Source organism: Glycine max, chromosome 12 (assembly GCF_000004515.6).
Source record: "Glycine max cultivar Williams 82 chromosome 12, Glycine_max_v4.0, whole genome shotgun sequence".
In the NCBI taxonomy this organism is placed as follows: Eukaryota; Viridiplantae; Streptophyta; class Magnoliopsida; order Fabales; family Fabaceae; genus Glycine; species Glycine max.
Window position 1 is genome coordinate 14,966,688 of NC_038248.2, and position 72,089 is coordinate 15,038,776.

General features: G+C 32.3%; 1 protein-coding gene, 2 long non-coding RNA genes and 2 pseudogenes across 3 annotated transcripts; 1 reads left to right on the forward strand and 4 right to left on the reverse strand.

Moving 5' to 3' along the window:
* The window catches only part of LOC100776387 (auxin-responsive protein IAA8-like), a 6,873-nt pseudogene extending 6,815 nt beyond the window's left edge, over positions 1 to 58 (reverse strand).
* A 21,385-nt stretch (positions 59 to 21,443) lies between these two features.
* LOC100776925 (protein SIEVE ELEMENT OCCLUSION C-like) lies at positions 21,444 to 24,821 on the forward strand (annotated as a pseudogene).
* Positions 24,822 to 28,780: 3,959 nt separating this feature from the next.
* Positions 28,781 to 32,820, reverse strand: LOC106795409 (uncharacterized). Its single transcript, XR_001383857.2, has 3 exons — positions 32,366 to 32,820; positions 30,579 to 30,650; positions 28,781 to 29,768 (listed from the first exon to the last, which is right to left on the reverse strand). It is a non-coding gene; the product is annotated as an uncharacterized lncRNA (long non-coding RNA).
* A 4,826-nt stretch (positions 32,821 to 37,646) lies between these two features.
* LOC100776182 (long-chain-alcohol oxidase FAO1) lies at positions 37,647 to 42,457 on the reverse strand. The gene is made up of 3 exons (XM_003539973.5): positions 41,974 to 42,457; positions 40,031 to 40,303; positions 37,647 to 39,542 (listed from the first exon to the last, which is right to left on the reverse strand). The coding sequence occupies exons 1-3, from the start codon at positions 42,211 to 42,213 to the stop codon at positions 37,800 to 37,802; spliced, it is 2,256 nt and encodes a 751-aa protein (XP_003540021.1). The 5' UTR covers positions 42,214 to 42,457; the 3' UTR covers positions 37,647 to 37,799.
* A 27,283-nt stretch (positions 42,458 to 69,740) lies between these two features.
* Positions 69,741 to 70,461, reverse strand: LOC102660838 (uncharacterized). The gene is made up of 3 exons (XR_001383789.3): positions 70,333 to 70,461; positions 69,949 to 70,002; positions 69,741 to 69,842 (listed from the first exon to the last, which is right to left on the reverse strand). It is a non-coding gene; the product is annotated as an uncharacterized lncRNA (long non-coding RNA).
* Between the last annotated feature and the right edge of the window lie 1,628 nt (positions 70,462 to 72,089).

The following is a 72,089-nucleotide window of genomic DNA, read 5'->3' on the forward strand; positions in this document are numbered from 1 at the left end:
GCCTGGGAGATAGTATCGGATTGGGGACCTCTAAACCAACTAGAAATTTCCCCTGCATGATAGATTGGGGACTTTTAGTGTCTGGCCAAGCAAGCAATTAAAAAGTACATGTTCTTCAAGTAAATTGGTGTTTAGCTCCGAGGAGATGCTGTTCATGGAATCTAAGAACCCTCTTAGATTCAAGACTTTTTTGCCAATGCTTCATTGTTTTCATCTTTTATTACCAATGGGGCTCTTCTTGTTGTGACTGTCATCTCAATGCTTTTGGTTGACAAGTTTGGTAGAAGAAAATTCTTTCTGAACCTGGCTTTGAAATGATATGCTGCATGGTAACTACTATTACATGTTTATTGTCCTTGAGTTTCATCCAACAAGTGCAATGCTAATTGCTAATTGGACTTTTTGATTGTTTTGCAAATTATCACATGTGTAGTTTTAGTTGTGGACTTTGGACACGGCAAAAAACTTGGGATAGAAGTGAGTGTGTTTATGGTTGAAAGTAGGGGAATGACAACACAAGGCAACTCATAAAAGCTCAAATATGTAAGAGATACATAAGTTTATGGATTTTAAGAAATTTGTTGCATGTCCAATGTCCAATAAAACGTGCATGGTATATTTTGAAGTCAGATTTTAAAGAGTAAAGAGAAAATGAGTATATTATTTTTAAATTAAAAGAATTATATATTATAAAAATAAACAAAAGATTAAAAATATTGAGTTTGTGTTTTTATTTTTTTATTTCTTTAATATTTACAAATTTATTATAAAAAATTATCTTTTTTTTAGAACTTTAACTTCCCAATATAACTAAACAAAGAGAGGGTTCCAAACTTAATTTAACTAATTAAGAGGAATCTGATATGAATGAGTATGAAAATACTGGTGTGGCAGTATTTTATTTATTCTCCTTTATTTATCCCATGATCTAAATTATATTTTTTCTCCTTTGTTTAACCCATGATCTAAATTAAGGAGAACAAAACTCCATAGTTGTTAAGAACTAAATATATGTTGATTCTGATTTTTAACCAAAAAAACAAATATGCTGATTCTAAAGGTTGAGCTCGCACATTTGTCAATATCTTGTCCTTAGCTAATTAGATTTTCAAACTACAATTCCACATTTCAGTTGATGGGGTTAAGGAAAAGAGACAAAATAAATAGCAATTTTAGCTATGCATCACATATTAATTGCCATTTTCTTCATTGGGTTTCTCTCTTTAGGAGGTATGTACTTATTTCTTTTAAGTAAATAGTTTCTTAAATATTTAGTTGGTTGAATACCACATTTTAAGTGAAGTAATTTTCTGTAAAAAAAAGTGAAGTAATTTCTTAAATATATTAATTATTGATTATTAGAACAAACTAGTAGTAGTAAGATAAATACACATACACATATTAATAAAGTAGCAAAAAAATGAGAGAAAGAAAGCATGTTTTAGCACCTAGATGAAAGAAAGCTTGGTTAAGACATTTGAATGATCTGAGGGGAATGGGGTTGTGCCTGCCGTGTTGAAGCAGATTTTCACAGAATTTCTTTATTCCTTTATGCTCAGCCATTGACTTTTGCAAATAATCATAAAAAAAGTATGAATTTAGAACTATATCACGTAATATTTGGCTGCCATATACAAACCAAAATCGAAATCCAAAACTACAACACCACCTAGAATGGGGTTGTGAACACTATGATCCTCTCATCCCCACAACTAGACCACAACCCATCTATGAAGCATTTAGATTAGAGAAAGCATGAGAAGAGAGATGAGTTTGAGGATCAAGTTCTTTTTTGCTGCATTTAGCAGGAACTGTTGGTTTTGAGGAGGAAATTATAAAAAACAGAGGAGAGAAGAGAGACAATACGTATGCGGAGGAAATAGAATTATTCTATTCTAATTCAAATTGTTCTCAGCAGCGATACAATAAATAGAAAAAGATAAACTAACTAGATAACAAGATATTAGCAAAACAGAATATTAAAACTAACTTGCTCCTTAAAGATAGGAATCACTTATTGAATAGGCTAATCCATTAAAACTGCCTTACTCTTAAAATATAGGAAATCAACTTATTTACTAAATCTTATCTTAAAAACTGAAAAATAAAATATTATGCAGTTACAAAAGTATATCTTCAACAGGAACCATTTCCGTCATTAGTTGCTCACCATTAACCTCTTCAAATTTCTCTTCAAATTGACTGAAATCAGTTCAAAAGTTCCAAGAATTAAATGGACAATGCATAATCAGATAGATTAGCTAGAAAGTTTTAAGTAAATAATACTAGCCAAGACACTTATACCTGATACGGTAGACATAAATGGGACCCATTTTGCTTCTAAGAATGATTCTCTATCTTCTCTGTGGATAGTCTACATCCTGATGCATATAGAAGCAGCAATTCTCCATCATGCATCTTAAACATTAGTTTTAAAAAGTTTGTGAACATTTCATTAATTTATGCCCTAAACTTACTTCCTCAAGATCAGGGACTTCTAGGGTGGTTTCATGCGGAGCTTTAATTGCTATTAGAGTTTCATTCTGCTTGCAGAAATGAACTAGTATTAATAAAAAGAAAAACCTTAATAATAATAATAATAATAATAATAATAATAATAATAAGAATTAATAGGAGAACACAGCAAAAGCGTTTATAATAACAAGTGATAAGGTGGCACCTAAAGAGAAATGAAATTGGTATAAATTAATAATATAGGGGCAACAATTTACTTTTTCTTATGTAATGGAGGGCAAAGGGAAAATGAATCAAACAGGGAGTAGATTACTTCGGGTTGTTTTCATTTTCACTTAAATTCCTCAGCCTTTCTTGCATTTCCCTACCAAAAGTTTAGAAAAGTCAGCATTGCCCAACAGTTTTAATATAGCATATTTCTGTTTTTTCTATTGCAAAGCAACCATATTACCTTATTTGATCATCTAATCCCTGCTCCTCCAAAGAAAGTTTCTCAATTTTTGTCTGCAAGACAAAGACCAACAACATAATTTACAATATGTTGTAACATGCTACTAACTACAAAGTCAAATTTACAATGATGTCTAACACTTATAGCGAGAAAGGGGACAGAGGATTTTGCAACATGATTCAAGCTTAATATAGGTTTGTGAAGAAACATCTTACAGAGAAAAGAAATAACAAAAAAAATTAAAGATGAAATGAGAGAAATGGAAGAGAACCTGAAGTTTTTTCCAAACCGATTGAGAAAGAGGTACTTTCAGAAAGTGCTTTTGTTTATGCGTCAAAAGCATTAATCTTGTCGAAGTTGTATTGCCTATTCAGTTCTCTAATGTTTTAAGATAAACATTTGAAAGTTGAAAATAATAATTAGAGAATTAATATTCCAGAAATTGTTGCACCAAAAATCACCAATGCATTAATTATTAAAATAAAGAATTTTTTTCATTGAATTACTAATTAGCAAATATGAAAAAATGAAATTTCCAAAAATACCCCCACCAATTTCCACACACACATATATATAGATTTGTGGCTATTAATAAACATACTGATAAATGTTTACTTTTTATTATTATTTGAGAATCATAATAAGAAAAGTAAAATATTTTAATTTAATGATTTAGTATCCTTTTATTTTTAGATTCAATATATTATTTTATGAAACTTTTTTAATTTATCTTATAATACATGAATTAAAATATATTGTGAAAATTAATGTGATGTGTAAGATGATATTTAAAAAGATTAGAATATCAATTCTTTTCGAGCGGTGAAGAGCTAAAATATCCCAGTTGAAGTTCAATTGTCATTATATGTGTATGTATATTGAAAGAGATAATATTGATATATTATGCATTTGTCTTTTAAATTTAGGTATATTTTAACGGCTTAAGTATGTTTTTCAAACATGAATATTTTTTTTTTCAAATTACTACTTAAGTCTTTTTATTTTTATCTTGCTACATGACATTTTTTATTTTTTCATATTTTTTTCCTATGGTACTTGTCATTAATTTTCTTTCATTAAGTGATGATATATCAAACAAAAAGTTACATCATCAATGTCACATAACTGCAATGATCTTCAACTTTTTTATGTCACTAATTTTTTAATTATCTTTTTATAAAAATAAGTTGTTAAAGTCAGATCAGTTTGGCTGATGCTAAAAGCAAAATGCCAACTTGATCTAATTTGCACCGATGACCTTCATGATCTTCGTGACTCCACGTTCTTCTTTAGACACGATTCATCTGGTTTCTAATGATGAAAATGAGTGAACAAGTATGAATTTTGTTCGTCTAGAGAAAGGGAACAAAACCCCTCAATGAATTTCCCAAAATCAATTCGAACCACTTTAATATTTTGAGAAAACTAAGAACGAAAATCACATGGATTTATTGGTGGTGTAAAGGTGGCGACACATGACTCTATGCCAGGTGGTGATGGTGGTGGTCGTGTAGATAGATTTGATGTGGGAGTGAAGGCATTGCGTGCAACTCGATATTGGGTAGTGGCGGTCGTCATAAAACATGAATCTAATGTGGTGGTGAAGGCGTTGTGTGAGACTACAATGGTGGTTGGGTCGCGTGCGATTGAGGTGCTGGTGTTAGGGGGATGTGCCACAGATGGTGGTGGTCACATGGGTGATGGTGGCAGTCAGCAATGGGTGGTGATGGGACACGATGGGTGATGGTGATGGTGTTGTTTGGTTGCAAAAGTGGGTGGGAGCAATTTTTTTTAAAAATTAAAAATAGGCAATGAAATGAAAGGATGACAATTGAGCAAACCCTAAAATAATGTGGCACTGGTAACTTGACACAGGTACCAAAGATAAAAATTTGAAGAAGTCAGGTAGCAAAATTAAAAAAAAATCATAATTTTAAGTAGTAATGTGAGAAGGTACTATGGAAAACATATTTGAACCTATTTTAAAATTACAAAATTTAAATTATTTTAAATTATTAATTGATTTAAATAAAATGTTAATGAAATTAAAGTCTATATTAAATATTTTAATTGCAAAAGTTAATACAAACAATTGTGATGATGGATTATGACAATCATGATCAAATTTGTATTAAGTAACTAATAATTTGAAATATAAATCTTAATGAAACGTTGTTAGAATTTGTAATCTATAGTTTTAAATTGCATTTAATTAACATTTATTATTAATGATTAATATGTACTTAATTGTTATTGATTAAAATTAAATTAGTAAAAAATGAAAGGAAAATATTTCTTGTTATATATGATCGTTAATAACCATCAAACAACAATGAGTTCAAAATGATTGAAGAATTTATCAAATATGTTAGATTATATTTATCGTTACATTATCATATATTTATTAATACATAGAACTTGTGATTTTGATTGATGTGTAATTACCTAATAATCAGTAAATCTTTGACATGTATTAAATATTAATTTTGATTTCTTCATTGTAAATAAAGATGAGATGTGATCATCTAAAACACACATTAGAGCTTATGTTATATTTGATAGAGGAATAATGAAAATCTTGTTCCATCCAAAACGTTGTTCCGGGTGAACCATTCTGCTTGTCATTCTTCTTTTAAAGACTTGTTTTTACGTTCCTGTGAGCCCTTTTACTTGTTTCTCTTCATCTAACAACCATTTTCTCCTTCTCTAGTTACTTTTATAGCCACTTTCATCTATTGTCACTTTTTTAGTGATCTTTCCAGTCAACAACCCCTCCATTTGAAGCACCTTTCACTGATATACAAGGCAATGTTTACAACATCATGAGCAAACCGTTGACGCTCCCCCAAGCACATCTCAAAGATGTGCCAAACACCTTTTGCGCTAGACACATTTCCGGCACATGGAAGCATGTGCAACCTCCATTTTGGTCGTGCTTCTGGTGATGATGTCGCCTACCACAAATGACCTTAACTCTACAATTTTTGCTACATCAAAGTTGTTCTACGTGTTGCTTCAATGATTATTCTTTGTTTTTCTTTTTCAGGCTTCCCCTCTTCTTAGTGAACAATAACGCACAACTTCTATGCCTTTGTTTGGAAGACTTCTTGATGGAGCTTACCTTTGACCACTGTGTCTAATCTTCAAAGACCACCATGTCGTTCACATGTGAAACTAACTCAAAACATTGCCACACACAACCCCACGCAAGGCCCTAACATGTGAAGTTCATGCACACGACATGCAACACGTCTCTGACTAGTGTCACACTAATCTTCTCTCCCTTTGTCTCAAGGTGTCCCTGGGGGACCTTTCTTCTTTTTTTCACGGGTGAACAATGCCCATCATCATCCCCGAAGATTGTCATGTTGTCCACGTGCACAACCAACTCAAAACAATGCCCTCCCATGACATGTCTCCAGCGAACCGCCTTTCATTTCTATTTGGTTGACCATAATCTTGTAACAAACTCGTTTTGTATGACATATATGCTTGAGCTTGAGGGGGAGTGTTAGATTACATATATCTTTAATTATCTTGTATTTATTACTACATAGAAACTTATGATTCTAATTATGTAATTACCTAATAATCAGTAATATACTAATTGATATGTAATCAATATTGATTTTTATTTCTCCATTATAAATAAAGATGAGTAGTGGTCATCTAAGATACAACATCACATGGTAAATCACTGTCATAAAATAAAAAAAATAAAGTAGAATCTAATAATCATGTACAATTAAAAAGAGATGTTTCAAATAGTTGTAACTAACACTAGTGGAAAAAGATTATACAACAATGGTTTTAACACACATTCAAAGATGGTTTTAAACCGTCTTTGAATCCATCATTGTGGAAAGTCAAGACTTTCCATGAAGGTTTCACAAAAACTATCCTAGAAAAATGTAATATTTTAAGACAGTTATTAACTAAAAATCGTCTCAGAATAGTACCCTTCTAAGATGGCTCTCAATAAAAAATCATCTTAAAATGTTTTTTTAAATAAAAAAATAAAAAAATTGAGGATTCTATGACGATTTTTCCAAAAACCATCTTAGAATGTAGACTTTTTAAATTCTAAGATGGTTTTCAAAAAATCATCTTAGAATGTCTTTTAAAAAAATGGGGATCCTAAGACAGTATTTTAGAGAATAGTCTTATAATGTATTTTTTTTACAAAAAAAAATAATAAAAATTGTCTAGAAATTGACTATAATTGCATCTAGTATTCACGATGCATAATCTCATTCACATGCATATTAATAAAATGTTCTACCAAATTCAAAACTAATAAACTAGATTTATCCTATAATAAAGCCTCCATAGCTGAAGATTGAACTAGACAACATATTCTAACATATTTTAAAATATAGTAATAATATCATAAAATAATTTCCACATATTCTAACATGAATCATTCTCTATTCCATGCTTTGAATAATGACATGAAAGGTACAAATATTACAGACTATATGCTTATTTCTTAATTCATTGCCTAAGCTAATATAAAAAAAACATTTAACTACAAAGAACAAATATTACCTCAAACACAAGAATATCTTTTGTCACAGGATGACGTAACTCCAAGGGGTCATCTTTTGATTCACGTGACTTGGCTTTTTTAACATTGATTAACCTCCACAAGACCTATTAGATCATCACATCCAGTCTCATATTAAAATAATATATCAACTTGGTTTTAACATGAAATATTCTATCAATTTACAAATTATGTACTGCATATTTCTATTTTACAACTTTAACAATTACAAATTATGTGAGTATCATCACAAACATTTAATCTAAACTAAAGTTTTAATAACTAATACATTAAAAAAAAATAGAACAGTTCATTTGTACTTTAGCTACACCAAATTCCCCAAGGAGTGGTAATAAATACATAAAATAGTTTACCAGAAAAAGAAAATAATTATTTTAGAAACAATAGCAGAAATAGTCTAAAACAACAATGAATTTGAACAAAGTAGTAGTATATATAAGCAGGGAAAAAAGAGATTAATTGAAAAAAAAAAAAAAAAACCTTGCGCCGCTCATTGAAGAGATGAGCAAACTTATCATGTTAGGAAAAGCAAGGAGCTTGGGCATTAGGTGGTTGCAAGAATATCCAGGGCCAACAGTTATAAATTTGTTGGTATTACTTGTAATAAACCAAAATAAAATGTGGTGCTAATGCGGGAGAAATCATATTATGGATTACACATGTATTTTCAAGTCGATATTGGACTCGATCATTGAACATAAAATGTTGTGCTAATAAAAAATTCCATAAAATATCATATGGACGTCCAAATGATAATGATAAAAACTTGACGATTAGCGTGAGACTTTTTGTTGAGAGTTTTTAAAACAAGTGTAAAAGTGTAAGATTCCTCCAATATTTTAAGTTTGTGATATCATTCAAGTATATGGATAGTTATCATAAAAAAAAGTATATATGGATAGTTTTTATGATTTATAATTGGTAACGATGATTCTTGACAACCTACTTATTAGTTTGAGTTTTATATTGACTAGTTATTGATATGAACTATAATCTATAGTATTTTTTTGTGTGTTTAATACTACAACTGGCTGGTTGGGCTCAGTTAGGCCCAAAAATGTCTTGAACCTAAATAGTTAAAGGATCTTATTGGATGGACTAGGATATTTATTTACACTATATATTTATACTATTTTATTTTAATTCTTTACAAAATAGGATTTTGATGTAGAGGATTATTATTCACTATTTCACTTATTGGTAGCAATTAGTTTATTTAAGTAAATTCCTCTTGTTAAAAAAAAATGAAACAATATGTGCATTGTAATTTCCAAAGTGGCAGAAAGACTCAAATAGAGCAAACATTCCAAATAAGTAAGAATCAAGCACATATGAAAGAATTAAAAGAATAAATCTTACTTATATAGTTTTATTACTTTAGGAGCTACTTAAGAAAGAAGATAATACGTGAAGGACAACATTGGTGCTTTATTCTCTTAATAAAATACAAATAACTTATTTTTAGTGAGTAAAAATTATTGAAACTACATCCGATAAGAATTCAGTTATACTATAAAACTACATAAGCAAAGATCAGGTTTAGAGTTTTCAATCTCTGCATCAGATATCTCAAATTTTTCATGCATTTATGCTGAAACACCATGATAAAATCAGGTTTTGTTGCGTTCATCCGCTCATCATGCTTAAGTCTGAATTCGTGCCTGCACTAATAGATTCATAAAATAGTCATTGTATAATTGAAGAATTCCATAATCACTATATAATTATCACTACTACCAAAAACACTTTCTACGTTGGTTAATTTGTACATTCTACATTGGTTATTAACCGTCATTGTAGCCAACGTCGTAGAAAGTCACACTTTCTACGAAGACTTTGTATGACGGTTCCATAAAGAATTGTTTTAAAAAAATATCATTCTAAGACAGTTCTTGGCTAAAACCATCTTAAAAGGATATCTTTTTAAGACGGTTCTTAGTTAAAAACCGTCTTAGAAGGATATATTTTCTAAGTTAGATAACTGTCTTAGAATGTGTTTTTTTTTAAATAATTAAAAATTTCAACATTAATCTCTAAGCCCCTTCTTGATATATATATATATATATATATATATATATATATATATATATATATATATATATATATATATATATATATACACACACACATACACACACACACATATATACGATTAGAATTATTCTGAAGAATTTCCTTGACTGCACCAAAATCATTTTGTTTATGTAAGGGCTAAAGCAACATATGTTAGTGTTCAAATCATCCAAAAAGAATGTATTGAAATAGATGGAACCACACATTTAGTCATTTCATAAAAGTGTCTATAAATCCATTTAAAAAAAATAGCTCAAGGTTAGACTGGGCCTATGCTTTATGGCTTCAAGCTAGCTTTTGCATGATCATTTGTTATTCTGTGGCATCACAAACATAAATCAAAACCATCATTAAGCCTTCTCTTAATAGGGCTTCAAGATTGAATTGGCATAAATTTTACTAGGAAAAAAAAGTGACTTATTGTTCGTCCCCGGCAAGTACACCGGATCGTGCAAGTAGTATAAAACGGTAAGAATCGAGTATCGAACTTGCGGGGAACTTATGTTACTTGGTAAAGCTACTTCAGCGAATAGGTGTCTAGTATGAAGAGAGATATGTTTACTATGAATAGCTATGTAAACTAACTATTAAAAGGAAAATCTCGTGAGTAATGATATGTAAAAACAAGTAGACAACACGTTGGTCTTCCTAATAGGTGTCTGATGTTAAAAAGATATTCTCTACTTAACAATGCTCATGTGTTCTATGGTGTCTCCTGAAATGCTAAACCCCGATTCCTCATGATAGTCTAGCCTAATCCTGATCAAGCATCATCCGCAGATTCCTCTTATTGGACTAAACTCGGTCAGGACCGCATTAAGACAAACATACAACAACTAGGTTACCGTACCCCGATCCCTTGTGATAATACGATAAACTAGCCCTGTCCTATCAAGTTCTAAGAATCAGACCAGTTTCCACTTTTGAATGACCCTAAAAACACATGCATCTACGTGATCAAGGTAAAAGCATGGTAGAATGAAGTTCTGATAGCACAGTGAACACACAAAACATCATTAAATAGATATACTGGTATTTACATCAAGTACCTAAAAGGAAGAACCAATAGAGGATTTAACTCTCCATAACTGGGAAGCTTCCTTTACAACAAAGAGAAAAGAAAGATGAAGGATTGAAGAAATACAAGTAGGGGGGATGTCTCCTTCACCTTTAGGATCTCACAATCACTCACAAACTCATCTCAAGTTCTCAGGATGGCTTTCTCTTCAAGCTCCGGTCTCTGCAGATCTTCAGACAGCAAAATCTCTCAAACTCTTTGGAACTTAGACCTTTCTCTCTCTAAAACTCTCTAGACATGCAGAAGCTTCAAGAAAAGGCCCAAACTATCTTCCAAAATTTGATTTCAGACTTAAATAGGTGGCTTTGTTTGTGCTTGCGCGCTTAGCATAACTTTGAACCGCTTAGCGCGCATTAGTGAATTTCGGCTTCGCGCGTGCTTTTTCTCGCTCAGCGGATGGACTGAAGCAGTGCGCTTAGCGGGATGACCCTTCGCTCAACAAACATGCACAGCTCATCCTTCTTCCAGATTCTTCCTCGCGCTTAGTCGAGGAGTGTTGCACTTAGCGGATGGCTCACTAAGCCAACAGATTGGCTTAGCAAGAGGGTGAAAATCAGCACTACACAAACTTGCCTAATTAACCTAAAATTGAGAGAAAATGATTATTAAGAACATAAAATGAAAGTACTAAGTATTTACTACCTATCATTAACAAAAAGTAATTACAACACTACAAAATAACCATAAATTGGAGGAGTTTGATACAATTTATACAAGTTTTATACACAAAAGTTTGTCATATTCATCGACTAACAACTCCCCCAAATTTACAGTTTTGCTTGTCCTCAAGCAAATAAAGAACAACTCACTGGTCCCCAAGTGATAATAACATTCAGTGACTATGTACAAAGGTGTATACAACAAAAGTTACTGATTGCATGATAAAAGAATGAAGCAAGATGCACCAATCACTTGTCTTTCACAAAGTACGCAACTATCCAAAGAGAAGAATAAAATGTAAGTTGTACAATTAGATGAGATTAGGCGTAAGAAGATATCAAGAAGAGTAGCTTAAACCACAGTCTCACGGCTACAGTTTCACTCAAGCACAAGTGTTTAAGCTAAACATTAATAACAACTAGCAAGAGGACTTTCCCAGGATTGTAGTGAGGCTTGGCTAGAAAAATTATTGGTTTTTCTAGGATTCAAAGGCTTAGATTCTAAGAGAGCACAAATCCTAGACTTATCCAAGTAATCTTTTCAATACAATTAGCTTGCTCACTAGCTTTTCACTTTAATTTGCTTTTGACCTTATTACAACAACACACATTTTCTTTGATTGCTTTTTTTTTTAAACACAACTTATTTGTTGTGTGTTGATGCTTTACCTTTTACTTTACATCCAAATCAACTCCACTGCCCCAAATTTGGGGTAAATTTGCCTTGAATCGTATGCTCTCCTAGAATCTAGGCAAGGTATCTGGATATAATCATTTAAGTTCAAGGTTCAATTTTTTTACAATATCATTCAGCTCACAAAGGGTGCAAAGGATACAATTATCTTTCAAGGTAAGTTTTTTGGTCAAATGGCTTATATATGCACAATCATGGCCTTCATCATGTCCTCATTTATACATTTCATTCTAAAATTCAGAGATTGATGCAAAGATTATTACTCACAACTAGTCGTTCACTCACAGTTTAAGATCACACTCTCACCGGTTTTGGTTCAAGCTATTCTTTCTCAATCAATCTGTTTATTAACTAACAATTCTAATTGCAAGTTCACATTCTTGTTCTTTCTTTTTCTAACACACACACTTGCTCAAACTCATGAAAAGAAACACAAACTCTATCACAATCATACATTCAATCCAAAATCAAATCATACACCAATTTTCCATAAAGATAAAAGTGTTTCACTGCAATATCATCAAAATCAAGTCAAACTGTTCTAAATGCTTCAGAATGAGCAAACCAACTAACCATAGAAATTATAAGTATGTAATTATAAATGGAACCCAAGATTACTCAAAACACTATACTGAAACTAATATAGTTATAATAAGATAAATCAATAGTGTCTAAGCATCCTCCTCATCTATCAGATGGACAAAACTGGGGAATCAGTGAGAGTAACAACTTCTTCAAATGAAGAATCAGAAAGATTAGCAACTCCTCCAACTGGGGAATTAGGAGGATCAGCTACTTTTCTAGCTGGTGAATCAGGGGGAGCAGTAGTTTCTTCAGATGGTGAATCGGAGATGATAATCAGAGGTAGAGATGGGGGAACTATTTCAAGCTCAGGAGAAGGAGGTAGATTCACCACTGGAGATTGTGGCTTAGCAGGTATTGGTTCAACCCGTGCCGGTGCGAGTTCTGGAGGAGCAACCTCATTAGGTCTCACCAATGGAAGTTAAGCTTCAGGCCAGACTACTTGCTCAAGAAAATGCTCCATAGGTATGACTGGTCTGTTGTGAGCCAACTCTTGCAGACTGTGCATAATAATACACTGTTTTCTGAATAAGCTTTGTAACATAGGGACTATGGTTTGCGAGTGTTAGACATCTGGTCCTATGGCTGCTGACGGAGGAGTTGGGATGGATGATGAAGGGATGTCATCTGTTCTAGCTAGCTCTCTTCCTTGATGCCATCTACAACTAAAAAGAACTCAAAATTCCTTAGACCAAATTTATTCAAGTTCAAAGACTGAAAAATAAACTGAAAAAGGTACTGACAGCTTAGTGAGACATGGTTCGCTTAGCTGGCCTTTACAAAAAACACACTACCGTTTAGCAACATGTGGGGCCACTTAGCGAAAGTTACATAAATTCAGCTTCTGCATAATTGGCTTAGCTGGCAAGTGCCCGTTAAGCCTAACTTCTGCCGTAAGGATTTCCACTAAGCTCCTCAGAGGTTGCGCTTAGCGGCATCATACAGCTAAAAAATTACACTAAGTGTAGGAGCTTAGCGAACGGGGCTCACTTAGCTCGACGGTTGCCGCAATGAATCGCGCTTAGTACAAGAAAGCTCAGCTTAGCGCGTGACTTTCCACAAAAATTTTGTCAAAGTTACCTGGGCTTAGCGATTCAGCCTTACTTAGCCATAGGTATTTCAGTAAGAGGATGAGTGTTCATCCTCAATAGATGAACTCGCTTAGCACGGTAGGCACACTTAGCGAGTTCTTCCGAAAATGCATATATTCAATGAATTTTTTATGAACTCGCTTAGCGCAGCATGCTCGCTTAGCGAGTTCATCGCGTTTTCCAGAAAAAATGCAGAAAACGTAGTACGTTTTCCTCCATTTTTCAAGCCTCTAAAAGGCATATCAAACATGCAAACCATCCCAAATAATCTATACAGTACAAACATATATAAAGTCCTAATTTTTAACTACTTCTAAAAAACATTAAAACCCTAAAAATCAAAAGCTAATTCTAAGGTTTTCTATCCTAAGGTTCAACAAAGTAAAAGAGAAAAGGGAGTAAGGAACTTACTTGTGTTGTTGATGCTTTGTGATTGGAAGTAGACAATGCAAAAAGAAAGCACAGATGCAAGGTGCACAAATTTTTGGAGAGAAGAGTGCAGGGAAAGTGTTTTCGAAGATTGGGCAATTGTGAGTGTAACTGACGTTACACTCACTTAAGCAGCTTTCGACCCTCTCGCTTAGCGGAAATCCTCGCTAAGCAAGCCAGAGAGACGTTTGGTTTCTTAAAGAGGCTCGCTTAGCGGATCTGTGCGCTTAGCCCATGTTTGAAATTCAAATATATTTTTTTGAACACACAACGCTTGGCTTAGCGCGGTCATAGGGCCACTTAGCGAGGTCTGCAGATAAAAAAAACCTGCAACTCTCGCTAAGTCGGGCTCTGGGCCGGCTTAGCTAAAATAATACATCTTGAGTACATGAGTGGCACTTAGCTCAATGAAACCCACTTTAGGCCGCAAAGAATTAAGCTTAGCTACCATGGATGGTGCTTAGCTCAATGAACCTCAGTTCGGCCGCAAAGAAATAAGCTTAGTGGCAACAAGTCGCACTTAGCCACAAAGTACAATGGGCTTAGCGATCAAGCCACAACTAAGCCGAATTCAGATTGAATTGAACTCGGCTTAGCTCAGCCTTGTCCAGCTTAGCGGACTCAATCAGCCTGAGATGCAAGGGTTGAGCGCTAAGCGCGGTAGACTCCCGGCTAAGCGCATGACCAAAGATGCGCTTAGCGTAAGGCTTGCGCTTAGCGAAAGGACTGTTTTTCAGAAGAAAAAAATTCTAAGTTATTTTTCAGTCCCTTCCTCAAGAAATTGAAACCCTTATATCTATCATTCAAGGACAAGCTGATATACTCCACTGTACTAGTTGTAAAGCAAGTTCCACACGATACAATGCATGAAAAACAAAGATAATAGAAATTAAAACTGGGTTGCCTCCAAGGAAGTGCGTCTTTAACGTTATTAGCTTGACGCTTTTACCTCATTGGGTGATCAAATGAACAGTGCTATGTGCCCTTGTGAATTCTTCACCATGGTACAATTTCAACCTCTGACCATTTACTACCCATGTTCTATCAGGATTCTGAGATTATGGGTCATATAGCTCTATTGCACCATAAGATCGAACTTTCTTGATAACAAAGGGTCCAGACCATTTGGACTTTAGCTTACTAGGAAATAATTTCAATCTTGAATTAAAAAGTAGTACCTGTTGTCTCGGTTTGAAGTCTTTCTTCAACAATTTTTTGTTAATCGCATTTCTTTTAGCTCCAATAATTGGATCTTTCTGTGCTCCCTGGATGCCTTCTCATCAAAGTTCAGAAATTTCAAGGCCCAATATGCCTTGTGTTCCACTTCAACTAGTAAATGACATGATTTGCCATATACCAGTTGAAAAGGAGACAGGCCAATTGGAGTTTTGTATGCAGTTCTATAAGCCCACAGTGCATCCTCCAATTTGGCTGACCAATCTTTTCTGGTTGACGCCACTGTTTTTTCTAGTATTTTCTTTAATTCTCTATTGGATATTTCGACTTGCCCATTAGTTTGAGGATGGTAGGGGGACGCCACTCTATGATTCACATGGTATCGACTCAACACCTTTTGAAGTTGAGTATTACAGAAATGCGAACCATCGTCACTAATTAAGATTCGAGGTACCTCAAATCGAGCAAAAATATTCTTCTTGATAAATTTCACCACAGTCTTAGCATCATTCCTTGAAGTGGCCATAGCTTCCACCCATTTAGACACGCAATCAACAGCTACCAAAATATATTCATTTCCTGCTGATGAAGGAAATGGACCCATGAAATCAATACCCCAGCAATCAAAAACTTCAACTTCCATAATGTTTTGTAGAGGCATCTCATTCCTTCGGGAAATTCCCCTCATTCTCTGACATTGGTCACACTTTAAGACATGGTGATGGGTGTCTTTAAAATGTGTTGGCCAAAAAATTCCTGACTATAAGACCTTAGCTGCTGTTTTGTCTCCACCATAATGCCTGCCACATGGTGAATTGTGACAATGCCACAATATGCCCTTGGCCTCCTCATTTGTCACACATCTTCGAAGGAGATTATCTGCACCTACTTTGAACAAGTGTGGATCATCCCAAACATAATGTCGGGCATCATAGAAGAATCTATTTCTCTGCTGCCAATTGAGGTCTTTAGGTATGACACCTGCTGCCTTGAAATTAGCCATATAAGCAAACCAGGGTCTCCCTGCAATCAGAAACAAAGATTCATCAGGAAATTTATCTCTTATTTCATCTTCCTTTGAAGTGACATCTTCATTCACCAATCTGGATAAGTGATCTGCTACCACATTTTCAGAACCTTTCTTGTCCTTGATGACTAAATCAAATTCTTGGAACAAATTCACAAAGTTTCAAAGGTTTAACCGCCTGAGAACTTTGTCTTAACACATTGGAGGGTACATCCTTTGTGGTACAAGTAGAGGGTACATCTACTTGGGTTGTTGACTGAGAACAAGAAAGGGTACATCTCTTGTGGATCAGTTCTAGTGGAAGGTACATCCACTAGGTTGTTCAAAGAGAACAAGGGAGGGTACATCCCTTGTGGATCTTTGCTTGTAAAAGGATTTTTACAAGGTTGAAAAGAAATCTCAAGGAACGCAGGTCGCTTGGGGACTGGATGTAGGCACAGGTTGTTGCCGAACCAATATAAAAACTCTTGTGTGTTTGTCTCCTTCTTCCCTACTCTTTTAATTTCCGTTGTGCACTTTAATTTCTGCTTTTACTTTTTGGTTAAGTTTCATTTCTGTTCTTCATTTCCTTAACAATGTAGTAAAAGCCTTAAAAGAGTAATTTTTAATTAGTAAAGGTTTAGGAATAATTAATTCAACCTCCTCTTCTTAATTATTCTGAGGCCACGTGATCCAACAGTAATCAAAGGAGCATAAACCAACTTGGCTTTAAGAGTGTTAAAGGCTTCTAAACATTCTTCATTGAACACAAACACAACCTCCTTATTCAACAGATTTCTTAGGGGTTTAGCAATTTTGGAGAAGTCTTTAATGAATCGCCAATAGAATCCAACATGACCTAAAAAACTCTGTATGCCTTACCGTGGGGACCGTTGGCCTAGCCAATAGCAGGATCAACATGGATCACTGGTCTCTGACCATCAGGTGGTCTAGTAGACAAGGATCATAGACGTGTGCCTTTGCGTGTCCGCTTCACGACAGACGGCGAAGCTGATGGGTCTGGAGGAGGAGGAAGAGGCGAGCCAGGTGGAGAAGCTATGATCCTTTATACAAAAAAAACCAGGGTTAATAAACATTACAAAAAATAACTATATAACTTATGTAAATCAATATAGAAAAATCCAATATATAAATAGAAAATTACATTAGACGATGTTAATTAATTCTCCTTCATCATGATCATTACGATTAGCATGAACGTCATCAACTTCTTCTTCTCCGACAATGTTAGGAGTGATTTATGTGGACAAAGGACTAACATAGGTGTCCATGTATGAATCATCATCTTCTACATTAACACCAATTGTTTTGCCCTGTAGAACCATGCACCACCTTTCATCACAATTGTCTTGCACATAAAATAGTTGTCTAGCTTGTTCTGCCATGATGAAATGGTCATTATGGTAACCAAGTTTCTTTAGGTCTACCAACGTAAATCCTATATCATCGGTGCACACACCGGTGTTGCTGTCAACCCATTTACATTTGAAAACACAAACAGTAAATTTCATATAGTTAAGCTCCCAAATTTCATCAATGAACCCAAAGTAAGGAATGGAAGCTACACAAGGATTGGCATCATGCACACTTGCGAAGTGTTGAGATTCAGCCCTTAGGGTGACCCCACTGTTCTGCATTGTACTTTTGTCATCTTGTGCTTTTGTGTAAAATGAATACTTGTTTATGTCGTATCCTTGCCAAGTTATAACATTTCTTTTAGGCCCATCTGCTAGCTTTCTTAATGTTTATGAAGCATTTTCATCTGCAAAGATTTTATCTTTAAACCAATCACATAAAGTCTTGTTATGCTTTTTCAACACCCAATTCTTTGACATTTTTGGATTATTCTGTTTGACTAAAGCTTCATGCTTAACTATGTATGGCAAAACTTCATTACTGTTGTTCAAGACATACAAGTGAGCTTGTAACAAATCTTCTAGACTTGGAGTGATCACATGCAGTCCTCTTGAACCCTTACCACCCACTCTGTCATCATGCCGAGACTCGGGAAGGCCAACAGGTTTAGCCTTCTCAATGTATTCTGAATAAAATTCAATGACTTCTTCTACAATGTACCTCTCAACAATAGATGCTTCAGGATGATATAGATTCTTTGTATACCCTTTTAAGATCTTCATGTATCGCTCAACTGGATACATCTATCGCAAATAAACAAGACCACAACATTTGATTTCTCTGTCCAAATGCAGAATCAAGTGAATCATGATGTCAACGAAAGCAAGGGGAAAATACATCTCCAACTGGAACAGTATAATTGCAGCCTCATTTTCCAGCTCATCAAACTTGACAGGATCAACGACTTTGCTACATATGGCATGGAAGAAAAAGCACATGTGAGTTATGGCTAACTTGACTTTGTTTGGCAAGATGTCTCGTATAGCCACGGTTAACAATTGTTGCATCAACATGTGACCACTGTAGACTGTTTTTCTTCCATGTTTTAGTTGTATGTAGCTTGTGTTTTCTTCATAGATGGGGCATGCATGATGACCCTTAACACTGTAACCGCTGAGATTCCCATATGTTGGAAAGTCATTAATGGTACAAAAAAGCATTGCATGCATTTCAAACGTCTCCTTGCAAAACGCATCAAACACTCAAACCCCCTCGTCCCACAACTTTCTCAGGTCTTCAACCAACGGACTTAGATAAACATCAATGTCATTTCTTGGCTTTCTTGGGCCCGATATCATCATAGACAACATCATATTTTCACTTCATGCACAAACAAGGAGGCAAATTGTAAATTACTAGCAAAACTGGCCATGAACTGTGTTGAGTGCTTAAGGTGCCATACGGATTCATTCCATCACTGGCTAGCCCAAGTCTAAGATTTCTTGGCTCTTTCCCGAAATTCGGATACAAACCATCAATTTTCTTCCACTGCGAGCAATCAGCCGAATGACGGACCATTCCATTAGAAATCCTTCCATTTTCATGCCATGTAAGGTCTTTTGCACTATCCTCATTAGCAAAAAGATGCTTAAACCTTGGAATGATTGGAAGATACCACAAAACCTTAGCTAGAGGGCCCTTCTTTGAGTTTTCATCAGAACTATTTTCCTCTTCATCCTTCACTTTGTATCGTGAAGTCCCACAGATAGGGCATTTGGAAATTTCTTGAAATTCATGCCTATACAGTATGCAATCATTGAGGCAAGCATGAATCTTCTGATACTCCATACCCATCAGACACGGTATCTTTTTTGCCTTATAGTAATTTTTAGGCAGCGTGTTGTCCTCTAGAAGCAGATTGTGCACTACCTCAAGCAGTGAGGTAAAACTTTTGTCACTCCACACATACATGGCTTTCACATTAACCATACTTAACACCGCAGACAACAGGGTTAAGGAATTCTTGCACCTCATATACAAAGGCTTCTTTGAATCACTCTACAATCCTTCATACATAGGGGTGTGTGCTTGCTTAAAAGACTCTTGTCCAAGGTCACAAATCATGTCCTCCAAGCGATCTCCCATTTCTACATCAAACGGTTCAGATTGGGACCCACTCTGCATGTCTGTCACTTCACCATGCCATATCCACGTTGTGTAATTCTTCACAATCCCATCACACAATAGATGCTCCCGTATGTCATCCAGTAGTTGTCGTCTTTCATTCAAATAGTTGATGCAAGGATAATAATATTTTCCTTCTTCATTCGAACAACCTCTTTCTGAAGCAAATTGCAAGAACTGCTCGACGCCATCCACATATTTTGGGCTCATGCGACTTTGATTCATCCAACTTCGATCCATTTAAGCAATTCCATGAATGAAAAACTCACTTTTTTATTTGTAGGTGTGACCCTATCCCATTTAGGAAGACTGTCTTTTATGTTAGCTTCATACTTCAGGGTTAGCATTATTTTGAAAATTTTGACTAAATTTCGACAGCATTTCGCATTGGTCTCCAAGTACACGACATGACATCAGTGAAATTAATTCTTGAATAATCAAGTATGCACTCAGAGAACAACTTGAAATGCATTGTACCAAAATTTCATCAAATTAATCAAAATAATAATAACCTTACGAATGAATCTAACATAAAAAATACCAGTCTTCCCAAACTGTCCAAATGGACAATTCAAGACTAAATACAATGACTCATGCAAACTGTCCGCAAGAATCATTGTATTCAGTCTCAAACGAAAATCTAAGGTTCACTCAGCATGAACAATAGTTATTTATATAGCAAATTTCATTGATGACGTACAAGAACATACAAAATGTAAATTTCGATTACAGACAAATATCGACATCAACAGTTTTTTGTATAGCATATTACATTAATGACATACAAGAACATACAAAATGTAAATTTCGATTACAGACAAATATCAACATCAACAGTTCTTTATGTAACTAATTTGGAATTCTGGGTTTCGAGGGTGCTTATGCTTTATTATTGTAGTTAGGTACGTGTCTTCTTTTGTGAATATGTTAGAGGTATGACAGATTCATTTTATCTGTGATTCATTGTTATCTGAGGCTTTTGGATTGGAGAGGGACAATCTTGGTCTTGCTTGCAGACCATTGTTACTTGAAAGTGAGTAGTTAGTTGAAGCTGAAACTAGTGAGTGTGTCTGAGACATTCAGAGATGGGGATTGATCACTCTCTCACTAGTAGCAAGAAAAGCATATGGGGGAGAGAAAATGAATGAGAGAAAGCTAAGGCGTGTTGGTTTAATGTGGGACAAAGTAAGGTTGTGTGTGTGTGTGTGTGTGTGTGTGTGTGTGTGTGTGTGTGTGTGTGTGTGTGTGTGTGTGTGTGTGTGTGTGTGTGTGTGTGTGATTAGGGTTTTTGTGTGTGTGTGTGTGTGTCATGAGGGTGTGTGTGTGTTTTTGGTAAGAGTGTGGGTGTGTGCTTGTGATTAGGGTTTGTGTGTGTGTGTCATAAGGGTGGGTGGGGGTGTGTGTGTGTGTGTGTGTGTGTGTGTGTGTGTGATTAGGGTTTTTGTGTGTGTCACATGAGGGTGTGTGTGTGTGTGTATTTATTAATTAGCTTTTCATCCCACAAGGGTTTTTCGATCAAATTGATTTCATTAGTGAAGATGGATTTTAAGTAATTAACAAAGTGGTCTAGGGGGGTTACTTTCTGGATATATGTGGAGGAAATGATGAAAGCTAGAGAGCAAACACTGAATCAGTTGCTCACTGAAATGAAGAAGCTTAACAAGGATGTCTCTCTTAGTGTCATTGCCATCAGAACTCCAGGATTCAATGGTGCAGACCTAGCAAACCTCATGAATCAAGCCACGATTCTTGCCGGTTGAAAGGGGCAAAGATAAAATCACAATGGAAGAAGTTGATGACTCCGTAATTCGCATGGAAAGAACCAAGATGATGATAAAAAGCAATTTTTTATCCACTGCAAATTAACTTAAAAAGACTACTAAAAGCTATAAAAGACGAAAGAGAATAAGATAAAACTTGAGATATTTCATTCATTTGATTGATGGCAAAAGCAAAATTCTGGTGCCTTAACATGGTTCATACCAAGTGAAGATCCATCTCTCATCTCTAAGAACCAACTACTTGCTAGAATAGTTGGAGGCTTAGGGGAAAGAGCAGAAGAGGAAGTCATATTTGGTGAAACTGAGATAACCACTAGAGTTGCAGTGGACTTGCAACAGATTACACAAATAGCAAGACAGATGGTAACAAGGTTTGGTATGTCAGAGATTGGACCATGGGTATTGACTGATCCTACCGTGCAAGGTCATCATGCGGTACTAAGGATGTTGGCTAGGAACTAAATGTCAAAGAAACTAACTGAGGACATTGATAACTGTTAATGCGCTGAAATTTCTTATGTGCATTTGTTATTATGCTTTATGAGTGTAGTAAGTGTGGTGTGACTAGTACTTGTTGGAGTGTGTTATTAGACTTTGTATTTATGATGGGTAAATGAGTTCTTAAGTTTTTTGGTAGAAGTAACTATCTGTTGTGTTCTTTACAGTGGATTCTGGATTAGAATGAATCGTTGAATTGGAAGGAAATTAATCTTTTTTAATGGGGAACTTAGTTGTACTACAAGCATTATACCAAGCTGATTATCTTTGAGCTTGATAAGTTGAAAGAATCCTATAGTGTTGTAGTGAGGATTTAAATGAATAATTTTGTTTGGGTTTAGTTTTGTTTTGTTCTGACATGATTTAAAGGTATAAATCCATGACCAATCTCATCCTCTAGCATTTCCTTTTGTTTGTCTGTCCAGCATTCTTGAAGGCATAAGTTCTTATAGACATCAAATTGACTGTTAAGATAGAGGAGTGAACATGCTTAAGCATGAATAATAGGTATGATACACATCAATCATATGTCAAAACAATGGCCTTTGTCAAAATTATTTCATCACGGGGAAAAAATTACTAAAAAGGAGAAAAAGACTACAAAGCACGAAGAAAATGAATCCTCTTAAATCATTTAAGCTAGATCTGTTATGCTCTCAATTTGATACAAATTAGCTTAACCAAACAATAACAAACACAACAAAATCTATCCTAACAGAACCCAAGAAATCAATAACAAATGTAAGAAAAAGATAAAATAGACCAAACACACATCCAGACAGCAGCAAATCCAAACAAATGATAGGTTGGAGAAGATTCAAATGGCACAGGGAATAGATTAAACAAGAAAAGGACCAAAGAGTTAGAGCATTCTGAAAGTAACACAAAAAGAAGATACATGATATACCTGATTAAAAACATTTCCAAAACCATATGACTAAAAGAATGTGGAAAAAACAAATTAGAGGCTAGCAAATTTTTGCCTAGATAATAATTATTGAGGACCAAATAATCAGTGTGGTTCTTTTTCAATTCAGTTTTTTTAAATAAATAACCATACTCTATGCCTAAGTGATCCTAACCTAATAGATAAATACCTACAACAGCTAGTTGCTCACTCTCTTGCTCCCCCAGGAATTAGAACTATTCCTCCAAGTCCCAAATGGCTATCAACTTCTCAGGGATGTATTGAAGCGCATTTAACAAACAACAGGTATGATTTCTATATTGACATTGAAGTTTTCAAATTATGGTTTCTGTTGGCTTGTTTTCAGGGGGCTTCTAATCTATATTATGCTTCCTTTCAAAAGAATGACATAACTGAAATTGAAACGATTGGTTGCAGTGAACCAGTAGGATTCATCATCACAAAAATAGATGAATTCTGGCAACTTAAGTAGGTATATCATGGTAATGCTTTGGCAGCTTTAATTTCAAGTATTAAGTAGCTGCCCAACAACTTAAAGCCACTAAAGCTACAAATGAAGGCATTGAGCTTGTTGAGAAGTATTTTGCCTTTATATTTGGAAGAGATAGAAAATAGGTATGTGTGTGGAATACACACAAAGATACTTCCTAACTGCAATAACTTACTTTTAGAAGGATTATTTTAGCAAATTATACTTTTTGTTGTGTTTAAAAAAAATAAAGGTTATAATTTTCTAATTGCTATACTATTTCTAAAAAAAAGCAAGTACATATTAACAAATTCACACACACATATAAAGGAATACAAGAGGAACCAAGGTTACTTAGGTCAGCAGTGGTGAAGTACATAAAGGAACAATGGAACTACAAGGATGAGCCAATCATGGTAGCTCTAGATTAAAAAGGAAAGGTCACAAATTACAATGCTCTTGATATGATCAACATTTGGGGTGTGCAAGCATACCCCTTTTCGGCTTCAAAAGAGGAAGAGCTATAGCAATACCAGAATTTGACAATGCAACTTTTGCTAGATGGCATCAATCCTCTCCTTGCTTACTGGGTATGAGTCTGATTCATATCATGTTTTCATGCTGATTTTAACAATTTAATTTCACGTAACATTACTGAATTTTACATTTTATTATGTACCAGGTTGAACAAGGAAAAAATAGTTGCCTTTATGGGAGTGAAAACTTGGTTTGGATCCAACAATTCAATGATAAGATAATTGAGATCAAACAACCAGGTCTGCAGCTGGAAACAATATATGTTGGTAATAGTCAATCAAGTGAAAATGTTAAGCAAATAATGGCAAAAGGTGGTGAAAAAAGTCTCAATGATCCACTTTCCTTCATAAATGTGCAACACTTTTGGGTTCAATTGGAGACCATGAGAATGTCTAAACTCATACTAGGAAATACACCAAGTTCTGATCATGTACTAGCTAAGTTGTCAACTTTGCTTGACATGGATGATAGAGAAGAAGGTTGGGCTGTGATTGGATGTAGGGGTTCAAGCTCAACTAATATTCTTAGGCTTTAAGGGATGCAGGTGATGGAATTCTTAAGGAAATGTTCAAAGTGGAGAGAAAATATAACCAATTTGTGATTACAGGGTGCTCTAAGAAACTTCCTAGACCCCCATTTTGTTGAAAGGAGTTGCAATCACTCACACTTTTTTTCCTCTAGAGAAAATGAAAGACCAAGTGAAGGAAATGTAATGTGTCAACAGTGCAAGCGACCCATGAAGAATTTTGTGGTGTACCAACCATGAATAGGATAGACACAATAGTTGAGTTGAACTGTTTTTGTTACCATTACCACCAAGTTTGTCTCTTATTTTGAGTGTCAATCATTTAAATCCTAGTCCTAACTTAGAATGCTTGAAGGAATTTCCTATAATCATTTAGTGATATAAAGATATAAAGAAACTTGTGTTTAGTATAGTAAAATCAACTATATTTTACTCACATGCTTTCCCTTATACAAGTAGAATTTAAAACAGTTTTCATATTTTCATATGGACTCAAACTGAGAAGGTGGGATGACAACATTTTGTTAAAGGAAGATGTAGAAGCCTCTTGTATAAGCAAGAAAGAAGCAACTCTTAAGAGGGAAAAAGTAAAACAATGCTCAGGCATATTACAAATCAGAATGAATCAAAACTGCCACAGCTCTTGAACCAAATTGATTCAAAACAAAAAAGGCAATATAAATTATGTCACAAGAACTAGAGATTAAGTCCAAACAACTTGAATATGTACAAAGGCACAGGGATGAACAGGATCAGGCATTATCGAAGCAAATTCAATTGCTCAGAATTTAAATTCGAAAGCTTATGGCAGAGGAGCATCATTTGTCTAAAACTGACCAAAAATAGACGATGACTATGATGTTAATGCAACAGAACATCACCATAACCACTCCCTTACAAGTACGCTACATATTAAATGAACCTACATCCTTCTCTTTTTGTTTATGCTTTTCTTAACTAAACCCTATTAGCTTCTAGAGTTATAGAAAATTACTAACATTGTGAAAGTGTAAGTTTCTAAGTCTGGGTGATAACACATTAATGTATTCAGCCAAATACATTATCAAACTCAAGCATCCCACTAAAAATATAACGGGATTAGACACCCCAATACAAGCAAAAGCACAATAACAAGTACAAACAAAACACTAAGGGAAGTTAAAATAATGGAAGCCAAAAGCAAAACTTACCAAGACACAGTAGACACAGCAGACATGAGAATAGGAGCAAAAAGTGCTTTGGTGCCAATGGCTACAAGGAAAGCAACGTCAGCAGACACAACAGACACAGTAGACACGAAGCAAGAAAACTTACCAGAGCGCAGTGAAGAGGTTGGCTTTGCGACCAGAGCACGACCAGGGTGGCTTTGCGACCAGAGCACGACCAGGGTGGCTTTGCGAGACTCCGCGTGGTGGGTCAAGGACAATGGCAGTACAGAGGGTGGCTTTGCAAGGTGGGTCAGGAGCAATGGCAGTGACGAGGGTAAGTTTGCGAGAATGAGCACAAGCAGTGATGAGGGTAAGTTTGCGAGAATGAAAATGGGCAGTGAAAAGGGTCTGTAGTTTAATTTTAGTAAAAACACAACACCGGTTTTCTAAAAAAAAATGATGCTACCTAGCTCATGTTAACATCGGTTTTTTGAAAAACTGATGTTAACATATTCTCGTTAACATCAGTTTTGTTAAAATCGATTCAAAATCGATGTTAACATGACCTAGATAACATCGGTTTTGTCAAAACCGATGTAAATGAGACTATGTTACCATCGGTTTTTCAAAAAACTAATGTTAACGAGACTATGTTAACATCAGTTTTGACAAAATCGATGTTAATAAACTCGTCTTATTTACAAGTATGTCACCGCATTTGAGTTAACATCGGTATTGTCCAAAACCAATGTTAACCTGGCGATGTTAAATGTATATTTTTTACTAGTGAAGTTCAGAGGTAGAGAATTCAATAAAAGATGAAAGTAATCAGTTTCTTCTAGTTCTTTATGACAATTTTCCCAAATCCTTTGTACGACTCCCCTTGATATGTTGGTAGCTGAAGTTGTTTCCTTGTTATTTATGAGGTAGAGAATTCAATAAAAGATGAAAGTATTCAATTTCTTCTAGTTCTTTATGGCAATTTTCCCAAATCCTTTGTACGACTCCCCCTGATATGTTGGTAGCTGAAGTTGTTTCCTTGTTATTTAACCGTAGGCTTGGTAGAAGGAAAGGGAGCAAAAGCTTTCAACATTTCTGAAAGATTGCCTGCAACCATTTGTTGATGGTTGAGAAGATGAATTTATAGCACGGGCAAAATTAGAAGCACATAGTCTTTCTAAAGCTGGTAAATTCCCTTTGTTTATCATGTAATTTTAATAATGTATTATCTAGTGATAGTGACTCGAGAACTTAGAAGTTTCAATAACTAAAACTTTTCTTTATCAAGAGTGTCAATTTATTATCTATGTATGCCAAAATACATTTTAGAGCTGGCCATCAATTGAGAACTTTTTTTAGTACTATTTGAGGTTATAATATAGAAATGGCTTCCAATAAATTATTCCACCAAAACATTGGAAAATTGGAAATTTTAAAAGAAGAATACCAAAAGCTTATATTACAATATGTAATTTATATACTGTAAATTTTAATTTTATATTATAATATAAAATTAAAAAACACAAATTTAAAATTAAACAAGATAATCAATATTTTAAAAGTTAGCACAAGAGATTGTATCTCATCATATAATGCATCATAATGCATGAATGGGTTTAATCAACGGAAAGTTGCTAAATGAATTATGGATTAGTTGGTATAAAGTAGCACATAACTTAGTATTTGCAGATTTTTATTCCCTAAGGAAGGATGTTGAAATTATGTCACAGTGTGTTGAAGAGATTAGAGAATCTTCTGGTCTACAGCTATTGGAGCAAGAACTTGCCAATTTGGAGGAGCAAGCACTTGATAGCTCCTTTTGGGACAATCGGGCCAAAGCTCAAGAGACTCTCTCGACCATGGATGATGTCAAAGATAATATAAAATTACTCAATGATTTCAAAACCCAGGTTAGATTTACTTTATATGAATTTTCAACTATTATTTTAGGGAGAACCAACATGTAATGATATTAAAGAATGGGGGTTCCAAGTTTCAGTGTTCAATTTTATCCGTTCATATCTCACCCTCACATTGCCACGAAACCTTACCAGTATGGTGTTCACAAATAAGAAGAAACATCCAATCAAAGCACTTTTGTTTACTTAATTCATCATCCAAATGCATCAAAGCACTCTTGTTCACAAGCTATCTTAAAAGATTTAAAAATCAATAACCTTAGGGATATCGTGAACCCTATATGTATAATAGTGTGGGCACACATGTCCCCATTCAATATCAAACTTGTTTAATATTATAATAGAATTAAGTTTTTATTAAAACCATATTATCATTAATTTTTCTTCCATTATATTTTTTTTATTTCATTGTATATTTATATATATTTTCTTCTAATTAAGAGATTATATGTTATTTTTGTTATCTAAAATTTTTGGGGTCGTTATTCTTTAATTAGAGTAAAAGAAAGTGAAAGCCATTATTTAAAAAAAAATAATACGTTCTAAAATCATCTCAAAATCTTAAAATTTTTTAACTTTTTTATTTTAAAAAAAAGATATTATAAGACACTTTTTATGAGAAACCGTCTTAGAAAGTCTATCATTCTAAGACGGTTTTTAACTAAGAACCATCTTAGTTTCTAAGATGACTTTTAGCTAAAAATCATCTTAAAATGATACTTTTTTTAAGATGATTTTTTTATGAAACTGTTGTAAAAAAAATAAAAACTTTCTACGACGACGGTTAATCACTACAAAAAGATTATTCTACATCGGTTTTAAGGTACTTTTAACGACGATTTTGAATCGTCTTTGTAGTCAACATCGTAGAAAGTCAAAGTTTTCTACGACAATTCTTGAAAAATCGTCTTAGAAAATTTGTACATTCTAAGACGATTATTTTTCTTAGAACCGTCTTAGAATGTGCAGCTTTTCTAAGATGGTTTTTCAAGAACCGTCTTAAAATATAATTTTTTAAAAAATAAAATAAATAAATTATAATTATGATTCTAAAACGATTTTTAGAAAATCGTCTTAGAATATAGACATTCTAAGATGGTTCTAAGACTGTATTTCTTTTTTTAAAATAAAATATTTAATGAAACCGTCTTAGAATGTAGATATTCTAAGACAGTATTCTTATAGAACCATCTTGGAATGTATTTTTAAAAAATAAAATAAAATGTATTTTCTAAAAAAATAAAAAAAAACAATATTTTTCACAAGAAAAAGCCACATTCTTAGACAGACTAAAGCTGTAGAACTAGGTAGTTGAGGACCATACAAATATTGCTCCTAGAATTCAAAATAGCATAAAAACCCAAATTGCATTGTATACAAATTTGGGCTTTCCCTGAACTCAATAAACACTTAAAAGCATTGCCACAAATCATACTTTTTTGTTAACCATGTTTCATAATAGAGAGATAAAAGCTTTAAGAAAATAGAAAAATAAAAATTAATTAACTTAAATAATGTAAACCTATACTAAACCCGTACTAATTAAGAAAATAGAAAAATGAAAACTAATCTAAAAGTATTTAGCTCGTTATTGATATATACGTTAATGATGCCATCGTAACCAGTACTAGTAATGGAAGACAAATCGATCAAAAGAGCAGAGAATTAAAAATAACTTGAAATAAATAACCCAAATTGTAATGGAAGACAAACCAGAACAAAAAATAGCATGTTTGAAATAAATAACAAAGATATTGCAAAAAAAAACCAACAGTGGCATAAAAAATGAAAAAGACATTTCGAGCACATGCTAAGTATAAGCATACATTACATGTGCATGTGTGCATGTGCTTGAGGCCCTTTCCACTGGGAGGCTGAATGCAAACAATGCAAGAGCAGCCAGGTCTGTGACGTGGATGCTTAGTTGTGGCCTGCACGGATGCTGGGAGTGCCTCACCCTCTCCCAGGAATTATATTATAATTTCTTCGTGAAAATACGTAAAAAAAAATTTAGAAAACCAAGACATACAAAGAAAGTGATCAAAATCTAATTAAGGATTAGTGATTTACCCCACACTATCACCGGTAAAAATTGTTGGCTTCCAAAGCACTAGAGCTTCCTGTAAAAGCATTCTCATCATAAAGGTTTCCACAATGCATAATAATTCCTAGAACTCTTGCCATCAATTAATTTTGACTTATGGGATAAGTTTTATTTATTTTATTTTATTTATTTTACTTCTTTGGTTATTTCATTTTCTTCTACTTTAAGTACTTGTTGAAAAGTTTATCCAAATAAGCTCCTAACAAAATGACCCAATTCCATTCTCATAGCCTAATAGAACTTTAACCCTAAGGAAATCTCATTCACTTGAAGGCAAGCCCACTTGACAGCTATCATCATATCTATATCATCTTCCAATATTTTGGTAGGAAAACACATTCCATAATTGTTCCTTCTAGATGCATAGAATGATAGAATCATTATGTTCTTTCTTAAAGCAGGCACAAAGCTACTAGTAAATGGATTTTAAATCTGCAATGCAACCAAAAAAATTGCAGTATACTTTCAATTTTTTAATAATACAAAAAATGTAAATTTTGTGAATGTAGTACAAATAAAGCCTTTTTTTAATGGAAAAAATCAGAAAAGGATAATAAATTTTTTTATATAAAAAATGTTTAGGTCCTCGTAATAAGTTTTATAAATTAATTAATTATTTTTTATTTTTGAAATACTATTAATAGATTAAAAATTTTGAGGGATCTGAAACGGTCCCTTTCTTGCTCGATGGTGTGACGGCAAAGCAACAATTCAAGCTCATATTTTAATGAATAAGATTAAAAAAAAACTCCCTTGTTGAATTGTCAAAATAATTTATTGGATCAAGGCACATAAAAAATGAAAAATTGAAGAATTGGAAGCATACCTCGTGCATGTGCCCCAAGGAAGCATGCCAAAGAGCTCTGTGAGCCCATCTTCCCTAAAATTACATAGCCACCTGAAAATTAGACATACCCAATTGAATTCAAGAGGTAGAATTAAATTATATACCTAATGTCATAATACTGTAAGTTTAATATTTTTTATCCACTATATGAATTTTGTATTTTACTTAAGTTATATCCACCATTTGTACCATTTTTTATTTATTTATATACTGTTTGACTCTTCTTATGTAGAATTTATTCTCCAATTTTATTTATCCAATAATTTTAATTCTATATTTTTTTCTACAGCAACTATTATTCACAATGAAAATATGTATTTTTTTAGTTTTATGGAAATATGCATACCTTACCAAAATAATCTCAAGTAATTATAATTTCGAACATACAAGTTCCCACTTCCCACATTTTGAAATGAAATACGAAAAAATAGCACCATTTTCAATCGTTTATTAACTTGTATATAACTAGCTCCAATTCAAAGACTGTGCAACACAACAATTGGCTAGCATGGAATTATCAATAAATAAATAAATTGGCTAGCATGAAAATAAAAAACATGGCAAGCAAGACAATATAGCTTTGATTTGAACACCTTCTTTAATGCAATTTCATTATATCGACGAAGTGAAACCCCAGCAGAATGAGCATCCCTGCCAGAAGCATCTTTAGATTATTGTTTTTTTCTGCCTTCACCCTTACAACATATCTTAATAAGAATGATAAGAACTTATGATTACAAACAAAAATAAAACTTCTTTTACAATTTTTAGCAAATAGAAACTAGTAATAATAAAATGAATAAGAAAATAGTGACACAAGTATTTGGTCAATTGGGAAGTACAATAAATGCTTTACTGCCTTAGGAAATAAAACAGGGACAAGGAAATAAAAAGAACTCCTGAAAAAGTTAATCAACTACTTACATAAGCTCAAACACAAATAATACAACATTTCACGCATTCTCCTTCCAAAACTAAGTGAAACAGACTACAAGAACAACATTGGTTTTCATTCAGATAGAACTTATTGCACCAAATCACTTGCAGTTCTTCCTTATGCCATTTGTCAAGTCCATATCTAAGAGCATATTTTTCATCTATAGGAACTCCAAAGATTAATCAGCCTTGCAAGTTTCAAATCCTCATAAAGAAAAATAAGAGATACCCCATGTCAGGCCCCTAGAACAACTAAAAACAACAATAACTGAATGTCCAATCCAACACTCTAATTTACAACGAAGTGTTAGAATAAATTCTAAAATCCAAACAGAAACCACTATTCAGCCGCCCAATAAACTCAACAATATTGCAAGCAAATTAAAGGTGAAGTATGCTTACATTTGACGAAATAAAACTTATAATCACAATGGGTTTTCTACCATACTGATAACCTATCATTCCCCACAACATAGATGTGAAAACATCTGCCAAGCATGAATGCAGACCCTACAACATTTTTCTTTCACATGAAGATCATAATAAAGTACCCCCCACTTAAACCACTTAAACGCATCCTTCAACCTTGATTAACAGAATGGAACTTTTGAACCCATTTGATTCAATAAAGCAATGCTTTTAACTTCAAATGTTAAAATCACATAATACATTAAATCAATTTAAAAGAAAAATAGAAAATTCCAATTCATAACACTTCAAAAGCAGGATGATAAGTCATTGAGCAAAATCTAATCCCCAAAACCTAATCTACATCAATTTGGCCATACAATCTAACTAAGTGGAGCAACAATTGTGTTAAATAACTTTACCTGTTTTCTATATCATTCCCCCAGCACGAAAAGCAAATGGCTTTCGCATTTGAGGGAGAGCTACACCTTCGACTTCTTTAGATCCGATGCTCATCATGTAGATCTAGTGGTGGTGGTGGTGTTGGTGTTTTCAGCGTCGTGGCTGAAGGAGTAGGTGTGTACGGTTCCCTTGGCGGCATTGTTGTTGTCGTCAAGCAACATGGCTGTGACGAGGGCGGAGAGCACCCTCTTGGAACGGTGGACCTAGCCATCATCGACGGAGATTTGTTTGAGGGTCGTGATGGCAATCTCGGTGAGGCGCTGAAGATCCTTGACGGCATCACAACCGAGGGTGTCGACATTGCAGACCTCGACGACGCGGTTTAGAGAGAAGTTCAAAGATGGAGTCAGGGGAGTCCACGAAGGCTAGGGCGCGAGTTGAGTAATCACAATAAAAATAAAAACTCACATCATTCAAAGACACTTTTTGAAAACGACCGTTTTAAAATGTTCTTTCTATTTACCAAAATATCACCGCTTAAAAAATAACAATAGGTTTGAGAGGACCATCGTTGAACTTTGAACTTTTGTCGTTGAAACTACTTATTTTAGTAGTGAATAACCTACGTAAATGTGTAAATTTATTGTTTCTACTAGTGATAACTAATTTATCGCAGGGTATGAGGGAGTAGAAAAAGTTTCTTAGGTAATTAATTTACATCATTTACCTTTAGTGAAGTTAAATCACATAAATTATTGCAATACTTCTTGTATTTCATTCACGAAACTCATCTCTCCTAACTTTAGAATAATAAAAATAATTCCTTGATTAGGAGAAAGAAACAATTAAATCATCCACAAAACACTGTACAAAGCGCGGGTTTAAATCTAGTCTTAATAAATGCTGGAACAAATGTTTCGAAGCCACAAGGCACACCTTATTCCTTGCGTTTTGGTAACGAAACGGGAAGTAATATGGTACACATATATTGATATCCACCAAATGTTAATTCAGTAGTTAGTAGGTGGTAACAAAAATAAAAAATAAAAAGTTAGTGGGTCATCCAAATGCTGAATATTTCAGTTTGAAATAATCACACATAATTAATAAGATTGAGTCAACTAATTGCTATTATTCCAACTCGACAAGATACCTTGAGTTTGAAGTATGTATAAAACTACATAAAATGCTCATAATATAGAACTGGGCAATTTTTTTAATAAGAAAATCCTTTATAAAAAGATTTCATGACCAATATTTATTTTTCTTACTTACACTTGTGTATGTAAATCTGGATGTGGGCAGTGTTTTAAGAACCGACCAAGTAATTGACTCGATCATAGCATTAAGTCATTGTGTCACTGATTGAATCAGTATATTAGTGATTAACCCATATGACCCGAGTTTATATTAAAAAAATATAAAAATTTTATACAAGTCTTAAAATGTGTTAAAATATAGAAATGTATTGTGTTTATGACTAAATAATTTAAATTTGACTTAATTTCACTTTTTTCTCAAAAGTTTCACAATGTTGTGAATTTTTCCCCAATTTTAATAATTTTAGAGTAAAACAATGAAAAGAATGTAGACGTAGTTGTAACCGGTCTCATCAACACATGATATGACTATAAATATATATAAGGAAAGGGAATAAGTAAAGTAATGTTTACAAATATAAGTTGAGGTAAAATATATTAAAATAATATTTTTTCACAAATAGTAACAGTCTGAAAAAGTAATTAAATCTCTAAATTTCTTAATCATAATGTGAGTGATTACAATTATATTTTTTTCTATAGACGTTGACTGTTTTTTTTTTCAAATTCTAAGGATATGTTTTTATATATATTGGCTTTCACAAGGATATAAAAATATAATTCTATACACTACTATTACTTTTAATTTTGGAAAGAAATATAAATTGATAAAATATAAAACTATTTTTTGTATTGTCAAAGGGGCTTAAGCTAAAAAGAAAAAAAAGAGGATAAATTACATTAAAATCGAGCTTAAAGTAGAAACTCCTAAGGCATCAAAGATCAACAACTGCTTCAACGGGTTTGGAGGTTGCTCATATGCTCATAGATAAAACTATTATTAAACAAAATATATAATTAGTTTATGGAAAAAGTTAAGAAGAACATTTCTTTACGCATTGAGTAGCAAGTTCCAATCTTATTTTTGTTGATTTTTCATTGAGAGGTAAATCTTCACATTTGTCTCTATAATTTTAAAAGGAACAACAATATCCCAAGAAAAATAGAAAATTATTTATAAATATTGTAAATAACAATAATATTTGTAAATTATTTATTATTTTTCCTATGACTGACATTTTAATCAAATTGAGTCTCTTCATTATAAATAAATTATTAATATATAACTGATAATTAAATATAATTTAAAATCATCAATTACCCAGGAATCTAACTCATTTAATTTATCATAGTGCATCAATTATTATAAATTTATTAGTGTGTGTCTGTGAGTCGTCATTCATTAGGATCGGGATAAAAAAATATCATTGTCATGTTTCATCATGTTCCAATTGTCAGAATGGATTTTTGTTATTAAAATATGTAATATAGACCGTACGTAATTTCATAATCATTCTTTTTAATGGATGATATCCTATAAGTATATCTTTGGGAAAATCATGTTATCGTATAAAGTATTTATTCATTTTATTGATAATTAATGTTTGACAAGACACTTAGTTAATCATTTTTAATAAGGTTTTTCTTTTTTTAATTTTATTTTTCCTTTCACACTGCGAGACCTTGCTTAATCTATTTGAACCAAATATCCCTTAAATTAACGATTTATTAGTTATCATAGATATATATTCAAATTAAATTAAATCAATTCTTAAATTTATAATAAATTTAAAAAGTCTATTTTTAATTTTGTTTATTATTAGATTTTATTTTATTATTTATTTTATCATTTAATTTTGTTATGCTTTAGTCTTACGACCTATTTATTTTGTAATTAGACAAGGGAATCCTATTTCCTAATATTTAAAATTAATTTCCAAATATTTTATTTTATAGATTGTGTTTCACAAGACATTTTCCTTAATTCCTAGGATTTTTTCAAACGTTACATGAAGTTGTATTTTTTAAAATATTAGTTTCTACCTTCTATTTTTTTATATCTTCTTTTATTTTTATTTTCAATATATTTATCCAATTTTCTAGTTATCATTTATAAATAAATTATAATTTTATTATTTTTCCATATTTTATATTTTTCAGCTACTTCAATTAGTTTTACTAAATATTTATAATTTAATAAAGTAATTTTTTAGCTTTTAATTATTTTTTAGTTATTTTTTTCAAACATTACCAAAATCAACATGATACGAAAACAGATATTAAAAAAAGATTAGAATATTAAATCTTTTCATGTGATTTATAGTTATAATTGTCCTTTTTCAAATGTTTGTTTTGCATTATTATATATCTTTTTGTACATTAAGAAAGCTTAAAAAATATCTATCAAAGAAATAAAGCAAACGAAAGAAAGACCATTATATTATTTTAAGTTGAAATTTGTATATAATTTGAAATTCTAATAAAGTGTAATAATGTTGTTTCAATTTATATTATTTATAATATATAATGTATTAAATATTATTTAATTTATATTTATTTATAATATATAATGTATTCAAAATAATTTTAATTTTTCTCAAGATACTTTGCGTTTCCTTCTAAGATTGTAGAGACCTTTATCCCTTCATTCTTTTATTGTACAATTATGAACAAAATCTTCTAATGAGCAAATTCTGAACTTTTCGTTTGGTAGAACTATGATTGGAATCACTTTCAAATTTCTGACTTTTTTGGAAGAGTAAAAGGTAAGATAAAATTTGTGTTGAATTCGAATGTAGAGATTTCTTACTGCTTTGCACCAGTGCACTGTGAAAAGCCTACAATATTTTTTCATTGGACCACAAGTGAAGGAAGACGACCATCAAGCGGGGGAGGAAGATAACTGCATGACTCAGAAGTAGATCTACATCTGAAATATAGGAGGAAGAATAAGCGCAACACAATGTTAATATGAGAAATATACACATGCAATTCAGCTACAAGTGCTATGTCTTCACCGCTTCATTTCTCTTTGTATTTGATCAATTTAAGACTTTTTCAGTGGATCACCACAAGGCCACCACCTAATAAAAAGAGAGAAAAAACTGCTTAATAAAGGTCATTTCAAAACCATCTTTGGGAGCATTTGTGTCTTAAACACCATTCCCTTCTCCATTAGCGTATTCATCTTCATCTCCACGTGTCCCAAGTTTGACGGGATTAGCAGTTTCTAGATTTTATTCTGAAAAATGAAGAGAATAAATAGCAGCCAAGAAGACATTTTCTTACAAAAGATTCTCCAAATTATGAAGATTGAAATAAGAAAAAGAACAAATATCACCTTTTTCTTTCTTTCTTGCTAATGATGATGAGGCTTTTCATGAGAATTGTGGTTTGACGTCCACTCGTCTAGGAGAGGGGAGAATGTATACTACATTTGACAGGTTAATTTAGGTCTAAATAGACAGCGGGAGGCATGGATTGTGTAGAGAATTTAGTAGAAGAGAGATGTAATAGAAAACAGAATTCATGTGGCAACTAATAGTATGTCATTGTCACAAGAACGAATGGTTTTTTACCTCAGGATTTATATATTATAAATAATAAATAGATTATTTGAATTGCTCTTAGGCTTGTCATCCTATATCAGGTACGATGGCCTTTTCAAAAACAAAATTAGGTATGATCGCTAATCATGCCAATTTGGCAATTGCCGCGACATTCAACTCACCTACCAGGACAATCGAAGTAGAGATCGAAAATACTTGGCTGGTATTCCAATCATTGTTTATATTTAAATAAATTAATTTGTTTAATCTTTTGTAACATTTTTTTTTTTTTTGTGAACGTGTAACATCATTTAGTGGAAATGACAATTACACATTTCTGATCCAGATTTAAATCAGGCAGATGCATTAGTTTAGTTTCTCTGGAAGATCCATGCACAGCCACGTCACTCCTTTACCCAGTTATTTAAGGATGTAAAGAAAAGTGATGTCGTACAAACATCAACATGTCAAACGAATACACAAAGATGCATGAAAATGCTAATAGATGTTTGACACATCAGGTAGAGTCTTTTGTTCATATTAGGTGTTATTTGGGTTCAAATTTCAGATTTTTCTTATTGATAAACCGCATGTAAATTAATTCCACATAAATTTTCGTTGAAGTTGATATCTTCTTGATCATGCAAATTTCCTAATATAAACTTTTTCTTTACTAAAGGATACATGGAAATGGAAGTTCCATTTGATACATAACATTATAGTAAAAATACACACCAAATTTGATAATCAAACTAAAACAGCATGCTTCTAATGAAAAAGAAAATTCAACAAACTTCTGAGATTATTTAATCCCTTCTAAGATAATCTGCTATTCTATTAGAGATGCAGTATGCAGTTGATTGGACCGTGATCATGGGATTGACACCAACAGCACTTGGAAGCACACTAGCATCACAAACAAACAACCCTTCAGCCTCCCATGTCTCACCATTTTCATCAACTGCACCTTCTTTCTCATTGACTCCCATTCTGCAGCTCCCCATTTGATGTGCAGAAGAATATATGTTCCAATACTCACCTGGTGAAAGTGCCCCCTCCATTGGACACACACTGTCCAAGAACTCTTGCACTTCATTTTCACCAATGCCATCACACTTAAGTCTCTGACCATCACTTCTGTGTGTACCTACCTCAACTGCTCCTGCAGCTATAAGAATCTTCAGTGCTTGTTTCAAGCCAGCCTTCATGTTCTCCTTGTCAATTTCATTCAGCTTGTAGCTGATCCTTCCTTCTGTTGATACCTGTCCACAAGCCATGTCTCTTATTATTGTTATCAAATGTGAAGTTCTAGGGTAATTCAGCATTCTTTCCTTAAAGTCTAGTCCTGACTCCCAAGGACACAGTGCTGCAAAGGAAGCTGGTCCTAGCGAAGGGGTTTCAATTATTGCCCTTGAATCTGAATTGGAGTCTGTTGATGGCACTTTGTGGACTGATGTTATTATACCTCCCTCGTAGACTTTTCCTTTGAATTCTGAATCATTTGATTCTGGAAAGTATCCCCATGTCATTAGCACAGGGTGGAGATGAAGGTTTTTACCTATGTTCTTGTTTTTTAGTCCACTAGAGATTAACAAAGGGGGTGTCAAAAGTGCCCCACCTGCAGAAATTGTCACCTTGGCCTCAATTTGTAACTTCATTGTGACTCTGCTGTTTAATGCTTTTGCCATCACTCCCAAACATTTCTTCTTTCTGCCATTTCCACTCCTGTTGCTTTCCAACAAGAACCTCTCAGCTTTGCATCCTGTTATTATTACTGCATCTCTTTCAACTGCATCTACAAGCCATGTAGCTTGAGTCCCTTGTTTCTCTCCTTTCGGACAGCCATAACCACATGAGCCACAGTAGTGATTCCCTGAGGAGTTTCTTGGCACATAGTCAACTTTGAGGCCAAGATTTTGACACCCTTTTCTCAGCACTTGGTTTTGGAATCCCTCTTGTGTACAGTTTTCTGTTACACCAATCCTTTCACACACAGTTTCCATTGCGGAGAGATATTCTTGGCTTGAAAAGAAGGGAAGCTTGTGATTCTCAGACCACTCATTTAGCACCTTGTGTGGGGTCTTAATGCAGGCTGACCAATTAACAGCAGAGCCACCACCCACTGTTGATCCTGCCAAAACTAGCACTCTTGAGTCCACAGAAGCAAGGATCCCTCCAGTTTCATATAGTTGATTCATGGAAGGACCTTCTAGAGATGAATAATCCTGAGTAGAAAAATAGTTTCCTTTCTCAAGAACAACCACCTTGTAGCCAGCACTTGAAAGAACAGCAGCCGCAACACCTCCTCCACAACCAGAACCAACAACTAGTGCATCACATTTGACTTTGAGGATGTTGCTTTTTGAGTCCAGTGTAACATTAAGGCCTTTGTTAGCAAGAGATTGTTGAAGAGCGGAGTCAGATTCATTCATGGTTTCTATAATCCCCTTTTCAAGGGGCCTAGTTTTGGAGGCATTGGTCAAGTTTTCATCAGCTGGTACCTCATATCCAATGGCTTTCCATGCTGGGTTGTCACCATTTTCATCAACCTGCAAAAGTTTCCAAAAAATTTCTATAACTGCCCATTTTATTAAAAACTTTTAGACTAAAATAAAATTTTGATTCTGGGTCTTATTTTTTTATCAATTGGTCTCATAAGTTTAAAAGGTTTTACTTTGACCCCTTTAAAATGTCTCTGTTAGATTAAGTTGATTTTTCCTTCAGATTATCACACTAACTTAATGAACTTGGTGACACTAGACAAAATATAAAAGATGTCCATTAATGGGTTTATATGTCAGTAAAAGTTAACACTGTTAGCAATAAACTAACAGAATGACCTATTTGATTCAATAGAGACACTTAAAGAAATCAAAGTGCAACGTTTTAAACTTGGGAAACTAAAATGAAAATAAAAGAGGAATCAAAAGTATATTTTAGCATGTTAATTAATCTTTCTTATACGAATTTATTATGTGCAGATGACAAGTAACAATGATAATAAATAAGAGAACTTTGGACCAAGGCTGAACAATACCCAAGAGAAAAAAACAAAGAGACACAAGACTTTGATGTAAGCAAAGGCCAGTCTAATAGGTGTGAGGAACCTATGTTTCAGCCACTTCTGCATAACCATTTCTCTTTTCTCCAAAGATATGTTTGAGAAGTTGTTGACATAGGGCCATTTTTCACCAAGACAGAGGAAACCACAGAGCAACAAGGTTCCCAACCTTGTTGCCAGCAGCCATAAAACTACTCTAATCAGTATTACTGCTTCAATTAAGCTCCTCTTCGTTAACATCTCAGCAACCTGTTGCCATTGAAAATGAAACATGATATATACGAGATATGATGAATGTGGACAAAAGATTGTTCAACTAACTTAAACATCACAATCACATTGTTCAAGTTCCGCTTAAAGAGTTTCTAAAAGAAATACCACCACATAAACGGATCCTACCAGTACGGTTGGAAAGAAATGGGAATCTAAATTTTATCAGAGTTGCCCTTACATTAAATGTAATAAATCAATTTTAGGAAAATTTCAATAGTATGGGGCCTAACCTAGACTAAATAATAATTACCCTGGCCCCTAGTTTCACCACTTGGCTCTGAACTTTTAATGCTTCATAAATTCATTATGACAGTGAGTGGTTGCAAATATAAAAATAAATAAAAATTAGTGGAAATTATACTGAATAAATGAAGAGAAAATAAGTTATGTATGATCGTATAGAGCAATTTTATGCTGTCATCTAATTATAAATTACCATATACGATAAATTTATTAACTTTTATAATAATTATCTTAAAATTCATACTAAATGTGAGTTAGGATTGATTAATAATATAAAATATTTTACACTAATAATGTATAGTCATGAAACTTATAAATGGATCCATGGATTTGGTTCTATACTAATGTGTTACCTTTGGTATAACATAGTAATACAGGGAATTTCTTATCTGTGAAGCAGGAAAGGGTGTAGGGAAATTTTTTACTGTTTCAGCTTCTTTCAGTAATATTTCAATTAATAAAACCTAACAAAATAATCTTAAGCACTAATTATTCAGAAGACAAGTCAAATATTCATCCTTAAATTCTAGTAGATTAATATTGTAGCATGTTAAATAGAATCATAAGTGAATGTACTAGTAATTAGGACACAGACTCATTCTATTTTTTATTTCCCGTATTGCACAAATATATGAATGGCGCATGAACTTCCCATGAAATAAACCCAATTATTTGAAAACGGTTCTTCTTCAAGTACATGACAAGGACACACACTCGAACACAGGGCTAGTAATAAGTAGCTGCAAGGCTGCAATGCACAATCTCAGTTACTATATGTTACTTTTTTCAGGTATAAGGTCAAGTGATATTGCGATCACTTTTAATGATTTCTAGTATACACAGTTACATGTATCAATCCTTCAATTTCATTGGGAGATTCCCTAATCTCATAAAAGGGGTGAATATCAATATGAATTTTGCAAATACTTTCTTTCACTTACTAGTATATGAAACCATTTAAATCCTCATATTGACGTGATCATGCAGGTACACACTCATTAACAACATGCACAACTGCCAGGATATGTGATATGCACATGGTAACTACGTGGGTCCCACTTATAGACTAAAAGCTGTTTCTTGCATACAGGGATTACTTGCAAATCAGAACAAAAAAATAGCACAGAAGAAGTGAGAAAGAAACTGTTAATTGTATACTATATACTAGTATGCTACTAATATCATAGGATAAACTGTATTTTAATTAGGTTTCTGAATTTTCAGTCAATCTTGATTTTAATTCTCGCCAGCTATCCTAAGTTCTACAATAATAAAACCAAACTTACCAATCATAAAAATATACGAGAACCAAAATCATCATTCTTAAAATATAAAGACCAAGATCGAATTTAATCAAAAATTAAGAAACCTAAAACATATTTTACCCGGTATTATATTCATACCTCATGAGGGATTGGATAGCGAGAAGCAGAAATGTCCCAGAAGGACTTGAGACTCTTGCTAGAATCATAATCATCAATTTGGTCTTCCTTTCTGATCTTAAGAGCATCCATAGGCAAAGGAGGCAACACAACCTCACATATGCTTGCCAGTGACTCCATCTCAGCTGCAGAAAATCCATGTTTATATTTGCTATCCCCTCTCCCACCCCTTAACAATGGATGACACTCTTTTCTGGTCATATCTCTTTTTTTCTCTCTTTTATCACTGATGATGTTGAATTGTTGACCAGCAGCTTAGTATAGCTGAGTACCTTATGCAAGAAGAACTATATGATATGAAAGGGTTTAATGGATTATGTGAATGAACATGCATGTATTTATATACACATAGAAATGGAGCTGAGAATAATAATTATTTTTGGGTGAAAATAATTGAGGGGAGGTTGAGGGGGGAATATAAAATAAAACGACACAAGATGTAATTGACCATAAAGTTTTTGTTTATTATTACTTTCATATAGTTTATAATTTTGGGTTGTGTGGTGCACAAAGGAGGAGGTGGCTCCACTCTCATTAACTTTCAAAGTTTTCTATATCACACCTTCTACCTGCGGAAATGGGTAATTTGCACGATTGGGTCATTTGGGTGCCATGTAAGTATGTACGTAACTAACTACGATCAGCTGCCCAACCTTCTAAATATAGACATTTATTAATGAATGAATGAATGAATATGTTATTATTTAAAGAATGTTTAATATCTTTACTTTTTACTAATAACTAAAATTTAGATATAGACATTTATTTATGAATGAATATGAATTTATAGAATGTTTTATATATGCTTTTAACGATAACAAACAGTTAAAATTTAGAGAATGTTTTTAATATTTTGAATATAATTATTTTTTCATTTTATTTTTTTAATTAATGTCTTTATCATACTTATTAAGAAAATTATTTGTACATTATTTTATATTTGAATTTTAGTTGGTGCGAACTTTGAAGCTAATATATGAAAAAGGTACTAATAAGTAGTTACTTCTTAAACGTGCGTTAGATTTTATCTCAACTGATTCCCTGACACACATTGGACTTTTCTAAGTAAACAAAATAAAGTGTCAATAATTTTAATTGTTGATAAAAAAATTAATATTAACATTTTAATATATTTATGATTTATAGTGTATCTAATTATAATATTAATAGTTAATTTAATTTTTTTCATTCACAATAATTTCACTCAAGTAAGTAAGATAATACGTAATAGATATTTATTGTATTTAAAAAAATACTTATAGTAATTTTTTTTATTAATAATTAAAATTACTTACTTTTTTATTCTAAACTAAATTACTGACTTTAGAGAATTTTCTTGGTTTTTTTTTCGTGAATACATTCTCTTTTGTTTTTTTTCCAATTTATATCACTTTGTAATTTAATTGTCAATCTACATTGACTTTGTGCTTTGATTCACACCACTTTATAAGATAAACATGACCACAGAACATTGACAGCTATAAACTGGAATGAACCGTGGATACACTCTCTCTCCTTTTTGTTTCTTTTTAATTTAAAATATTATAAAATATAAATATTATATTATATAATTTTTTTAATTGATTTTAAAATTACTTATTTGTTAAATTAAATTTTATAATATTGTTTTTTATTTTTTTTAAAGAAAAATATACAGATAAAAAAGATAAAATAATTGAATAAAATTAGAGTATAATTTTTTAGTTAAGCTATATGTAATTTTGTAGTTAAATTTATGCGTTGATAATGACATAAGCAAACTAATTATATTTAGTTATATAATTTTATTAAAAATAATTATATTAGAAAATTCAAATTTTAAATAAAAATATTCACTAAAAAATATGTTAAGTAAATTAAATAATAAAACAAAAATAATTATATTTAATAATATCATTTTCTTAAAAAAAATTATAAAATTTAATTTAACAAATAAGTAATTTTAAAATCAATTAAAAAATTATATAATATGATATAATATTTATATTTTATAATATTTTAAATTTAAAAACAAAAAGTAGAGAATGTATTCACGTTCATTTGAGTTTACAGCTGTCAAATCTCTTTGGTCATGGTCATTTACAAAGTAGTGTGAATCAAATCACAAAGTGAAAAGTAGTGTAAATTGGAAATTAACCTGCAAAGTGGTGTATATTCAGAAGAAAAAAAAAACAGGAAAGAAAGAGTGTATTTATGGGAAAAAAACGGAATTTTCTTTCTACGTATATTAATTTTTAAGTGGAATTGTGTCTGGCCTCATTATTCTATTTATTAAATTCGTTAATGCATGCACTTATTTTTATAATTGAAATGTTATTAAGTTGTAATTAAATTTTATCTTAAAATATACTAATGGTATAACTTATTAACATAGTTTTAATAAATAAATAAAAAGTGTGCATGTATTTAAATGCTTATGAAGTTTGCAAACTTATACAATTTTTTTTCCTAATAATTAAATTATAATTAGAGATTGTCTTAAAGTACAATACTAGTATGACTAGCTAATGTATTTTAACTAAAATCAAGTGTGTAATGTAACAAATTCCTATATTTATTTATAATATATCTATTTTTTATTTGATATTTTATATATATTCCATATATCTTAGAATATTGAAAGGTGAGTTTGGGTATAATTCAACTCCAAAAGTTAGTTAAGAGCTGAGGGTTACCCCTCACTTATATATTCTAATTTGATTTTACTTTTAGCCAATATGGAACTTAGATTTTTCCCAACAATATAAGTAAAATTGACTTATATTTTAATTCACTTTTGTTAAATTGTATATTTTTTATATTTATTTTATTGTTTTTCTTATTATTAATTTAGACCAGTTGACTCATTTTGATTTGCTTTTTCCAACTTTTCTTTAAGATGAACCATTTGACTGCTTTTGCGCATGTATAGACCAAAGTGAATTAATTAATTTTGTCATGGGTTAAATTTATGTATGATTTGCATATAAATAAATGGTATATATATTTATTATACTTGTTGTACATAAATAAGAGTCCTTGTTTATAAAGGGATTTAGCTCAATTGGTTAAATATAGTTTGTGAGTTATCATAATTCCTTGATAACTTGTCTTTAATTCTTATGAATAAGAGAAAGGACTCTAGTATATTGTTTTGTCATAGACCTATAAAATATCGGGACTTGACTTTTACTTTTTTTCGCTCCATTTGTTTGATTTCATTCTTTCTTTTCTCAATTCAATGGATGTGTGTGTTATTCTTATGACTTTTTGGTGTCCTCGGTCTTATTCCTTCTGGACGTATATATAAGCAAAAATAATTGCTTTCATATTGACAAAAAAAAGTTAATTAAAATCAATTAATTTTATTATTCTCAAGTAAAACATAAGGTTATTCTTAAAATGTTCTTCATTGAAATTTGATATCATGAATAAAATAGAGTACTTGAAAATAGAGTCGCAAATAAATGAAAGGTGTTTTAGGAATAATAACATTAAATACAAGAAAAAAATTAGTTAGATTTGCTTATAGTTGAGTCTAAGAAAAAAATGATTTTTCTGCTTTTATGAGATAACAGTGATGGTTTATGCGATCGAAAACTTAAATGCCATTTATCACAAGGTTGAACAATGTAAGACCAAGAAAAATAGCATTAAAAAGCTTTGTTATGTGATTGTTAGACTAGTTTTTACACTAATAGAGGTAGGCTTGGTCATGGTAGAAGCAGATAGAAGATACTATAATCGACAATGGGAAATAAGGGAGAAGGCAGTGGGAGACACAATTGGAGAGGCAATAGGGGAGGCAACAATAATTATAAGAGAGCCTCACCAAAGGGAGAGATTTAAAGATGGCTTTATGACATGAATACCAGAGCTCTCTCAGTGGATGCTTGGTTAGCATTACAACAAATAGGGTTAGTTTTCCTTTTGTCATGTAGTGATCCAACTATCAAATTATGATTAGATCTGTTAGGAGTTTGTTAATCCTATGTAGTGTAAGTCTCTATATAAGGGACATTAGAATGAATGGAAAAAGCAGAGAATAATGTTCAATAAATCATTTTCCTTCTGCATTTCTAGAGGTAATCTCCTAGCCTCCAATTCATGTGAGATTAATTCATTGTCTTTAAGTTTTGTAGCTATCATCTTTGGTGCTTTCATTGCCTCTCTTCCATGATTGATAACACAAGTTCCCAAACAATCACCCACCTTGAAGAGGCTGTCACTCAACTCACCCAAAACTAGAGTGCCCTCACCGCTACCTAGAGCTCCCTCCACTCCAAAATTGAGGAGGTCGTTTCTCACCTCAACTCCCTCGAAACAAGCTCACCCAGTCGTGCTCCCCCGAGTCACCCTCCACATCTGAAACTTGATGTCCTGTGGTTTGATGGTTCTAATGCCATGTCCTGGATCTTTAAAATTTCTCAATTTTTCGAGTTCTATGGCACTCCCAATGACAAACGACTCTAGGTCACATCATTTTATCTTAACAGAGTTGTCCTATGCTGGTATCAATGGATGTTTTTCAATGACCATATCTCGTCTTGGTCTAACTTCTTCCAGGCTTTGGAGATGCACTTCGCACCCTCATTCTATGACGACCCCAAGGAAGCTTTCTTCAAACTATCACAACAAGGCTCGATCAACTCATATCTCTCTGCGTTTAAGAGTTTAGCCAATCGTATCATGGGTCTCCCTGATTCAACTCTCCCCCTTTACATATTATTCCCCTCACCTCCGTTTCCCTTCACAATTACCTCCCCTTCTTCTGACTCTCCCAAAGACAACCTTCAAGAGACTCTCTTCTGCTAAAATGGTGGCTCACTGTGACAAAGGCTTGTGTTACAATTATGATGAATGATATGGTCCTCACCATAAATGCAAGGTGAAATTCTTTCTCCTTATCACAAATGACAATGACAACCCTGTTGACATTGGTCCTTCTGATCTAACTCTGATCATCTTTTACAACCCTTCCTCTGCTCCTATTCCTTCAAATAGCTCGTCTTTTGCCCAAATCAGCTTTCATGCTTTGTAGGGACACCCTGCCTCCGCCACTTTGCACATTGATGGTTCCGTTAATGGGCATAACGTCGTGGTCCTCATCGATGGGGGTAGTACCCACAACTTCATCTAGGATGACATGGTCCACTTTTTGAATCTTAGGGCCCAACCCACTCAACCACTTAGCGTCATGGTGGGAAATGGGAGTGAACTTTGTTGTAATTAGGTGTGCAGAAATGTGTCTGTTTCCATCCACAAGCACTATTTCTCCATGGACCTCTATGTTATGGCCCTTGGGGATCTTGATCTTGTTTTGGAGTGGAATGGCTCAAGCACATGAGCCCAATCACTATTGACTGCTACTCTTCACTCACTATGCCTTTCAGTTGGGGCGATGAATTAGTGTAACTCCATGGTCGTATTGGGCCTAGCCTAACAGAAGCTACTCTTGGTCAGGTGAAGCGCATGCTTCATACTAACCGTGTTGCTGCTTTTTTCCACCTTCAGCTTTGTGCCTCTCCCGATAACCCATCAGAACCTTTCACCCTCCCTGTAGCACCGTAACTTCAACTTCTTCTAGATACCTACTCTCCACTTTTCCAACAGCTAACTACTTTACCCCCTCTATGGACCACAGACCACACCATCCACATTATACCAAATTCCCAACCTGTATCGCTACCTTTACTTCCAAAAACATAAGATTGAAAAGAAAGTTGATGAAATGCTTCATCATAACCATATCCAACCAAGTCGAAGTCCTTAATATCCCTTAGTATTGTTGGTGAAGAAGAAAGATGCTACGTGGCACTTCTGCATCGACTATCATGCCTTGAATACCATCACTGTAAAGGACAAATTTCCTTTATCCACCATTAATGAGCACTTGGATGATTTGGGTCACACCATTTGATTTTCTAAATTAGATCTCGCCTAAGGATTTCATCAAAATCCATCTAGGCTTTCATAGATATTTCCAAGACAGAGTTTCGTATTCATCAAGGTCACTATCAGTACAATGTAATGTTGTTTGGCCTCTGTAATGCTCCATCAATGTTCCAAGCAACAATGAATGATTTATTTTTCCCTTTCATATGCAAATTCATCCTCCTATTTTCTGATGTCATTCTTGTCTATAGTTGAAACTTTGAGGACCATATGGAGCATCTCAAGCGGGTCCTTCATACTTTACAACAAGGGGAATTTTATTTCAAGCCATCCAAGTGTTCCTTCAAACAATGATGCATTGATTATCTAGGTCATATTGTTTCCGCCAATGGAGTTGAACTGGAGCCTCGAGATTCAGGCAATGCAGGACTAGCCAATCCCTATTTTGCTTAAATCTCTACCAGGTTTTTTGGGTCTCATTGGGTTTTATTGATGCTTCATTAAGGACTAAGCCAAACTTGCTTCCCCCCTAACTCATCTACTTCGTAAGGATCAATTTAGGTGGTCCTCTGAAGCTCATCTCGCTTTCGACAAACTTAAGTTAGCCATGACATAAGCCAAACTTGTTTCCCCCCTAACTCATCTTCTTTTGTGATCGAAATTGATGCTACAGGTACTATGCTTCATTAAGGACTATGCCAAACTTGTTTCCCCCCTACTCATCTCCTTTCGTGGCCTCCAATTCAGGAGAGATTATTCGTTGTCTTTAAGTTTTGTAGCTATAAGAGGAAAGAGGATTTAATTTGAACAGAAGGCGTAGGCAAGGGATGTCATGAATACCATTGGATGTGGTAGGAACTTAGAAATATGTGGATGATGTAAGGTATATGCGTGGAGAGATTTAAGTAAAGAGGAATGATAATATTATTAAAAGAAAAATACTAACAAGTGTTTTAACAATATTGGTTAAAGAATTTAAATTAAAAATAATTTTATTAAAAAACGGAACATTGTGTTGTTCATACTCTATGCTCTCGATTTACATAATAAATATTTTTTCTTTTTACTTTCTTAGTCAATATAAAATACTGATTAATAAGACCTTCCTTAAATGAAATGGAAGTGGTGATATTTATTTATTGATTAATAAGACCCTTACTTAAATGAAACGGAAGTGGTGATATTTATTTATGCATGATTTTATCTGTTTCCTGGAGTACGTGTGTATTGTATTATTTGTATTGTTGTTGTGTAGGGCTTAAGTGTATTTTTTTAGGTGATAAGGGAGGATCTCCGTTATGATCTTTTATCATAATCTGTCTGAAACTATTTGGCACATCTTGTGCTTATGAATATATTTGCTTTAAGTTGTTGATAAATAAGAACATGATGTTTAAATTTAGTTAATTATACTAATAGTTTAGCATGTACAGTGTAGAAGGTAAATGCTTATTTTATATCTTAAATTTTTTAATAAAAAATATTTTTAAATATATACATTATTATAATTAAAATCTGTAATAAATAAACATTTTTGTACTTATAAATTGTATTTTTTTATTCATGAAAATAATTTATATTGTGAAATATTAAATTTTATTTCTACAACACCCAAAACAACATTAGTCATGGAACCGATAGACTCCCTATAAGGAATTCGCTAATTAGCAACAAAAATCAGGCAGGAGAAAAATTCCAAGCTAATCCGTCGCTAATTAATGACAAACTAGCGAAGAAAAACCTAGTATAACATATCCCTCACTAGTTAGTGACGGATCATGAAGCCACTCAATTCCCTCGCCTATATAACAAATAATATACTGAAGGAACTATTCCTCTCAAAACCCTCTTCAAAGTCGTTATAAAAATAATAGACACAAAATTTAAACTTAGCGAGGACATACTTCCCATGTTATTCCCTGGCTGAGTTGCGAAGGAAATATTGGTCGGATGTATCCCTAAATGCGTTGAGAAAGCAGAATTTTACTTAGCAAGGGAATATTCTTCGCAAATCCCTCGTCATTTTGCGGATATTGTCCCTCGCAAAATTGTGCTCAAATAGTTTTTTAAATTTTGAGAAGCTTGTTCCCCCCTTGATAATCCCTCACCATTCTGCCGCAATTTTTTTGTGAAAATTTAAATATTTTGTATTTAGATCATATCATAATTTAGAAATCCAATTAAAATTATGAAATAAATATAAAAGATTGATTTAAAAAACGTTGTCATGTGTAAATATATTTGTATTATTACTATTATTTGATATAATACAAATGACACTTAATTAATAATATTATGAAAATTCTTTTTTGAAATAAAAATGAATTTAGAAAAGAATATAATCTGTAAGAAAAATATTTATAATTTTATAAAGAAAGTCTTTGTACATGTTTATCTAGTACTGATCTAAACATTTAAAAGCAAAGTGTTTTCTTAAAAATAATTTTTGATTAATTAGTTAATTATTGTTTTATTAAATGATTATTAATTAATGTGTATAAACACATATACAAAGGGTGACATTGAATTTTTTTTTTCCATTTTTTACTTTCTTTTCATTTTATTTCCTTACCTACTCATCTTTATAACACAAATTCAACCAAATCCCAATCCATCTACCATTGGTTGATCTTAAGACATGGGAACATGATGGACGTTAAGATAGAGGGAAGAGAGACAAAGTAAAACTTAATTAAGTAGCTTTCCCACTAAAATTTGTTTCATCTAAGGGTGGGAACCTTTTGATGGTGGGAGACTTAATATCTTTCCCACTATAGAAAACGTCATATTTTAGGACATTAAGTTAGTTTGAGGTAGAGAATTCCATTGGATTAGAGTTTATTCGAACTGAAAGTTGTAGTGAACATTTTAATTGAAGGTTGATCTTTATAATAGAATTCAAAGTTGTAGTAGACCTTTACTCCTCAAGTGTTTGTATGCAACACAGATGCATCCAATAATGAACCTATTGTCTGCACAACAAAAAAGGAATTGTACTAGTAAGGGGGACAATATAACCCGTTTATTTTGTATGGGCCGGATTGAGATTCTGAATCCACCAACCCACTTTAATCCACTTTTGGCAAGTCAACAGTGGGGCACAGTAGGAAGGGTTGACCCATTTTGTCACCCTTGTGTACTAGTGGCCTTTTATAATAAGTTTTTTATTTACACATAAAAAATAGCTTCTATCACAAAAATAAAAAGAAATAGCTTATTTTTATAATAGCTTTTATCAATAATAAAAAATAACATTTATCACAATATCGATTATTTAAAATATAATTTATATGTTCAAAAATATGTATTTTTTTTATAAATTTTATATTATAAAATACTTTTTATTATATATGTTTTTCATACAAAATAAAAAGTATTCTATGTAATGTACATGTTAATAATTATTATTATTTTTAATTTTATTTTTGAAGATAAAGACTAGCACTTGTTAATTTAAAATTATATATTATTTTATATCAAACTTAATTTACATTAAATTAATTAAAAATATAAAATATTATTTAATATTTATCTTATAAAATAATTTAAAATTATATTATAGACAAAGGTATATAAAATTATATATGTAATTTGATTCAAATTATCTACATGTTTTTTTTATTCAGATTATATATAAGAATAAAATATATTTATTTTGTATATTTTTATATAATATATAAATTGTATTAATATTTAATATATATATATATATATATATATATATATATATATATATATATATATATATATATTTCTAGTACATGTATAAATAATATGTATATGTTTTTTTATGAGTATAATGTGTATAAAAAAGGAGCAGAGAAAAAGTTATGAATTAATAATTAATTAGTTAATAATTATTAGAAAACAATTGTTAAAACAATTTATCTACTCTGATGGCGAGAGTTGAGGCAAAAAGCAATTAGACATTTAGACTGAACACAAGACTTGAGAGCCTCTATTTTCTGCTGCTAGCTAGGGTTCATGCCTGGTCGTGACCTCCATGGCCCCCCGTGTTGCACGCCATCACGTCTGTCAGATGTTATCACCTCTGTCACACGCTGCATTGCATGCCATCAGGTAGCAACTGCATTTGCTCTATGAAGTGCTGAGGTATGTTTTCTCATCTTCTCTCTAGTTCTTCAGTTTTAAATTTGCGTTTGTGAAGGTTTTTTAAATTTGAGTAAGCTTTATGTCTCTACCTCTCTTGCCTCTTCTATTACGCCACTAGCCTCAACTTTGGGATATGAATATAGAAACAGTTTTTAAATTTGGGCATTTCTTTTTTGTTTTTGCTTGTATCTGTGTGTGTGATGTGTGTCTTTGATCACTGGTTTTGGATTATTATTTTGAAAAAAGAAGGAATCTGATATATGTTTTGATATTATTGTTGACTGGAGCCTAAAGGCAGAAATGACTATGACTACCATATTTATCTCAATATTTTCTTACGGGTGTATATTGTTCTCAAAATAAACAAATAAAAATATTGTGTTTGACATGGGAGGAGTGGAAGCTATTATTGGGTTGTAGCCGTAATTAGCTTGGTCACCATGCTTCAATCAATTGAACATCAATGGTACTTTATTTTAGCAGCCACAAACTATTCACCTTGAGAACAAGGTGAAACTTTAGGAAGGGGAGAGTACTGATAGATAGTCATTAGTAGTTAATTAGGTGTGTATTAGTGAGGGAGGGAGTTAGTTAGGCTAGTTGGGATGGCTGATATAGCTAGTAGAAGAAACCTATAAATAAAAAAAGGAGGTTGAGAGAGAAATCATCTTACCATTTGAGAAAGGATTAGACTCTTACATAGTACGGAGGTCCTAGTCTTTTGAATATCCAGGGAAATCACTAATTTTGTATCCTCAATCCTAGCCTAAGGCTGCTACCACATTGGCATATATAGCAATTGAGATATGGGGTTCATTGATAAAGAAAATCATTTTTTTTCCTTTAGATTCTTACACAGATGGTTCTCTAGAATTCCATAAAACTGAAAAGAAAAGATACTCCAAGTCATCGTGAAATATAATATTTTGTAATCACCACTCACCACAATATTGAGATATAAATATAGAAATAACAGTTTTTCTTTAATTTGTGGGATTTCAATCAATTAAACCAGTAGCAATTTCTCTTTAATTTTTGGTAGTGTTTATTTTTAAGTCTTACTAATTTTTCTTTATTTTTTCAAACTATCCCTGTAATTATCCATCACTTTGATATTTTTTTTCGTGGTTGCTGCCTTTCTAGTTGTCATTAGTTTTATTTCTTTATTAAAAATAAATTTATTATAATGTTTTGTGAATTAATAGCTTTTCACTCACTGATCGATGTCTGCTGGACAGCTATTAGACCAGAAAATATTATATACTATTGTGTATTGGAATTAAAAAAAATTCAATATATTCAAGAAAATAACCTTAAAGTCCATTATTAACATAAAGTTTTGATGAAATTAAAAATAAATTACTAAATATTACTTACTTAATTTATGCTTTTTTCATGACTAAAAAAATAGTAAATTAAATTTTTTTATTCTCTTTTAATGACTTAAAATTATTAATAATGGATAAATATATAACTTTGTCAAATTCGTTATCCTCTTTTAAAAACTTAAAATTATCAATAATTGATAAATAAATAATTTTGAAGAATATTTTGAATATATTATACAAAAATTTGTTAGCATTAACTTAAAAATATAAATAATTTTTAATAATTATATATATATATATATATATATATATATATATATATGTATAATTATTATTTTTTTAAAAAAAAACTTTGGGGGCTATGACCCCACTATGTGTACACAAGCTCCGCCACTAACTATATTCTTGCATGTAGTTGTTTTCTTGGGTATGATATAATTGTATTTTAGTTTTTTTGATGTCTAGTTGCATTTGAATCTTGTAGTTGCATATATTCATTTTCTTGGTGCATATTCCTTTTCCTTTATTAACTAGTTGCATTTGCAGTCATTAATTATTTATGGTAGTACTTAGTTTCTATGTAAAAGTTGTCCAAATTTATGGGATGTTTAGTGGAACAGTAGTAGTTATTCATGAACTTTGTAATGATTATTATTATAAAGATATTTTGATGTTGAGTGAAAAATCAACTCAAGCAAAATTAGAAAATAAAATCATTATCTCTCTTCTCATATGTTTATAATGATGATCTCCCTCCCTCCCCTCCCCACACTAAATATGATGTTTGTTTTTTATTCTGCATGTATAAGTAATACATGTCTTTTAGATTAAGGCCTTTAATTTGTATTTTGACTTGCAAATAATCTTGTATTTGTAGTCATGAGACATGATCAAAGTTGGATGTTATCAAGAAAGAATTGTTTTGGCCTTGTAAGTGAAGAATTCATAAATGGGGTTGATGGTTTCATTCAAGTTTCTATAACCTGATAATTGTTGATATAGCATGGTGCATTCTTTGTCCTTGTGCAAAATGTAGAAACAGTTATAAGAATAAACCATTTTCGGTCGAAAAACATTTGTATGACCATGAATTTGTGGATGATTATGTAAATTAGGTCCTTCATGGTGAGGAGAAATGGGTGAATAGTGCATCAATGCTTGTAAATGAAGACTGTGTTGAAGAGAATAGAAATTCATATGTGAGTATGGTTATGAATGCTGCTTATGATAGATCAAACCCACAAGCGGAGGAGGTGGAAAAGGATCTGAATCCATCAACTCCAAAGTTTTATAACTTATTAAGCAATGTTAATGAGCCTTTATGGGATGGTTGCAAGAAGCATACAAAATTGTCAGCTGTCACACAACTCTTAAAATTGAAGTCGAAATTTAACATGAATGAGAGTTGTTATGATTGAATGATTGGCATAATCAAAAGCATACAGTTTAAGCCAAAGGGAACCTCATCTACAAGTAAGGATGTGCCTAACTCTTTGTTGAGATATTTCCTCATTATTCCAAGGTTCCAACGCCTCTTTATGTCTAAAATACTTCAATATATATGCATTGGCTTGTGGTTGGCATGCGTTAAGATGAATCAGTGATGACACATCCAGCTGATGCTAAGGCTTGCACTACAAAAAAAATATATCTTTTGTGATGAAAAAAATTATCATTAAAAACTTAAAAAATAGTCACTAGAAATATTTAGTGACAATATTTTGATTTGTCACCGACCGTCACTGATACACGGTCACTATTATAATAATAATGATATTTTTGTTGTCATAAAAATACTATTTTACTGTGAAAACAAATATCGCCACTAGTATTTTTATATAATCGTCACTAATGTCCGATAAGAGTTTATAATGAAAAAATAATTAATGAAAAAAATGTTATTATTAGTGTCAATTTTTCATAACAACTAGTTACTGATTGCAATTAGTATGATTTTTTATTACTATTTCTAAATAAAATATTGTCTTATTATCTCTATATTATTTTTTAAATATGCCAATAATGCATTGAAAATTATTTTTAAATACTAAAATAAAAGTAAAAAAAAATCAAAATTTACATTAAAATATAACAACATCATTACATGTTGAGTGATACACTAAAACAATAATATCCAAAAATATGTAAATCAAATACATTAATACAATATTTAGATTCTTATAAAAATAATAAAACTAATTATAGAACCTATAATATTAAATTCATGGCATAACAATAAAAAGTAGTATCTTCATAAGTTTTAATCCCAAAATTACAGTAAGTAGTATCTTCGTGAGTTTTAATTCTGCAAATAAATATAAAAAAGAATCAATCAGATAAAAATTAAATAATTGGTATTTTGATTTTAGAAAAATAATCACATAATAAGTCATAAAAGAAAATATTCAATAAAAGAGCTTTATAATACGAACAAGAGCACTTGAGTTAGTAGGTGATTTAGAAGTCAATAATTTTTCCAATATGTATGCAATTTGACGTTTTACTTCATTTTCAAGATTTTATTTTATTTGTTCTCAGTTAATTTCAATAAACTCTCGTTGGGATTGTACATCCTCTTGCTTTTTTCAAATATTTGTCAACTTTTGCAATTCCAACTCCAAATTATTTGCTCAATTTTGTGCACTCTCAAGTTGATTTTGAACAATTTGTTTGTGTGAAAATTTCTTTGTTATTGGTGCACTACCAACACCTAAAGAATGGTTTGAATTTCTTCCTAATAACATGGCAAAGTGTTCAACAAGTGGTACATGAGCTTTTAAAATTTCCTCTTGACATATATCATCCACATTCTCCAAAGCTTCATGTACAATGTTCAAAAAATATGTATAATTTTCATAATGACATTAAAATCTTCACATTACCAGTTGACAAATGGAAAGAAAACCATTTCACAAAAATATAACTAGATATGATATCATAATATAATTAATCTTTAATTCTAATATTCACATCAAGACTTTAATGATTTTTTTTAACCTTGATTTCTTCTCTTTTTGGAATGCATCAAGTTCCATTAGATCTCATGTGTGTGGCCTTCCAAACTTCCATAGCACCTGGTCATTCACTAGATATTGAATCTTCTCTCTATTAATATTAAATATAGTAAAAAAACAAATTAAATAATATAAAAATAATATAATCTAATGCATAATGCCTTTATAAATTTCACCAACCTTTCATATATCATATAAAAAAAACAAAATAAAAAATGAGTTATTATTATATAACTTGTAAGAAAATTAATATAAAATACTAAAAGATGTTACCATTTCAAATGACTTTTGCACAATTGATTTTGTGCCAACAATTGATTCTATTTGTTGCTTGCTTCGATTACCTTTGTTTGTCAAGCTTCTTTCCTACATCAAAGCATAAATAATTTTATAATTCTAAGACATTTCTTTCAAAAAATTATCTTAGAATGTAGATTTTCTAAGACAATTTTTGAGTAAGACTACTTTTTAAGACGATTTTTTGCAAGAACTTTCTTAGAAATATCAATTTTTTTAACATTTTTAAAACAAAAAAGGAAAAATTGAATTTTTGATCCCCTAGTTTTCTTCAACTTCAATTTAGTCCCCCTTTAAATTTATTCATGAATTTAGTCTCCTAATTATGTCAAATCTTGTACATATGATCCACATGTCCAGATTTAAACATTAACTATCACAAAGAAATGTTGACTGTAACGTGTCATGTTCTAATTGGACATGAAAAGGTGCGCCCAAGAGCCAACTCTAACAATTTTCTGTTCATCGTCCAATCAGAATGTGACACGTGACAATCAACTTTTTTTGTGATATTCAACGTTCAAATCTGGGCTTGGGAACCACATTTACATGATTTGTATTAGGATTAGATGATTTCTCTACCATTTGTATTTTCTTTTTAGTCTTTTAGTTAATAATTAATTTTGTTAGTTAATTATTGACTTACCTTCTTAGTTAGTTAGTTAGTTAGTTATCTTCCTAACCATAGCTTTGCTTGTATAAATAGCAAGTCTTGTATTTTTTTTTGTTGAGTTGATTAATGGATAAGGAGAATTTTCCAGAAACTATTTTTTCCTCCAAATTCAGTTCCTGTTCTTTCATGGTATCATCCCTACACACGAAGCCTTCTTCGTTCATCATCCTTCCGCATTTGTTCATTTGAAATCTAGTTTCATTTTTTATTCTTCTTGCTTTTTTGATCGATTATGGTTGTTAACAATCAACATTCAACTTCTTCATCCTAGAGAAAATCCTTCTGTTGTTCTTGTTTTGTCACCACTGATAGAAAGCAATTTTCGTCAATGGGAACGTGATATAGTTGTGGCGCTTGAATCCAAGAACAAAGAGCATTTTCTTTCTGGCACACTTCCTTGTCCTCCACCGACACACCCAATGCATGAAGCTTGGCGGCGTTGCAATCGCATGGTGATGTCATGGCTCACTCGTTCCATGAGTCCTGCTATCAAACAATCGGTGATGTGGATAGATTCAACTTTTGAAATCTGGAAAGATCTCAAAGATCGATTCTCGCATTCTGATAAGTTTCGCATTGCTGATCTTTAAGATCAAATCCAGAATTGTAAGCAAGGTAACTCAAGCATTTCTGAGTACTATACTTGTCTAAAGATTATGTGGAAAGAACTAGAATTGTATAGATGTTTCTTGCTGTGTATATGTTCTAGTCCTTGTTCCTGTGGGCTCATTTCCAAACTTAAGAAAGAACGTGAAGATGATTGTGTGATCCATTTTTTGCGTGGCCTCAATGATGTGTATGCACTTGTTAGATCTCAAGTCATGTTTATGGAACATATGCCTTTCTTGGTTAAAACTTTTTCTCTTGTGCTTCAACATGAAAGAGAGTTTGTTGGTGATTTTACTTCACAATCACCTATGGATACTGTTGTTTTTTCCTCAGTCAATGACAATATCAATGTCACCTCCTCCAATAAAAGTTTTTCCAATAATCATAAGGTTCCTAGTAATTCTGGTAAGGGACCTAAAGGCAATAAGCTTTGTACTTATTGTGGAAAAACCAACCGTACTGTTGAAACATGCTTTTTCAAGCATGGATTTCCTGTTGAATATAGGAATTGTGGTAAAGGAGGCTCTTCAAATTTCAAGTCTTCTACTAGCTTGGCTAAAGTAGATTCTAATATAACTTCACAAACTACTGCTTTGGAGGATAGTTCAACCCGAGATCAATTTCGTTTGTCCAAAGACCAATACAATGCCACCATAGCTCTTCTTCAAGAGACCAAGGATTCTTCTACTTCTGTTAATCACATTCAGCATTTTGTGGTTAATCAATGAGGTATTGACCCTTCTCTTTGGATTCTTGATAGTGGTGCCACAGATCACATATGTCCTAATAAATCTTCCTTTTCCTTTCTTAATAAAATAAAACATATTCATGTTATACTTCCTAACAATAGTTTTGTTACTGCTTTCTTTGTTGGTAATATTCATTTAGGTGATTTGCTTTTGAAGAATGTTCTATATATTCCCAATTTTTCTGTTCACATAGTTTCCATTTCTAAATTGTTTCATACCATTGATTGCTTAGTTCTTTTTTTGTAAATCCTTTTGTCTCATTATGTAGACCTATAACTTCAAGGTTATTAGAGTAGCTAAGTAACACCATGGTCTTTTTCATCTACAGAATTTCAGTGATTTGAAGTATTTTTCATTTTTTTACAGATTCTTGTATTATTTTGGACAAAAATTCTACTACATATTCTATTGTAAATGCTACTAATAGTTCCATGTTATGGCATTCTAGGCTAGGCCATACCTCAAATAAAGTTTTGCAACAACTATGTTCTCAATACAATGGAATTTCATTTGATTCTATTAAGCCTTGTGATACTTGCCATTATGCTAAATAAAAGAAGTTGCCCTTTTCACTTAGTACTATTGTTAGTTCAAAGTTTTTTGACTTAACTCATATTGATATTTGGGGTCATAGATATTTTTTGACTTAGTACTACTGTTAGTTCAAAGTTTTTTTTGACTTCGTTTGAAGGTCATAGATATTTTTAACTGTTGTTGATGACTTCAATAGATTCACTTGGATCTACTTATTAAAGGCTAAAGCTGAGGTTAAAACTATTCTTCCAAATTTTATACTTTTCATTCAAAATCAGTTTTTAGTTAAGTTGAAGAAATTAAGATTAGATAATGGTAGGGAAGTTTTTTAACAAATTTTCTCTCACATGACATCTTTCATGAGACCTCTTGCCCTGACACTCCTCAGCAGAATGGTATTGTTGAGAGAAAACACCAACATCTTTTAAATGTTGGTCGTGCTTTGTTATTTCAATCTAAACTCCCTATTCATTTTTGGTCTTATGCTATTAGACATGTTGTCTATATTATCAACCGGTTACCATCCTCTTTTTTACTTCATAATAAAACTCCTTTTGAACTTGCTTTTGGTTCTAAACCTGATTTCTCAAACCTCAGAATTTTTGGTTGCTTGTCTTTTGCTCACACTTTTGATTTAGGAAAAACTAAGTTTGATAAAAGGGCTTCCAAGTGCATTTTCATTTGTTACAAGGCTAGTACAAAAATTTATCTTCTCTTTAATCTTCATTCTCATTCCTTTCTTGTTTCAAGAAATGTGATTTTCTACGAGAAAGTTTTTCCTTTTCTTGTTGATAACATTGGTCATGGAACTTTCAATGGTGTTTCTACTGATTTATCTACTTTTAATTTGCTTGTTGATGTTGATATTTCTGCTCAAACTCAAGATTTTCATCAACATTTATCTTATCAGAATCATGTAATAGACCCTTTGTCCATTTCTTCTACTGAATTTGTTTCTCACAAAGATACACTTCCAATCACTGTAGGTCCTGTAAGATTTTCTACTAGACTCAAGAAACCTCCTAGTTATTTGTTTGATTACCACTGTGGAAATATTTCTTCTCATTCTGCTTCTACTCATTCTACAACTCCTTATCCTTTGAAATTTGTTCTTTCTTATTCTAAATGTTTTGCTAATCATACTTCTTTTTACATGTCTATATCTGCTCATCCTAAGCCTCATTCCTTCAAAGAGGCCAATAAACTTGACTGCTGGAAAGAAGCTATGATGGCAAAACTGTAGGCTCTTCAAGCTGACAACACTGGGTCTTTGGTTAAACTTCCTTCAGGCAAACCTATTGTGGGTTGTAGATGGGTTTACAAAGTTAAATACAAAGCATATAGTAGCTTGGAAAGATATAAAGCTAGGTTGGTAGCTCAGGGTTTCACTCAAATAGAAGGGGTTGATTTCTTTGAAACTTTTTCCCTAGGTGCCAAATTTACCACTTTACGATTTCTCTTATCTGTTGTTGTTTCAAATAATTAGTTTCTTCAGCAGCTTGATTTGGATAATGTATTTTTACATGGAGATCTTCATGAGGAGGTTTACATGAAGCCTCTCCCTGGTATGCCCATTTTTATCCTAGTCTTGTATGTAAGCTGCATAAATGATTGTATGACCTCAAACAAGCTAGTAGGCAATGGAATCAGAAGTTGACTTCTGCCCTTCTTCAACTTGGTTATAAGCTGCATAAATCAATGTATGGCCTCAAACAAGCTAGTAGGCAATGGAATAAGAAGTTGACTTCTGCCTTTCTTCAACTTAGCTATGTTCAAAGCACTTCAGATTATTCCTTGTTTGTCAAGCAAACTCCTTCTTCCTTTACAACATTATTAGTTTATGTTGATGATGTTGTCCTTATTGGAAATAGTATAGTTGAAATCAATGCAGTCAAACAACAACTTCATGATCAGTTTCACATCAAAGGTTTGGGTGATTTAAAGATTTTCTTGGGCTTTGAGGTTACACGATCTAAGACTGGCTTGATTTTGAATCAGAGAAAGTATTGTTTAGAAATACTTTTAGAAGTTGGTCTTACTAGTTGCAAACCAACCAATTCTCCTGCCAGTGCTTCTATTAGATTGAACTCTGATGAGGGAGATCTTCTAGAGGATGTCACTTCTTTCAGGAGGCTTATTGGAAGACTTCTTTACTTAACCAATACCTGACCAGAAATTGCTTTTGCTGTGCAACAAGTCAGTCAGTTCGTTTCCAAGCCTAGAACTCCTCATTTACAGGCTGCCTTAAGAATTCTGAGGTATTTGAAATGTGCTCTAGGCTTAGGTCTTCTCTATCCTATTGATAATGACCAAAAGATCCAAGCTTTCTCTGATTCTGATTGGGCTACATGTCTAGTTAGTCGCAAGTTAGTCACTGGCTATAGTGTTTTTCTTGGTAATTTCTTAATCTCTTGGAAGGCTAAAAAGTAATCAACATTTTCCAGGAGCTCTACTGAAGCTAAGTATAAAGCTCTTGCTTCTCTTGCCTGTGAATTACAACGGATAAAGTATCTTTGTGATGATCTTCATCTCTCCATTTATGTTCCTTTTTGCATTTTTTCTGATAATGAATATCCAATTCAGCTTGCAAAGAATCCTTCTTTTCATGAAAGAGCAAAGCACATTGAAGTTGATTGTCATTTGATTCGAATCAAGATTCATGAAGGCCTCATTCTCTTGTCTTATGTTCCTTTTGGATGCCAACTTGCTGATATGTTTACTAAGGCCGTGTATCCTGTAACATCCCATTTTCCGTAAGCTAATTTAAAAAGAATTTTTATTTTTTAAATAAATAAAGTTTTAAAAAAATGATAAGGTTTTTATAAATAAATAAATAATGAGAAATAATAATTTGAAGGAAAAAAAAAGACATTTGATTTATTCATTTTATAGGGAATAAAATAGAGTTCTTTTTTATAAAATATTAAAAACAAATAGAGTAATAATAGGTTGCGTGTATCCTAGATACAAATAGCTATGTTAGGTCAGTTTTCTCTCATTTTCGTTTTTCCCATTCTCTTCTCAAAACCTTTTTTTTTTCTTGCAACTCACTGAACCTGTCTCAGAAAAACGACGATCTCAGACTCATTTATCGTTGGATCGTCGTGAAATTTGAGCACCACGTTCGCAACCCAATTATGAGTATTCTCACCGTTGGGAATTTTGATATTATGTTTGAGCTGAGAGAAAAACCTTTCGGATCATAGCCTTTTCCTTTCCCGCATAAATCCAAAACGGTCTCAGTAAAACTACGATCCCAGTTTCGTTAACCGTTGGATTTTCATGAAATTTTGATATGTGGTTTGCAATTCAGTTCCGCACACCTTCACTGTTGGGATTTGTGAGATAATATTCACGGAGAGAGAAAAAGGAATCGCACCAAGACAATACAAGTGGAGGCTTCAATCCCTTTTCTGTCTCTCTGACGTTTGGGGACTCTATCAGAGCAGTTAGAGAAAAAAACCGGAGGAATCTCAGAGAACCGCTAGAGATGTTGCTATCGTTGTCTGAAGACACGTGAGTCCGCTTAGAGGTAAGGGATGGGTTATTCACAATTGGGGATTAGTGAGAACATGTGTAGGGATCCTTAGAGATATCAATTTGAATGGGTTTTAGGGTGTTTTCGCAATTTTCATTTTATCCTTATAATTATTACAGTGAATTATATATGTTTGATGAATCAGTTGATGTCCCAATGCGAAATTGTTGTGAAACTGATGTGTTCTTGTGTTGACTGTGAACCCCTTAGAAACATTAAGCTCTTTTTATTAACGTAAATTATATTTTATTCAATGACTTATTTTATACAAATTATTATCTTGTTCTAATTTTTCTACGACGATGATCAACATGTTATATGTATATAATTATTGTAATACTAGAATAATAAATTAAAGAAAATTGTAAGATTAATGCCTAGTGGTAATTTCTTTTGATGTAATATTAAATTAATTGTTATAGAAATCCTTTGATTAAAAACAATGTAGTTTAATTTACTATATAGATATACATATATATGTTTTGTATCATGCAAATATTATTATTATGTGATGTGTATATGAGTTATAAGGTGTAATAAGTTATTATAATGGTATTATAATATTATAGTGAAGATTGAGTAGTACAAAGTTGAATGTGTCAATTTGCGAGATACATGTAAAAATGAGATGGTTGATGTGATATTATGAGATGTTAAATTGTGGGCATGATATTTGATTGTGAATAAGTGTGTGTGTTTGATACTTGATGTGACAATAATTATATTGTGAGCTATGAATTATACAATAATCCAACCGATGTTATCTTGAGAAAAGCGTTGATGCGCAGTGTTTAAGAGAAAATGTAGGTTTCCTATTCAGGAATCAGTGTTAAATTATAGCGCAATGTGTTAAACGTGTTTTAAACACGAGTGTGAGGTCGTGGGTATTGTATAATTCATGAACAGTACTTATAAATGAAATATGTGATGAATTGTGGAATAATATGTTGCCTTGAGATTATAATATTGATATTGAGATTGAGTAAAAGTGTAAAGTAGAACAGGTGTTGAATTGTGAGATACGTGAAAACATGTGATGGTGGATTGTGACATTATGAGATGTGAAATTGTGAATGAGTTTTGGTTGTGAATAAGTGTGTGATTAACTCTTGATGTGACATTATTTGTGTTATAAGTTGTGAATTGTACAATAACCCGACCATTGTTATCTTGAAAAAAGTGTAAATGTGCAGTGTTAAAGAGAAAGTGTAGGTTTCCTATTTAAAAACCAGTATTAAATTGTAGCGCAATATGTTATACATGTTTAAAACACGAGTGTGAGGTCGTGGGTATTGTATAATTCACGAGCAGTGTTTGTGTGCTAAAATGATTTTAGGGGTTGGACCTGAATCAGGAGGGAGAGGCCCTGACGGACTCTTCGGAGTATAGGCCTTGGGGGTCACCGGGTTTGAGTGCTCCTTTAAGCCTATGCTGATCCATATGGTTGGAGCATTCTCGCAAAACATCGTGACCCTGACTGGTCTCCTTATGATCTTACTTAGTGAGAGTGACCTGACAAACCCATTGTGTGGTGTGTCTTGTTATGTACTCCTAAGCGCCCCATGATGGTTTTTCACTGACATGGTACCACATTGCATACAGGCCTGAGTCTTAGCATAACTGTCTCATGCGCTTGCTAATTGTTTATTATGAAATTGATATGTTATTATGTCTTGATCAAAGCGTGTGATTTTTGTGTAATGTGATTGATGATTGAAAAATGTGATTGATGGATGAAAAGTGAACTTTGAATGACAAAGTGGTGGAATTACGTGAATTACGTGTAAGTAATTTTTATTTGGTTTATATGATATGTATATCTAATTGTCTTGTTTCTTTATTAGTTAGGAATGTGATAACTCACTCCCCGTGTGTTGTTTGTGTTTGGATCCTGTGATGATCTTGAACTTTATATTCAGGGGAGCAGACGACTAGGTGAATTGCTTTAAGGAACCTTGTGCTGAAGGACGTCGAGACACAACACTTTGATAGGATGTGACATTGGGGTATAGGGTTTTATATTAATTGTATGAAGTCTTAGACGGTCTTGTTTGAACCGAGATGACTTTATTATATGATGTAGAAAAAAGTGAATGTGTGTCTTTTTTCCCTTTGAAAGATTTGTATTTAAAAATAAAAAAATACTTTTAATTAATATTTGAATTTTTATTCCTTTGTTAGTATATATGTAAGGGGTAGAAGGTGTCACATATCCTACTCCTTTCAAGCAAAATGTGTGCAAGTTGGGCTTTGTTGATATACATTTCCCACCTTGAGAGGGGGTATTAGGATTAGATGATTTCTCTACCATTTGTATTTTCTTTTTAGTCTTTTAGTTAATAACTAATTTTGTTAGTTAGTTATTGACTTACCTTCTTAGTTAGTTAGTTAGTTAGTTATCTTCCTAACCATAACTTTGCTTGTATATATAGCAACTCTTGTAATCTTTTTTGTTGAGTTGATTAATTAATAAGGAGAATTTTCCAGAAACTATTTTTTCCTTCAAATTCAATTCATGTTTTTCAATTTGACATAATTAAGAGACTAAATTTGTGAATAAATTTAATGGACAACTAAAATTGAAATTGGAAACTAGGGGAATCAAAAATATAATTTTGCCAATAAAAAATATATTCTAAGATGATTTTGAAAAGAACTGATATAGAAGTTGAGATTCTAAGACGATTTAAAAATCATCGTAAAAAATATTGACTTTCCACGACAACAAATTCAAAGACGGTTGAAAACTATCACAAAAAACCACAAAGAACTATCTTTCAAAGCAATTTTTGTAATAATATCATTTAATAATTACCGGACTAAAAGTTAATAAATTTTTTATATGTCAAAATTCATAATATTTTGAGAAATGAAAATCATACTTAACCTTTAATAAAAAAATAAATTTAATTAATTATTTAATATAATTATGATTAAAATAAAAAAATTAACTCCTCTTTCGCTTTTCTCCTATTGGAGCGGGGAAAGAGAATGGACCTAAGGGAAATTTTAGAATAAAATGTTATTTTTATTTAAATTCTCTACCGTTAAAATTTTAATTTTTATTAGCGTTTTATTATATATGCATACTAGATGAAGGCATGCATATTCTATCATTTACATTGTCGTTTCTTTTTTGAATAAATAAGTTTTATGTCACATAAAAATATAAAATTTGAGAAATTTGAATTGTTTGAAAAACATTATATCGTATATTCCTATAAAAAAAGATTGATCTGAACGTTAAATAAAAGGAATATTATATGCATTCTAAAAAAACTTTGGTATATTTACTCAATGATTTCCCCCCCTTAAAATACTAACCTAACTATTAAAGCAGCAATGAAAGCTGTGTGCCCCGCCACTTAAACCGACCCTTGGATAAACCTACCCATCTACGTTTGATAAAATGCTTGGTTAACTTGTCCCATTGTTAAACCTACCATTATAATAGGTTACGCAAATTCAAGGTCCCGAAATACTCCATAAATATTATAGTGGTAAAGTTATTGGACACAATTCTTTGGAGATAGGTTTTGAAAATATTTGAACTTATTCTTTTGTACTAAATTAGAGTTTACTCTCTTAAGATTAATTAAGTTCAATTTCTCACTTTACTTGTTCTTTAAAATACATCATATTTTTAAATTATTTTGTTTTTAATAAATAATTAGTAAATCGTTCATTGCATATTTTTTTTTAAAATTAGGTAATATTTTAAAAACAACTAAAAATATTTTAAATAATGAGAAATGTACACAATTAGTTTAAATAAATAAGCAAAAAAATATGAGAAGTACTTGGAAGAAAATAAAAAATTTAAACAAATTAAAGAAATTTATTTGAGGGTATAATTACTAAATGAGATTCAAGGCCAGGAGAAAATTTTTAATGCAAAATTAAAAATTAAAAATAAATAAAATTGTAAATACTTTTAATTAAAGATATAAAAATTGTTAAATAATAATAAAGTCAGGTATTTAAAAACAAGTATCAAAGGAGGTATTGTTATATTCTCTCTAATAATGAAGACTATATTTTATTATATATTATTAGACCACTAAACTAATGCATTTGGACATGGAATGTGTTGCAATTTTCAAACAAAATAAAACGTCCCTTTTTCACCATAAAAGCATAGCATAGTCATTCGCAAGGGAGAAAATGTGATCAAATATTATTAACACTACTTATCAAACTCTTTGACAATTATCATATATATTAATTGAGGATGAAATTATATGTGCATGTGAATTGAAAGTGAAAACATGATGCATTTAGTTTGGTCAAATAGAACTTTGTTTTATCATAATAGAAAAAATAATGATATTCTCACACTTTTTCATAGGGTTTGGGATAGAGGCGTATGAGAAGGAGAAAAGTGAAAAAAGAAAGAAAAATAAGAAGCGACTAAGAATGTAATAAGAAAAGTAGAGAAAAATAAAAAATAATTACTACAAAAAAACAATCAAATTGTGACGCAAAAATAGGGACATATGAGAAACAGAAGTGAGAAGTCAAGAAATTGGATTTGTAGAAAAATAATGAAATCACGACGCAAAGATAGCGACGTATAAAGTGCCGTAAATGGTATGAGAAAGAGAAGTGAGAAAATCAAATTGTAGAAAAATAGATAAAGGGGAAAATGAGACACAAATTTCGTAACTGGTTGGAGGAAAACAACTTCTATAATATAATATTTAACAATATTATTGATGTTTATTGTATATTATATTTAATAAATAAAAAGAATTAATATTATACATAGAAAAAAATCTGCTTTTATATAAATTTTATGTTAATACTTATGTTCATTTTTTTAATTTTTTACTAGTTTAAAATCTTTTTTTTGAACAATAATAATTAAATATAATTCATACTAACATTTAAAATGATCATTAAGAATATAAAGTTAAAAAAATCTCAAAAGTGTTTATATATATATATATATATATATATATATATATATATATATATATAGAGAGAGAGAGAGAGAGAGAGAGAGAGAGAGAGAGAGAGAGAGAGAGAGAGAGAGATTTTATGTGAAAATATGCCTTGTAAACTATTCTAAACAATAATAAAAGTTTTAGTTTATATTTTATTGTTTTCAACAATTATTAACAAATTAAAAGAGCACACGAATCATGAGAAAAATAATAGATGTTCATATTAACCTACCCCACTCCAAACTTAACGCAATGTTTGTTTACAAACATAAGAAGAAGAAACTTCAAACTTAGTTTACAACAATATTTCCAATCTAATTGTACATTTATTGATCCCTAAAGAAAAAAAAAATATGTTTTTCATGCATTGGCTTGTAATGAGCTAATAATTTAAACAGTATAAGGTAACCTCAGCTAGGCACAAAATGGAATAAGCAATAGACAATGTAATTAAGGTGGCTGATTTGGCTCTGGCTAGAGAAAGAAAACACCATAGTCATACGTTTGCAGAAATGCAATGAATGAGCAAGCAAGAATCAATTTTGAAGAGAAGAAAAGAGTAAACGTCGATTTCGTGGCATTACATTGACTTAACCATTTATAATTGCATAAATAAAGTGTTATGGAAATATAATTTGCCTAGTTAAACAAAATGAGTAATTTTTTTTCATTTTTCAAAAATAGACCCGATACTACCCTTAATCAAATATTGTGAACCCTTTGAAGGGTCCTCAGTTGAGCTAGAAATGTTAAACAATTGATTGTACATATCCATTTCCGGAAGAGTATGCTATTACTACTAAAATAAAGCGATTCTATGACGGTCAAATAGGGGATACAACGACGTTTTTTGAACATCATTGAATGTGACGTCGTTTAAGCTTAAAAATTTCAACGACGGGTCCCAAAACATCGTCTTTGAAAATGAACAACTTTCAAAGACCTGCTTACCTTAGCAACGTCTTTGAAAATAGCATTCAAAGACGGTGCTTACTTCAACAACGTCTTAGAATGTCTATTTTCAAAGACGTTGCTGATGTAAACACCGTCTTTGAATTGAATATTATTTTTAATTATTTATATTTTTTCAGGTTGATATCCCTTCAGAAAAAATATAAATAATTAAAAATAATATATATTAACATGATTATAATTAATATTAATGGTAAAATTTATTTAATAAATAAATATTTAAATGATAGATTAAATAAAAATAAGAGGTTTATGTATTATTTGTATTAAATCTATCATTTAAATATTAATTATTAAATTAAATTTTAATATTAATTACGATAAATTAAATTTTTTTTGCTTGAGATATATTTTAATCTGGGAACCGATTAGTAAAAATAAAAATAGTATAGATTAAGTGAACCTTTTTTTTTAACACGTTCACTTGACTACTATTGACCTATGTACCATAATATATCCAACCCAAGTATCTAGGGAGGGGACCCAATTCGTAGACTTGGGACACTTGCTAACAATTTTGTTTTTGAGATGGTAGGAAATGGTTATTCATGTCTTTCTATTATGTCTCAAACTTTGTGGATAGTACACTAAAAACTTTTTTTTAAGGGCCAATAAAATCTCATTATTGGTCCATTTGATAGAGAAGTAGAGTGGAATAAAATGAAATGGAAATTTAAAATTGAAGTAGAATATATATGTTTGGATCTAATCTCATTTTATTATTCATTTTTACATATTTTTTATTCTCTTTTTACCGCAAACAAACTGACAATAAGATAGGTAAATGGTATCTTTTTCAATTACAAAATACAGAAAATGCAGAACACAATTAAACATGTATATCCATCCCCTTGTATCAGGACCTATATTAAGCCCAGCTCCAAACCCTTGTGTTTGAACTTGTCCCTGCCCCTGGATATTCCATATGCACACCAAGCTAATACATTTTATACCGAGAATATATACAATCATATGAAATATCAGCTAGCACATACGACAAAAACAAATTATGTACAAAATCCAAGGTTAAAGAAATAATATTATGCCAAAATTAAAGAAATAATATTATGCCAAAATTGAAATGCTCAGCAAGGAGGCATGCATTTGTGTTCGAGTCATCTCCACCAATAACAACAAGGCCTTCCAAGTCTAGTTTCTGCACTGTTTCTTCAGCTTGTTTAAACTGTACATGTAAAATAAATTACTCCCGATACTTGAAGAAGATGTGTAACAGTACAAGAGTTCATATGATCAATCTTTATAGCAAATCTGCAAAGAAATAGGCCAACCTGCTCTGGAGTTTCAATCTTGTCCCTTCCACTGCGAATCATGTCAAAACCACCCTACCAACAGAAATTATTCCTATTAGGTGTTGCAATCTCATGATTACTATTTCTAGGAAAAAATTGAAACAACAGCAAGATACTTCAATTGAAAACATTTACATGCATGAGCCACCAATAGAAGGCAAGTCATATGCATCAACTTTACAGCATCAGATTGAGAAGTCAAGAAATACAAACAGCATGACAGTGAAAGGAAAATATTTATTCCACACAACCATATTCGAATAAACAAAGGAATATGTGAAGCTCCAAATATACCAGTAATAAATTATCATAAGAACAATGAAAAAAATAAATTGGGTCAAAACTACACTTAGAAAAATAAACCTGATTTCTGTAAGGATAAATATAGTCTGAGGTGAGTTCAACGTATTTGCACTTCTTGATGCCAGCTGGACCACCCCTGAAACCATACAATGTGCTTCCTTCTGCAAGGTCTTGCAGGTAATGTAAAATCAAAATCAAACGTTCAAATTAAAACATAACACAGATTCAACTCAATTCAATTGAAGATTATCCTTTACCGAAGATTCCAGAAATGACATTGTGACCGCCGGGAGCCTGACCACCGGATAGAACCACGCTAATCTTCAGCTTCTGATTTACAGGCGGCACGTGGGAATCGCTCAGCACCAAAGCTGCCGACGGTTGCCCGAACAGGTTCGGAAACAGCTTCGCGATCTCCTCTGCAAAAAAAAATTAATTTAATAATTAATATTTAAATTATAGATTAAATTGCAACGCGCAATCAATCAGAAATATAAAACCTAATAATTGCAACGCGCATGAATTGAAAGTAATCGATTAAATTGAAGTAAAAGAGAGTAACGACGCACTCCGCCAGCGCCACCGGCATCTTGGTGCGTAGGCCGTCCATCTCCTTCTTCTTCACCAAATCGACGCACTCTGCAACTTCTTCACCGACGACTATGACAATGACTTCTTCTCCAGCGGCTACTTCTTTTCTGTCTCCTCCCTGGCGACAACCACCACCACCACGCCACCAACCTCCAAGGCCTCCATTTTGATGCAGCCGCAGTCCTCGATGTTGGAAGCAGTGAAACACAGTGCCAAAACGGCCTCGCCCGAGTTCTTCAAACACTTGGTATTCTTCTTTGTTCACAGCTACTTCTGGATCTAGAACCTTCGAAGGCGCAGATGAAGAGACACACACGGGCATTATTTTAAAATTTTAATTAGACCAATTAAAGACGGTGTCTATCAAATCACCGTTGTTGTCTCTCCTAGCTTCAAAGACGGTCCATATTCACACCGTCTTAAATTATTTTAAATAAAATAATTTATTTTATAAAATAAATGTCATTCAGTTTTCTACTACGGTGCTGTAATACCCGTCTTGAACAACTAATTTTAAGACGGGTTTGAGTAACACCGTCTTTGTATGGAAGCTTCAAATTACGAAAATGTCACCGCATATATTTTTAAGACGTTTGCATCACGACCGTCTTAAAAACTATGTCGTGGAAAGGCCTTTTTCTAGTAGTGTATGGATCCCTCCACATGTGTCCTATAAGAGTCTTTAGCAAACTCAATTATGAGAATGCTCATATGTTGTCCTTGATGTGTCATTTGCCACCACAAACACGATCACTCTACAAACATAAAAGGGTGAACAAAAACAATGACTACAATCCAATAGGTGGAATAAGTTCTCCCGAAAAATAGGAATCCTGTTAGCCGAAGACCAAGTAAAAATTCATAAAATTAATTTTACTGTATGCCCATTCAGTTCCAAATGCATAATAACTTACTGAACTAACCTTCAATTTGCAATTCATGCTGCTCATTTTCCTCCAAAAGTGCAGATTGGTGGCTCTGGTAGTACAAGCCCTATAAATAGAAAGGGTTCCATATATAAGGTTTTAAGATAGTCACAATGGGGTCATTCAATTTCACTACAACATCGAGTCTTTCTTTCCTTTTCGTAGGAATTTGTTTTTTGGAGAGTTATACAATCAATATATACTTAGTCTCTTTAACAAGTTCCTTATAATGAATTCCTAGTTTTACAGTATTACCTTGCTGTCAGATAGTGTCAATGTGTTTTGGTTTGATACAAACGT

Bases quoted from the DNA above. Each gene is read 5' to 3' on its own strand.
- LOC100776182 (XM_003539973.5), bottom strand. From the start codon at position 42,213: ATGACCAGAAAAGAGTGTCATCCATTGTTAAGGGGTGGGAGAGGGGAT. The intron at 40,304-41,973 runs GTATGAATATAA...CAATGGCAACAG, and splicing joins GCTATCCAATCCCTCATGAG to GTTGCTGAGATGTTAACGAA. The intron at 39,543-40,030 runs GTATTGTTCAGC...AAACTTTTGCAG, and splicing joins TCTTTGTTTTTTTCTCTTGG to GTTGATGAAAATGGTGACAA.